This window comes from Physella acuta, unplaced genomic scaffold (assembly GCF_028476545.2).
Source record: "Physella acuta isolate Inbredline_101_S28 unplaced genomic scaffold, ASM2847654v3 ptg001064l, whole genome shotgun sequence".
NCBI classification, from domain to species: Eukaryota; Metazoa; Mollusca; class Gastropoda; family Physidae; genus Physella; species Physella acuta.
The window spans coordinates 443,854-505,000 of NW_026732581.1; the positions used below are offsets into that span (position 1 = coordinate 443,854).

At 34.9% G+C, this 61,147-nt stretch overlaps 1 protein-coding gene across 1 annotated transcript; it reads left to right on the forward strand.

Annotated features, from left to right (window-relative positions):
- The first annotated feature begins 4,784 nt into the window (after positions 1-4,784).
- Positions 4,785-50,011, forward strand: LOC131955370 (putative leucine-rich repeat-containing protein DDB_G0290503). Its single transcript, XM_059319490.1, has 9 exons — positions 4,785-4,868; positions 10,168-11,471; positions 12,176-12,292; positions 16,451-16,679; positions 20,633-20,701; positions 31,343-33,180; positions 36,602-36,718; positions 37,616-37,735; positions 49,622-50,011. The coding sequence occupies exons 1-9, from the start codon at positions 4,814-4,816 to the stop codon at positions 50,009-50,011; spliced, it is 4,239 nt and encodes a 1,412-aa protein (XP_059175473.1). The 5' UTR covers positions 4,785-4,813.
- The last annotated feature ends 11,136 nt before the right edge of the window (positions 50,012-61,147 follow it).

Here is a 61,147-nt window from a genome sequence, read left to right on the forward strand (position 1 = left end):
ACCAAATTGCACTTTATCAATACACAATCAAAAAACTTTGTGATCAATCAAGTGAGGTACGCGTGGATTACATTAAACTAACAAAAAATCAAAACTACTTCAGAATAACATCACCTTAACCTCACAATAACCTAACCATCATATCACATTAATCTCATCATTATCTTACAATAGCTTCAACTGTAGGCGTACCTCACAATATCCTCACCATAGCTTCATCAGTACCTGCCAGTTATCTCATAACTTGCCTATTACTTCAACATAACAACATTATTACATGCCTATTACTTCAACATAACATTATTACCTGCCTATGAATTCAACTTAACAACATTATTACCTTCTATTACCTCACCATAACAACATTATTACCTGCCTATTACCTCACCACTATCATATTAGTGTATCCCTTTTCACCACACCATACCCACTTTATCACCTCTATAACGAGACAATTATTATCTTCTTAATAAATCACTTCTTAAGCTGAAGTAAAGTTGCCTTTCAAACCGGACGGTCTACGGGGCAAGTGAAGTAGAGTTCATTTGTTTCTGTGACCTCGGCATATAAAGGGCGAGTGTGGTCATCTGTCTACCCAGCCGCCTTTACTTACGTCAGTTATGTACCCATCAGAGTTGGGTGAACTCAGGGACGGTCTACTGAGCAGTTCAGCTCCCTAACGCTATGCCACTCCGTCCCATATAACATCATATTATCTCACTATTATCTCACAGTACCTCAATATAATCTCGTATATGTATCCATTAAACCAACCTTCTATTCTTAGCTTTTAACGAACGACTCAGCGTTATCCTCCCAAAGCCACCCTACTGCTTGCTAATAATGTGTTAATCTCTTACTCTATAGTATGGAAACAATTGCATGTCAGCTTTTGTTCTAATAGTTAATCAGTTCTTACAGGTTGGGAAATATTGTTATTCATGTGAACCCGCATCATGTCCTCCTGGCTCTAACTAAATAACGGATGTTTTTTAATGAAACTAATTTTAGGTCAATCCTTTATGAAAATGATAAATACCCAGGGTAGACGATGTTATTAGAATAGAAACATACAAATACATTTAGGTTTATGTGACTTTGTAATAAGGATTACCTTGCCAGCATGCACATCTGTGTTCTGCTCAGGACAAAGCGGTGTAAACCCTAGACTTTGATATGTTTACTTGTGGTTCAATGAATTATTGAAGATTAGCCGTTATCGGATAGGCTTTGCACCAGCCGTGTATAGCCAAAATGTTTATGTTAGCGAACATATATGTTTGTTGATACAATGTTATTAGAAAATTAAAGAGAACGCATAATCTACCCTCAAAACTGCAACAGCATCGGATTCTAAAAACTAACTTTCGCATGAACTGCCATTCCATTATTATCATGTTTTGCTAAACAAATATACTATCCCAGTAAACCACTAAACAGAAACTGCTTATTACACTTTTCCTCTTCTAATGAGCAACAACCACATACGCTAAAAATAAAATGTACAAAAATAAAAATATTATACTCGATATCTAATAGAATAAAATGTCTCTTTATATGATATAATCTAGTCCAACTTAGTCTCCATTTGTATATCTTCGGTCACAGCGCCATTGCTTTAGTTGTTTTGTTTAGTTGATATTTTAATTTACACCGTGCCCATGTGACAATATAAAAATGACTCATTACAGGAAAATGTAATCAGATATATATATATATATATATATATATATATATATATATATATATATATATATATATATATATATATATATATATATATATATGTATATTCTTTAGAGGCCTTTAAAATGACATATTATTCCTTTGTATTTGTGTATACGAAAACGTTTTCACCCCAACATAATATGCATCTAGCAATCGGGAAAAAAATAATAAATACACGATAAAGCCGTCCATATTTTTAAATTTTAAATTTTAACACATTGCTGTTGTATATAGTAAACAAAATATTTCGGCTCAGAGTGGTCTCTAGTCACTCAACCACCAATTCATCCCCATGCCCCAGTTGAACTTATTATTACCGACTAAGATATACGAACTTTGACAGAGTACGAGTTGTGGGATAATAATACCTCGACGAATGTCGGTGAGTATGGCGCCGGTTACAGCGACACTGTCTACTTGATGTAAGCACAAGGGTATTGCTATTCATGCTAATAGATGGTGTTTCTTTAAGATGGAATGTTAGGGAGAAGGAAGGTCCGACGTACACTTGTCATATATAATGTTAGCTGTGTTGTATTGCTTTTGAGTAAAATATAACGCACATTATTTTCAGCATGTTCCTATTACAGGAGAATTAAAGAAAATTGCTGTGCTAAATCAAATCGTCAAAACGAATTGTTCAAACGTCACTCGCTGGTAGGCTATAGTGAACAATAGTAAACAGCTGCAAATTTTACACATACTTAGCACAAATAGACAGTACATAAAAGCAAGAAAACCCAGAGACTAGTGTAAAACTGTGTAGCATTTTAGCTTAAGTAAATTTTAGTTTGTCGTGTTTGAATATCATTTGTGATCAGTGCTTTAGAATCGTCACTGCTGTTTTCACATTTTTAAATTGATCGTTAGAGAAGAATCAGGTCATTTTGCTTTGGTTAAAAAATAGATGTATTATTACTCCAAATATCCTATCAATTGTTTTCCTGTCGGCCTATGGGGAAGGCCTAATCCGTACCAGCTGGCAACACCCCATCCCCACTAATCTCATGACTAGGTCATCGTGACTTAAAACTTAATTAATTTTGTGTACAAAGGACTAGGTCATGTTGACACATGACTCAGATCTTCGTTCACTCACCTCTTAGATTTTGACCCACATACCTAACACTGAACTTTTGAGACTATATATTTGTTTTATTACTTAAATATATGATCTTCGTTCCAAGTTAAAAATTAATGAATCACTAACTCTAGAATACATTTTACAAGCAAACGAAACTGGCATCTCCAAACTTCACAAAATAATCATTCACTTTTTTATGTATTTCTAATCTGGCAAAAGTTTAGTTTACTTTGTTTTTACATTATACCTTGTCATTTCGAGAAATGATATTCTAGTTTTAGAAGATTTCGTTTAAACAAAACGTTAAAACAGCCGAACTAGAAAACGATTAACTATATTTGTTCTCTATACAAAAGCAAATGTTAGAAAAGGAAACCAGTCATATGTTATTTATACGTACTGCAAACGCTTCTGGCATCAAACTGACAACTGTTTTCCTTTTAAAATGTTGCTATAAAAACAATGCTTTATCCTGAAATAGAATAATTCAACACCCTTATAGATTGATGGAGTACAACTATTGGTAAAAATATTTTTTATCAATTTAATGTGTATTTTTAAATGTTTATAACTATTTATTTTGTTTATTTTAAATTCTGGTTCTTGAACAACAGTAATCTCTCTTCGATACGGTCATTGTTAATACTACTCCTAAAACAAAAATACAAACGAATTACTATTAGTAATACAACATTTAGAAGCAAATTAAAAAGCAGTAATTTAATTTTAAACTCGTCACAAATAACAGAACTAAAATAATCAAACACTGATTTCTATTCAAGATTAGGTTAAGACAATCCATGATTTTGATTTAATTTATCGTGTCCTCTGTATAATTTTCAAAAGATATAAAAATGTCGCAGCACATCGGAACGTAATTATTGTTACGGCTTGACAATAAAAGTCATTACAACTGTATATAGGTTTGTAAACAGGAACAAGAATAGATAAGGGATAAACAGAATAAGTAATTTAGCCTTATATTTTAGTGCCCGATATGGGTACAACACATAAATCTAAAACGCCACTTCATGAAACAGAATGAGTAAAATACTACTATCTACAACTGAAATAAAAAGTCCTTTAATGCTACTACCCTCCTTGTCTCTAACGGCCAGTTCTAGACTAAGCCTACCGATATCCCGTGGAGCTGTTACCAACTCACTAAGTTTGTCACCGCTTGTTGTACTCTAAACCTGCACTGTCCTGTACTGTCCTAGACTAAGCCTACAAATATCCCGTGGAGCTGCTACCAACTCACTAAGTTTGTCACCGCTTGTTGTACTCTAAACCTGCACTGTCCTGTACTCTCCTGTATTGTCTCAATCCCCTCCTTAAATATCAGTATATATAACATAGCTTTGGAACTCTAATTAAGAGTATCTTCTGGTCTTACATATTTCCCATTCATAAATTACAAACCATCCTTTTACCCACCCTCACACCAGCGGTCTGGTTGGCCGGACTTTATGTATCTTATAGCCATAAATCACAGCTCTGGCCTGACCACGGTAATTAGTCTACGAGCATTTTTCGACATTTAATTGCTTGTATGTCCTAATAGTAGCGATCAGGTGGTGGTCAACTACTTACAGAATGTATGAGCGTCTTACTCTCCAATAGGGTCAGACCAGGTACAAATCCCAGGGGTCGGGGTCGTAACATTATAAACTCTTGTATCTACTATTTTTAAATAATAAATTACAAATAAAAATAATTACCAGTACAATATTTATGAATTTAAATTAGATAAAATTCAGACATGCGTCACGGTCATGAGCTTTTATTTTTAATCGCGAATTAAGTCATAAACCAAATTTATAACATTAAAATCCGTTTTAACAACTTATAATCGAAAAAAAAAGTCGTAGGCCGGATGAGGCCCGCATGACGAGCTATAAAGAACATTAAAATCCAAGAGTTATATATATCGACAACGCCCAGTTATATCAACGTCATTTGTCTTAGCGCTGTCTGACTGTATCCATAGGGACTCTGAAAATGTCTGCTCGAGCATTTATTCTAGTGTTTGCTATCAACTTTATTTTGTGTTCTGGTAAGGTTATAAACTTTACGTTGCTACATTACTGTCATTCGTTAGTTTTTTTTATTTTAAGGATGTGTTGAGAAATACTTCTACTTTCGTCTTTAACAAGACACTTTATTGCACCTCCACTTATCGTTTACAACCGTATATACACGGGATAATTTATGTACACGTCCCTTAGAAGGTAGCCCACCTATTTGAACTATAGTGGACACATTATTTCCAATTCACTAAAAACTTCCAACCGAACATTAATTAAAAAAAAAAACACATAATAACGAATCGATCGTAAACAATTCCCCATATATCCACAATTAAGAAACGAATATTACATGCTTGTAATATAACGTAATGCGGTTTGATTATTTACGTTCTAAGTGCTAATATACAACTTAGCTTGGAAGTGTTATAAAAGAATACAACCATGGGTTTTAATGTTAAGTTTAATATAGGTCTAGAACTTATTTTTTATGGCCAAATATATATATATATATATATATATAAATTTAGATTTAGATTTTTTTTGGAGAAATTTTTGGGATGGCTTGGCCTAGTGTTGTAGTGCGAGACTGCTAACCCAAAGCCTTGAGTTCGAATCCGGGTTGAGTCAGTAAAATGTCCATGAATGTCCATGAGTCCAAGCTAGCTCTGATGGGTACCTCACTCACTATAAGGAAACAAACGAGGCTCAGCTTAGTGATGGGTACCTCACTCACTATAAGGAAACAAACGAGGCTCAGCTTAGTAATGGGTACCTCACTCACTATAAGGAAACAAACGAGGCTCAGCTTAGTGATGGGTACCTCACTGACTATAAGGAAACAAACGAGGCTCAGCTTAGTGATGGGTACCTCACTCTCTATAAGGAAACAAACGAGGCTCAGCTTAGTGATGGGTACCTCACTCACTATAAGGAAACAAACGAGGCTCAGCTTAGTAATGACCACAAAATGTATGTTTATGCCGAGGTTTCTGAAACAGATTAACTCTGCTTATTCTGCCCCATGCGTCTTGGGAAGGAACGTAAAAAATAAGATGTTTCTACAACGTCGTCCCCTGTTGTTTTCTTCCTTAAATAAAGAACTGGGATAATGTCCAAATATCAATTCAAATTAAAATTGATTGTAACGTGTTTGACTCAGGTCAACTTTATGATGATTACTATGACGAAAGATACTCAAGGTATTACCTTTTGTTTACCTTTTGTAAATATTACAATCATTTGTAACATAAACAAAAAACAAATGTAAGAATAATCGGTCGTCTATAAATGACACAATAAGTAATAGTCATTTAAGAATATTCAAAATTGAGGCAAAACTAGAACAATGTATGATTACTAAAGTTGTGTGGATAATAGTAAAAATACATTAAATGCTGATAATTCAAGATATTTGAGAATACAAAGTTTATATAGAACGAGCCGGCCCGCGGCATAACATACGCCGCTATTTAGTTGTTTCTAATTTTCAATAATTCATAATTTGTGAATTCGACAGTACCAACGCTGACACTGAAAATATTTCTTTAAAACACTATAAGTAGCTCGTTAAGGACCATAACCCCCCACCCTTCCTTCCCTCCCCCCTCCTCCCCCCCCTACGTTTAAAATCGTTGGCTCTGCTTGTAAACATTTAGAGTGAACACAGCTCACTAAAACCATGTAGGGGTGGGGAGGTAGGGAGAGCGTTTGCAGCTTGTTTTCTAACGGCTCGAAGAGGAGAATTATATATATAGATTCTAGTTTCTTCAAATAATCAATCACCTTTTATTAAGAAACAATTACTGCACGAGCTAGAACACATCTACACACAGGCTGGGGTTAGCGCGCAGGTTAGCAATGGGGCAGTGGTCGGGTTAAAAAGGCCGAATGAATCGGTTACCGGCTCTTTTATCGCAATACCCACAATAAGCAAATTTTATTAAGGAAATAAAAAAAGACAAATACTCTCAATTAGTATAGTAAACTGCCAATACAAACTAAACATTAACTGGCATGCATAATCAACAGCATTTACCTCATTATACGGTTAGACCATTTGCATTATATAAATATATGCCTAGACATTCGATTTATTTTTGCGATGTGTTTGTTTATTAAATTGTCCTGCCACACTTGCGGCCGAGTGTAAAATACGTTGGAAATTAAACTTATGTGAATATTGCTCATTCTTAAAAGAGGATGTGTCCTAAAACCCATTACGATAAATTTCCACGAAACGGTTAAGTCCTGCTTCACCATCCGCAATGTTAAGTAATTGAGGTCACTTCCTCTACACTCAGACTATTTAAACGGCACTGACTGCTTCATCTTTGCTTGTGTAATAAATTGCAGCAAGCATAGCGGAATAATTTCTTTTATTTAACTAGAAGTTTGTTTTTTCTCTGAGCTTGATGATCATTGCAAATTTAACTTGGATCAATGGTAAAGTAGCAAATATGTTTTTCTTGCCTATCACACAATATTTAATGTAAATAATGTTGTGTTGTTTTAAAGTTATACTGTAATATTTTGTTACATCTAAAATTGCCATTGACATGTACCTTAATGTAATATAATATAACATACAAAATTCTTTTCAAGGCCTTAGCATTTCATTAGAGAGAGCACATTACACATTCGGAAAATATTTATTTTGTTCCAAGTTACATTGTGTGGAGAATACAAGAGAAAATAATGAAATCTCAGCTCTTGTCAACATGTCAGTCTATAGGATCAGAGAATTAGAGGGGAAGATGGTGTTGCACTTTTATAATTGATATATTCTAAACGTTTACAGGATTTTCCTCCATAATAAAAGCCTGCACACGACTGAATTGAAAGGCTTTTAAATAAATTAATGCTGCCTTTTTTAACCTGACGGTCCATCGGACCAGTTATGAAGAGTTCACCTGTTTCTGTAATTTGGGCATATAAAGAGATAGTTTGCTCTACACTACGCTGAGCCGTCTAGAGCGCTAGTGTTTTTATAAGCTAAACTATGAATGCAACTGTATTAAAGATGGCAAAAATTGGGAGGTAGGGGTTGTTTAATGAATTGTGTGCGTATTTTTTTCCTTTGGAGTATCGACCCATTTCGGGCTTTGCAACAGAATCATTAGCCTTTTCAACTACATTTCCTATATGTTGGTTCATCTTCTATATATTCTTCTCTAAATCGTGTCTCCAATTAAATCTATGGGGAATGTGTTCAACAATGGGCTCCCCCTTTGTTATGATAGTTGATGCCAAAAGAGGGGTTGATCCTTTGGAATAATAAAAATAATGAGTTTTGTTTTAAAGTAGGTCTCCAAGTTATTGCTCTATGCAAACGTTTAGGCTTGGTCATTATACCTTGAAATTGACAGCAGTTTTCTTTAAATCAAAACTATTTCATATGACTAAAAGCTGCTCTTGCCTTTCCAGTTCTGACTTTTTTGTCTGCACCCGTCCAAGGTATATTTTATTGTTTCTCCTGCCTGGTCGTGGCATATTTTACTTTTTTATTAATTTATCTTTCATTTTTATAGGGGAGATATTTGTTTCACTTTTTTTAAAAATAAAAATGTGCTTTTCTTCCTATGAAAGTGCTTTTAGAGTTGTAAACATTCTTGTTTTTTTCCCTCTTGTACTTGTGGCTTGTGTGAGATCAGACGAGATATTCTCCAAAGTGTAAGTCATTAACTTGTTAACACAGAGTCCACGGTATATTCTTTATGATTTACTCCGTGACAATCCAATTCATCTAATCATGGAAATATTGAACAACAAAGGCGAAAATAGATAACCCTAGATATTCCCATTTTTATCTATTTTTTAAGTGAAACTCTACACTTTAATTTTGTGTGAAATTATGCATTTCTTTGACACCTTGCTCTTGTATACCGGAGTATTGCTACAGAATGGTGTTCATTTACAAGTGTGAGCTCTACTCCATTGAGTGGTTATATGCAAAACTGTAATCTTATTTGTTAAATAAACATTTTTCAAACAATTTGTTTATCACATGCCGGTTTGAGGATGACTGTGTACAATCGAACAGCAGATTATAATACCTGAAATGTATTAATATAAACTGCATTTAATAAAGTAACAGCCTTAATATATTTTTAACATGTCAGTATTGTGTAGTATTACACGTATTATGTCGTGTCGCAGACTGTATTATTGGGTATGTTTATAATATTATGTTTTACATGAAGTTGCATGAATTTAGAGTACCTGGCAAACGGAAGGACTGTTTGAGCGACTCGTCATGTATTTTTAACACGTTTTTAACACGTTTGTCTTAACTCAGCTTCGCGTTTGTTTGTTTGTTTGTGGGTTTGTTGTTAAAATTGACAACGAAAATTAGCCCACTTCTGATTACTCTAGACATCTGAAATTCGGCATGCAGTCTATTTTCGCCTAACAATTTCACATGCAATCATAAATACTAGCAATTAGAGACCTAAATTAGCTTAATTAAATTACGCCCCAAGGACCATAAAATCGAGGACATGATTTCTAAACATACCGACAAGACTGGAGGCCTATTGACACAGTTACTTCGGCCCCAACCGATGTGAGCGCGCTGGCCGTGATCGTATAGTGGTTAATACTTTTTTTTAAGTATTTTAAGTTTTTTTAAGTATTTTATTCCATTTTTGTGTGAGATCGCTCATTGACGTAAGGGGAGAGAAAGTAGTGTATAAAAGGTGGAGCGCAAAGTGAACGAGGTGTGCTTGCCTGTGACTGTGTAGTAAGATGTAAGATGTCATCACGTCAGTTTGTTCTAGAATATAATGTAATAGTCATTTTTCTACTGTGGAATATCGTTATTATTTCTTATGGATCTATGTAATTAAAGTTTAAAGTTACAAAAAAAGCACTGTTGATCGTGTTCTTGCATGAACGAACCCACAATAACGACCGTATTGTAATACCAACAAGAAATACGTGTTGTTACATGTGGGTACAGATTGATATCATGGTATAATTGATAAGCTGCTTCAGAGATGTAAAGATGACGTATGTGATCTGACAGATTAAATGGTACAATGTAGCCAGACTAGTAAATCAGTCTTTTATTGCCAGACATGAAAAACACGACCAAAAAATTGCAATTTCTATTGGTTGTTTCATAATAATTGTACGATGGAATAGATGTTTTTGATTTATGGTCATGCTGATCTAAAGAGCTTTACTGTGAAAAAAAAACAACATTTAATACAAACAATTAAATAAGATGACTATGGGATGGAAATTACTGCTTTTAATTTCTTAATTTAAAGCAAGCTTAGCCATCTTTTATGTTAACAATTGTACATATTACTTATATATTTTCAGGACTTAACATTTCATTGGAAAAAGAATATTATATGGAGGGTAAACATTTATTCTGTGCCAAGTTACACTGTGTGGAGAACACAAGAGAAGATAATAACATCTCAGCTCTTGTCAACATATCAGTCTATAGGATCAGTGAATTAGATGGGAAGATTATGTTGGCGTCTGTATCAGAATCAGATTCAAGAGTTCGAGATCATAAAGTAACTGGAGCAAAAGTTGATGGAAAGTTTTCAAAGGTGTTTGGAGAGCTGACGGTGTCATTTAATAAACCTTCTGATTATTTTAGTGCGGTGTTTGGATGTGATGTGTTTTACAGAAATATATCGGGTCTCATTGAGAAGAAAGAAAATAAAACAAAACCTGTTGAACAAAAAAATCGTAATCCGCTTATGTTGATGACCTTAGAGGCTAAAACTCCAGAGTTTGATACAACAATTGATAGAATGTCTGAGTTTCTAAAAACGTTTAAAGATTCTGATAAGTTAAACAGTGCTGACTTGAAGATGAGTTTACAGTTTTCAACAGACGACAGACATTCTAACAAAACTGTAAGTCAAATAAACCATAGAAGAGAGTTAGCGGTGGAAGAAAGATTTGACAACTTAGTTAATCTTACAAATGCGATGGAAATTAGATTGAATAGCTTGTTAGTTGCTCAAGAATATAGAATTCAGAAACTTGAAAACTTAATTTACAACATAACAAATGGATTTAAAAACGTTGAGAACAAGTTTGAAACACAGAATAAAACGTATCAAGAGCTCGCGCAGAATAAAAAGAACTTAAATGAAAGCTTACTAAAAACATCTCAACAGATGGAAGCAAACAATAAAACACTTGAACTATGCAATAGGTCAATAAAAGAAATACACAGTCTTTACTTTGTTTTAAACAAACAGCTGGAGAAAATGAACTACAGTGAGATTAATGTATCATTAAGTTTGCCTCAAAATTCAAATCAAAGGAAACATCTAACTAAAAACATGCAAGATTTGAAAATGAATTTATTAAACGTGACAAAGGAAAACATTAAAGATAGTATAGCGATAGAAAAACGTCAGAATATAAGCGTTCAACAACAGGGAGAAAGCAACAGATTACTGGCAGAGACACAGTCAAAGACACTGAAGGATTTAAAATCAGCTGTATCACTACTAAACAAAACTGACACTGAAATACACGCCCGTATGGAGAAGATGAACAACACGATTCAAAACCTGATTACTAAATCAAATAAAACTAGAGTCCTAGTCAGAAGATTACATGGATTTAATGGTCCTCTTCTTAACGAATTAGAATACGTAAGTTAAATATAATGTTTATAGCATCAAACTCCGCTAAGTCCCAATTTGCCATTTCGCTGTTTCGCATTTACATATGGTAAAGCTCCCAAGTAGTTAAAAGTGAAAGTATTTTAATTCGGCATGGTAAGTTGTTAAATTAGCCTTACATAAATACTTTTCTTAGTTTCGTCAAAAGTAGAAAAGCATGAACGTTATTATATTTTTATATTTTTATCTGCACATAATATTCTGACAAATGTTAGCAGCTAATAATTTTAAAAGAAAATTAAATAGTCAAGAGGTTTATATAAAAAACGATTTAGTTGATTACATTTAAAATACATAACATCACCACTTTTCACTAAAGCTGCTGCTGTGCCAGGAGCGCACATTTACAGAAATTATTTCCTTGTCTCGACAATGTTTAGCAAAATAAATGAAGTTTTAAATTGGCTCTCTTTGTGAACAACTTTAACACAAACTAACAATATTTCTGCGAATATATTTATACTTATATATACACAGAAACACGCTTAAACATATATTCTTCAGAGTTGTGTGGGTATGTGGTACTTAGCTAGTTAATAATGTTTCAGTAGATAATACAATATTATTCTTAATAAAGAAAAGTAGTGAAATTTATGAATGAACACATTTGTTTTCAATTAATTGCTTTTTAACTAACAATAAATACAAATATTCAGTTGTTTTTTTTACTCCAGGTAAAATGTGAAACCATGAACGATCGTGTTATAATGAACTTGACGGAGATTGGAGTAGATGTCAACAGAATATTGTGTGATACCAAGACTGACGGTGGTGGATGGATTATTATACAGGTTTTTTGTCATTATAATATTGTTAGCCATTTACCAAATTATTGTTATCGATACTTTATTATAATGATTTTGGTGTATTTATTCCATTGAAAAAAAGATGATTATACTAATTGATAGACACTTAGATACGATTTAAAGAATTTTTTTTTTAATAATGTAGTATTTTAACGACGAACGCAGTATTTGTCTATTTTAAATTACAACGACTCTAATAGAATACATAGACGTCAAAAGACAGCAGCTCTAGTTCTGTTATAGTTCTGGAAGACCGTTGGTCAGTATTTGATTTGGTTGACGTGAAGTCAGGGGCCAGTTCACACCAGTGTTTTTAAAATTACTCAATGTTTGTGGGATGTGGTGTGGAAGCTGATGCCTAGTCTAGTTTTTCTTCTTATTCCATGATGCAAGTTTGGATTTTTAAATAAAACCAGTGCGTTGCCAATTCTGTATTCCTTTTCTTTCTAAAACTGATCCTTGGCTGTTTAAAACCAACGTAAGAGCCCCGGAGCTCAAATGTAACCTCTGAGAGCAAAATAGCATCCTTAAACAATGATGCAGATTGCGTTATTCGCTAAAGTGATGAAAATCAACAGGATTGTTTCTTTAACACGTAGAAAAAGAAATTAATTGACGTGTTATGAACATCAGGGTGACTGATGCAATTTGTTAGCATTAATAATGGTGTATTATTAGATGCTCAATTTCTGATTGGATCGTCTAAAAATAGATGCGCCAAATCGAACATTGCAGGGGCACCAGAGCACGCGCCTGGTTCAATATGGTCAAAGATTATTGTTGCCCATCGTGTCTTTTTTAAACGAACGTAGGCGCCATAGTGCTCGCAGGGGAGCCCTGGACGTGCAATTTACGGGGTGCCGACGGTTGCGCTTGTTAAAGTTTTAACGCTGAATATAGTATTACCAAATACCCGCTATGCCAAGAGCTAACATAGACGCTCTTGAACTCTGGGTGCCAAATTGTAAGTTGACGAAAATCGCACCCTTGCGGGCGGCGCCCTTTTCAACTTTTAATTATTTTTTCACAGAAACCTTCTCGGGAGTATTCTCATCAACTCCCCCCAAAATTATGGCAATTCGATAAATAGTGTCAAACCGCAATCGACTTTTATTGTTTATATACCATATATAAAAAAGAATCGAATCGTTACACCCCTGCCAATTTTAAATTTAGTTTTCGCAGGTACCTCCCCAGGAGTATTTTCAGCAACTTCCCAAAGCTATTACACTCAGCTATTACATAAATAATAAACATTCAACAGTTAAACCACTTTGTCAGTGTTGTATGATACAGTGTTTTTTTTTGTTCGATAAAATGATTCTAATATGTTATACCAACGTTATAAGACACCAGGTCTATTTTAGATATAGTTCTGATAGACCGTTTGTCAATACTCTAATTGGTTGACCTGCATTGATGTGACCAGTTCAAAATAGCATTTTAACTAAGTTTTTTGGGGGGATTTTTTTGTTTGTTAAAGCTGATTTGTAGTCTTGTTTATTTTGTTGTTTTTGGTAAAAAGTTAGGATTTTCAAAAATAAATGAGAGAAAATCAGATTTCTTGATAGGCCATGATAATGTTAAGTGTGCATTTATTTTATTTTGAAGTTTGTGATTGTGTACAAATATACATTTTGTACTATGTATACAATTTGAGATTTATTTGGTTTCAATTTTGAACAGAATCAAACACTAGAGCAAGTGTGTTGTAGCGTGATCTTGTAGCTGTCTAATACACAAAGTGATGCAAATATTTAGAGAGTTAAAGTGATGTATATTAAGTCTTATAACGAAACGTCTGTTTAATTTGTTTTATAATATAACTGAAACTTGATTAATTTGAAAGATAATCAAGCCTTGGCATAAATAAAATCTTAAACGCATTTTACCACTGCTGTTATTTCGCACAGAAGCGCTTTGATTATTTAAAACGTTTGATTTATAATATCTCGTGCGTAATTTAAGCATAATTAATCTTTGGAAGCAATCATATCATCTTGATTAATACTTTACTTTAGCATTGCCGTTATTTCTTTTAGAGACGTATCAAAGGTGATGTGAACTTTACAAGAACTTGGAACGATTATAAAAATGGATTTGGTTTAATATCTGGAGATTTTTGGATCGGAAATGATGTAATTATGGCTGCTTAAAACCCTGCTTGAAAACCCAATTTGTACTAAAACATTACGAAGTTACACTAAGTAATGTGTTTTAGGGGAGTGTTAAAGTGATTGTACTATACACACACTTCGCGATGTACATGCCATCACTTAATGTCTAATTGTAAAAATAAAATCACTTTATTCTATACACGTATATACAAGCTTGTTAACTAAGGTTATTTGATAACTGTTTTACAATACATGGGGTCGTTTCAGCTTTAATATATCAATTCGATCATTCGTTTTTCGACGTGATTTTCAACGAAGTCTGTACTTAAAATTGAGTACTTTTATTAACGATTAAATATAGTGTAGTAACTAATTTGACACGCGTATTTGCGTATGAAACTTGCTTTTTTGGTTAAGTGATGTTTGGATTTAAGACGAGCCAGGTTAGATCAACGTTTACATTTGTATCATTAGAAAAAAAAACCAAAGGCTCGTTGATTTCATAAGTGTTTATTAGATAAACGAAACGCAGATTAGGTAAAATATTTTTAGAAAAGGTAACACAACTTATATAATAAAGATTATTGTTATGTAACAAACCTTGAGTAGTAGTGTAATACAGTGAGCAGGATATATCCACATATATCCACAGAATATATCCACATGCCATTTCCTCCTCTACCGCTTTTATCAACAGATCTATTACACTTTCTTCCGCCCGCCCCCACTACAGAATTTCTTCCAGGCATCTCTTTGGCCAGAAGAAAGTTTACCGCCCCACCACCCCCCCCCCCCCGACTGAGATGAAATTTCTATAGTAAACAAATACTTTTACTGGTGTCCGCCTCCCAGTAAAATTTATACCGCCCTCACGAAAATATCAAGTGCACCCCTCCCCCGGAGAAAAAGTCTGGAAGAAACACTGCCCCACTTTAACAATATTAACCCGCAGTCTGTCATTATCCCCACTACACAACATACATTGTTATGTAGATACAAATAATGTACATTATGAATATGTAAAATTTAGAATTAGGGATTTGAGCTCGTATTTAGAAGGGAAAATACTTAAATAATATATAGTGTAAGGAAAGATGGTGTAATTACCGGATGGGCTGACAAATGGATGATTGTCTTTTGTTTATTAACTGCGAGCGTGTTAGGACGGAAAGGCAATGTCAGGAGATTAATGAAAAGGATGGAGTTCTAGACATTGATAAGCCATACGTTGTTGTGAACACACGGACACGCCTTACGGGTAATCCGATGCGTAGAGCAACATATAAGACAAACAACCACAATCGAAACAAATGAAGAAAAAGGCTCGATAAATTAAACAAATTACTAAAATCTACACTATCTACACAAAAACAATCTACTCTAAACACAAAACACACAAGCTAGTAAAACTACGATACAGTGGCTAAATACTTGTATAGACCTTACCTATAGTAACTTGGAGATCTGGACGAAACTGAAGCAAACACACGTTTTCACACACCTTATATAACCTATCATAAACTGGTACAAACTGGTCTATTACAACTCACAGCACTAGAACTGAACAGGGACGAACGGAATTGTGTAACTGGTACAAACAACATTCACCAGTATTCATCCCCTTCACTGGTTCATTACATGCTTAAATTGAATATAAATGCTATTTCTATTATATAAGCTGCAATGTAAGCTAGAAATAGATAATGTTAGATAATCTTTTCCAACGGAAGTATTTTTTTGTAATAATGGGATAAATAAAGGCTATATCGAAATAAGTTTATCCAAAATTATCACTTTCTAAACAAGTTTTCCAAGCTATGAGTATATTATAAAAATCAACAACTGTTCAGCCAATTATTATTGTCATAAGTGGTAAATTTGTTTTAGAAAATTTCGTGCATTATTCATAGATTTTCGTCACGTTTTAGCAATATGTATAATTATCATATAGTATTAGCAGATCGATACTTAAAATATTTAAAACACAATGCAATATCTAAATTTTATAATTTTTTGTTTAACACAGGGTTATAATGAACTCAGATTTGACATGAAGTATAAAGGTAAAGACTACTACGCCGTGTACAGAGGTTTTAAGGTAGAAAATGAAGCAGCAAAGTATAAGATGAGCCTCACGTCATTCAGCGGTGGGAATGTTGAAGACGACTTTAGCGATCACAACGGCATGAAGTTTACAACCATAGACTCTGATAATGATATGTCAGGTGGCAACTGTGGTGTAGACTGTAGAGGTGGTTGGTGGTATCAATATTGTCACACTGTTAACGTCAACGGTGAATGGGCGAGTCGTGTTTATGATAAAGGAATTGATTGGTTTAGCGTTACAGACTCGTCTGACTCTCTAGACTTTGTTGAGATGAAACTTCGTCAAATGTAAACAACCCGAAAACAATGCTGCATGTAAAATAATGGGTATCCAAAAATCAAATTACATAAAATCTTCAGAACCATGAACAGCACTACATAAATTAAAAGAAATACATTTAAAATGTAACTAAGGCAATATTTTCAGGATGATAAGATGAAAGAGAATTATACATGTAAGAAACACTAACTCATAACATTTCACTTGAAATATTTTTTTAAAAACTCTAACATAATTTGTTTTATTATAATGATGTAATAAGACCATATATGCAGTAATCTCGACATGAAATATCTTAAAGATTGACGGGTGGTCTTATAGCGATAAAAGAAAAAATAAACCTTGTGGACGGAGTCATTTATTACTTCCATATGTATAAATATATACTAGTAGTGCAGTTGTCATCTACCACTATATCTTTAACTAGCCATTCACTTGAGTCGTGTGTAGTTAACCCATAACAACGTATATAATGTTTGTGCAATTTTTTCAATAATATTATTTGGCTATTTTTTCAAAGGATGTATTTTCCATACAAAATCACATTAAGTAGGGAAGGTAACTGTTTTTTGGATTTGTATCAATCCTTCGTCTGTGTGGTTTATGGATTTCTTGGTTTATATATTTAATAACATATCCGTTTATAGAACTTATGATATCTGTGTCATTAATATTTTTTTTTCGTTTGTCTTTTGAACACATAATAAAAACTTCTGAATTATTAATAAGATATTAACTGTTGTTGTATTTTATTGTTAGCTATTATCGGGAAGAAGCAAACTAAAACTCCCAGATGAGAGGTCAAAGCGATGTCGTCATTAACAATGTATTGTACGAATAAAGCTATCAAGTTAGACGCCTTAAAGAAGATCCTCTTGAATAAGATTTCTTATTGAAAACGTATCAACTTAACGCTATTTAACATAGAGTACGACGTGTATGGCGGTAAAGACCTAGACTGATTAAAACTTTCAAGTTCGGATCAGAGCTCGAGATTAAATGGGGAAAACAGAGGGTCATTTCAACGCAGACTTTAGGGTACTTAAACTCAGTATATCTGGCTAATATTTTGCATACGTTTAGGACAATGGCTTGATCTTAGGGAAAACTGTCAGTTTGACTCAAAGCCCTCGACGAGGGCTAAAAAGTGACCGCGAGTGAAATTCTCATTATATGGGCTATATTACGAAAAAAAATTTCCTCCGACGACCCCCCTTGAAATTTTGTGAGGTGGTAGGAGAATGCCTGGGGGTGTCACAAAAAACTCGCCATGTCCGGGAAAATTCGTTAAATGGGTCAAAACTGACCAGTCGTATTTCCCTATATAATCTTTGTATTTTATGGGAAAAACAGGGAATTTCCAACACAAGTTTTAGGTTACTTAACCTCTGTACATCAAGCTAATGTTTTGCATACACTTCTATAGCTGACTAGGCCGTATGGAAAAACTGTTGGTCAGACTCAAAGCCCTCGAGCAGGGCTAAAAGATGACCGCGAGTGAAATTCTCCTTATATGAAATATATATAAATAAATTGACGAACGATCCCCTTAATATTATTTGAGGTCGTAGACCGACCCTGGAGGGTAACAAAAAAAACGTTATTCACGTCGAAAAAATCCATTGTAGTCGTTAAATATGTTCATATATCAATTTTTTTAATATAAGCATAGTAACTGTTTTTAAAACAAGTAAACAAAAAAAATACGTCATTTGGTCCATTTTCAAGGGAGGTAACCTTTTTAATAATTATTTTTCAAATAAGTGTATACTATTTTAAACAGAAACAGAAAACGACAAAGTATAACATTTGTTTTAAACCTAATAAGTTGCTAATTAAGTAATGTATCATAATTAAATAAAAAATTAATTTTTAAAGTCAATGTAATATAAATTATGAGATATACTGTTAATGGAACCTCTGTAGTTCTAATTCCATTTTAGTTATAAATTGCGTACTTTCTAATTTTTGCTCTGAAAGCGATTGTTAAACATCATACAACATCTTCTCTAAAATTAGCATTACTGTTTAAATTTAAGCACTCCACACCTCATCCATCTCCAAATAATCAGTATTCAAATTATCAAATGTTTTTGAAAACCTAAGCGAAGCTAGGCAGTATGCCTAGTATAAAAATAAACGTCAATTGCGGTTTCACGGCGTTCATCAGATCGCCATCAAACTATGGAAGGTTTCTGTAAAAAATCTTTTTTTTCGCAAGGGCGAAACTTTGGGGAGTGGATTAGAACAATTCAGGGTAGAGTTCTGCAAAAAAAAAAAAAAAATTAATATTGCAAGGGCGGCGCCCGCGCGGGGGGGGGGGGGGGGTGGGAGGCGATTTTTTCTCTATACACGGTATATAAAAAATAAAACTCGGATGCGGTTCATTCGAGTGCCATGAAACTTTAGGTAGCAGATGAGAATACTCCCGAGAATATTTCTGAGAAAAAGAAAACTAAAGTTTCTTTTAATTTTCGTCAATACACGGTTTGGCTCCCAGAGTTTTAGAGCGACTGTGTTGGCACATGGCATCCGTTAATCGAGCGTCCTGCATAGCGAGTAAGGAGTACTACTATATTCAGCGGTAAAACTACAACAGGCTTCTAAAAATAACTTTGTAAATAATAATCCTTCTGTACAATTTCGTCACCTTGCGAAAGATGAAAAAAAACTTTTTGAATATGAGGAGCCTACTGTAGAGTTTCGTCACTTTGCAAATGATGCAATAAGCATCTATTATTAGACGATCCAGTCAGAAATTGAGTTCGAGCATCTAATAATACACCATTAGTAACGCTTGCATATTGCATCAGTCACACTGATGTTTAAAATACGTCAAATAATTTGTTTACGTGTTAAAGAACAAAATTCTGTTCATTTGTGTCACTTTAGCGAATGACGAAATCTGCATGATTGTTAACAGGATGCTATTTAGCAAAATGGCGCCTGTTAATTTTAAGGAGCCAGGGGCCGTACGTGGCGCCTATGTGGTAGTGTAATCGGGGGGAGGGTGGCTCCTGAGAGCGCTCCTCTACGTCTCTGACACATGGGTGGTAACCGAAGTGTGTTCTACCTGATCATTTTGGTGAGTGATTAATGTACACTCAAGGTTTACATGCGGTAGTGTAAGTAAACCCGTGTCCCGATATTTATGATCAAAGCGCAGGCATTGTTAACCTTTAAATAACTCACTTTTAGAAAACAAAGTCACGAGTCTAAGAATGTAGGATTTGTATTCGCATGGATGAAACCCTTCTTTGCGAGTAATATATAAACCGATCATAAAACAATAACCAAACACTACTGATTTTCCAAAAAATGAATAAAGGCTTGTAGCAGGATATAAGTACACTTTAAAATCTGCACTAGAAACGGCAATTTCAAAACTTATGTTCGTCACAATATTTATTCAAAATTCAAGAAGACAAAAGGATTAAAACATTCTATTTACTAAAATGTAGATGTCTTACTAAAACAGTAGAAGCAAACCAACAAAATACAGGATACAAGTGGAACATGTCTATATGAAAAACACGATATTGTCTGGAGTACAAACACTAATATAACCTCAGGCGACTAAATGTCTGTAATGCCATAATATAGCAACAAATCTTACATTCCAAGCACGGATGTACAGAAAGCCATAAAACAACCAAAGGAGGGCAAATCAGATAAGTAAAGAAACCACCGCCTCTGAACAAATTTGGATGTGTAGTGTTAAATAAGCTTAGAGTTAATACGTAGAACATGTTAGACTCTTCAGCCTTCCAACCACCCAAAATGTAACACATAAAACATATAGTCCCTCTATCTTACTCATAGCCACAACTAGCATCATTGTAAGCATTCACTCTACTCCGTTCATGTCCAAAACAGATGATGCAGAAGAAGGTATGAAAATATATTTGTAACTTTTAAAATATTCTATATTTTTAGTGAAGCTTGATTCAGCAACAAAAAATTAAAATCCCCTGTGCACGAGTAATAATGTATAAAGCAAACATAATAAGCTCAGAGAGACTGTGCTTTTTTATTGGCATCGTGTGAAAACAAAGTTCCTCAATGGTGTCATTTTACAGGAATAAATCCATTATCCCTTAACCGCACATGGGTGTCGTGGCAAAAAAAGTTGATTTTCTTATAATGGTCTGTCTACTGTCTCTGTCTCCTGGTGCCATGCATAGTTTTGTAACAGTCTTCCAGTGAAGTCCATTCTTTTCTCTCCTTGAATTATTTTTTTGGATAGGCTTTTGGTTGTGACATGACCATTTTATGTTTATGTTCGAAATCTTTTGATTAAAAGGCACTAATCACTAAGCGCATACTTTATCGCACATGGACTTCTTTATTATTTTATGTGTGAGCTACATCGGAGACTTCATAGACATCTCATTTACGGGGTTCGAATTATTTTTACAACAAATTTACTGAACAACCCGAACCATAGCTTTTTTGTCCATGAGTTGTTTACAAGTTTCTCTCACATTAGAAGGTCAAGGCAACTTTTGAAACAGGTTTTAGTGTTCCCCGCATGCACGTACTTAAAATAGGTCAAGAATGTCTGGCTCCTGTATTTTTATGCATATTCTCTGTGTGGCAGCGTTCTAAAGTATGTGAAAGATGATTTACATAATGAAATAATGTTAGTAATTAAACATATATTTTCAAAATATAATAAGTGATAAAGAGTCAAGTATGGCTAACGTTATAAAGTAGTTTGCTAACATCTGACGTATTCGTTAATGTGAAATGTATGAGCTTACCAAAGAGTGTAATAAAGCTGTTAAAAATCACTTTTCACATTAAAAAAACTGTAATGGATAATTTCAAAATATACATAAAACAACATCTCTGCTCGTGGATTTGACACATTAATTAATTTAATCACTTGTATAGACAGGAGCTAGCGGCAAAATAATAAATGTAAAGTACATTTTCGAAACACTGAGGCAGATTACGTAGCGTCCACCTGTATCAGTGACATTGACATATGAAGGGTTAGTTCGATCAGCACCACTTCCCAGTTATAGAGGTTTTATCGTAGAAAATGAAACAGCAAAGTATTGGATGGGCATCACGTAATTTATTGGTGGGAATGTTGAAGACGACTTTGAACTATAATTGTTCATTAAAGCTTACATAAAGTACATAACATAGGAAAGTAAATGCTATCCTGACTCAACAAAACAATAATAGATAAATTAACAAGACAGTGATTAACATATAACAGTATAATTACTTAAAGTAAGCTTTTAATCACCTTCACACACAGTCAAACAGTCCTTCTCTCTACACGGTACTGTAACACAATCATGTTTGTTTATATTTTAGTCAGCGCATTAACACCAAAGTTATCATGTAGCTCTGTAGAGGGGAGAAGTAAAGTTATTGGACTGTAGCGTCCTTACCATGCAGGTCACTTGACTCAGGCTCCGCCCTAATGAACTCAATCTGAGGTTAGGGGCCTGTTATGATGCATGTTCGACTAGGGAAATTGGTGCGCATGATTGATGGTGCGGTCGTATATTGAACGAGTGAGTGTGTGACGCTGTACGCAAGAAAGTGACGTTTTAGTGTGAGCTCGTTGTTGTCGGGGAGGAAGTTAGAAAGGAGTCAAATCTTGATCGTCGGTATGTAAGGACGTGTGCTGGTCCGTATGCCTCAAGTTGGGAGATAGATAGCTGTATATATATAAATAAAGTATTAGACTAGGAATATTGAGTTTGCCTTATCTCTGAATGCCATATGTCGGACTGAGCGTGGAACAGCCGTACTGGTCCTCAAGGTTAGAACGTCTCTCCCTGTTATTGGGGACGAGCCAAATGGTAGTTGGCCGAGTCAAGTGACTCAAACCCTCACTGCACACCATAAGCGTAACAGACCCATTAGCTCTACGATACCGCTGGACTCCAGGTTTAGACGTGTATCCATTAACTGTGGGTAGAATAAAGGGGAACGGGTAGGAGATATTTAGAATGACATAATAATTTATAAGATATTTAATACTTTCAAAAATCACATATTTCTGTAGACCAGGGGTCTCCAAACTTTTCAGTCCGAGGGCCGCATTAACTATGAAATATCAGTTCGGGGGTCAGAGTTTCTTTAAGGCATTTCTTCGGGGAGGGGGCGCTTCCCCTTCCCGAAGACGTCTACCGCAACTGGCCACATTTGCTTCAAATGGGCTTTGAAGCAGTCTCACTTCTTCTGCCTTTGAATCTAAGTCAGAGAGCCTACTGAAACTGCAGTTGGAGGTCTTTGATGATGAAATGTAAATGACGTGGGAAACTTGCACTGCTGAAACTGTGTCAAGTTGTTGGTCTGTACTTGTTCCAAATACATGACAACTTTGAATCTGAAGGCCTTTAGGTGATTGTATAGATAAGAAACTACGTTTCCTTCTGTTGCCGTTTTAGGTTCAGAAAATTTAAATGACTAGTTTAGTCTGCAGCAGAGGCCAATTTCTATACCCACTCTAATGAACAACTGTCCAGCGACTCATCCATTGAAATCGAAAAAAATTCATAAAAAACGTTTTCATAACAAGCTTTAATGTACTATTGCACTAAAAAGTAGAAAATAAATTATACACTACTATTTAAATTACTATAAAGAAAAGATGTTTTCACCAATGTCTGCAACACGGCGGGCAATGATATTTGCACACAAAGCTACATTTTCTAATTGTTTTGAATTTTCTGTGCAAAGTTCCTCAGTCACCTCCAACAAACATTTATTTAGTGGACAAAAAGATCGTCGCGGGCTGGATGAAATGACTTCGCGGGGCCCGCCGGCCCGCGGGCCGTAGTTTGGAGACCCCTGCTGTAGACTATTGTAATAATATTCACTTATCGAATAACTACGTGTTTAGTAAATCCCTATTGTCAAATTATAAGAAATAAAAACTCATTATAATACAAAAACAAAAAGTTTGTCATATATTAGTATTTTTTATTTCTTTAATTAAAATAAGGATGTTGTGTTGTAATATTCGTTAAGGTATATAATCGTTGCATTCTCCAAGTATGTGGATAACTTTAATTGTTGCTTCTCTTTAAATTATTGTCATCCTCATAAGTTATGTTTATAAGGTAGGAAAACAAATGTTTTATTATTTTAATATTCGCTGATTGTTATGCTTGTCAATGATTACCAAGAAAACTTAGCGTTAGGGGCGTAGCTAGATAGTTGGCAGTGGTGGGGGCTGGGGTAACTTAGTAGCAGCGATGGGGGCCGAGGTTTAAGTATGAGCGTTAAAAGACTTATAAAAAACATTAAATACATTACACATTAGAAAAATTAATAAAATATATGGCAACCAGGCTACACTCGCTGATTAATCTAACTTGATTGTGTTACAGTACAATCACACCCTTTATAATCAGTGACTGGTAAAAACCGCTCACCAATGTTAACCTAAATTGGGAAGGGGGGGAGGGGGGCGTTATCGGTACCGTAAATAAGCAGGGTTTACTCCAAGCAGGTGAGTAGATAAGTCGTTTAAAAGAAACCATTTTTTATTAACGCATAATGTATAATCTCTCCAGCAATTGTTATTAAGAAATGACACTAGTCTTTGTAGTTATAAATGTAGTTTCTATCAACTTTAGCGAGAGAGAGAAGCTACATTCCATTCTTGAATCCATTGCATTTAAGAGAAATAAATATCACGGATTCTTGTATCGCTATTGGACTAGATATTATAGGGTCGGTGTTATATCTGGGGTCTATGTAACCCGTAGTTATACAGTATGAGGATTTTAACTACTATTATGTTCCGCTCTAGCCATTTAGTAGTTCTTCCTAGAACTTCAACTTAGAACACGACGACATTAACGTCGACAAATGATTCGACAAGATGCTATCAGTTAACTTCAATATATATTACACTATAAAAATACATAGGACGACTTGAACGAACGATACAAAGACTTGACTAAACTACGACTTAACCTTAACACAACACAATACAAGACTACCTAAAATGTTGCAACTGTGAAAGTGGTCACCTACTTGAACCACTATTATGTGAGGATACCATGACCAAAGGCTGTCATTATGCCATTACACATCTCAATGATGCAGTTGATAATGATCTCTATAAGATGCATATAGGTTTTTTCTTCCTATCTTTATTAAGTTACTTGACTAATCGATTAAGCTTGCAAGTATCGTCCATATAGACGTCTCAAGAAACTACTCTCCCAGTTGAGTCACAGAGATCATATACATCCTTACTCTAAGACGATCAAGAAATAACTAATACACACACAATGCACGGCAACCAGTTTCTACCCAAAACGTGAATACGTTTCCCCCGCGTCATCATTCCATTCGTTCATTATATCTTTCACACCAATATTCTTTTGCACCAACATACCCTGATTAAACACACATAATAACACTACCCCCTCTAGCCACAAGCTAATAATATTTGTTTCAAATAATTAACTAATTCTCCTACATTTTTAGGGTTCTATATTGTTTCATATCACTTTCCGTTAATCCCTGGCATGCATCAAATCCCTTACCTCCTATCAGTACAAATAACTGTTGTAACCCCCAGTTAGAAAAGTCGGTGTGGCTAGAGTGGAGGGTGATAATGTTCAAACAAAATATTAAGAACTTACGAAAACTATGACACGATTTTGTATATTTAAAACTATATACATGTATACATATGAAAACATTTTTAAAGCGTATTTCTACAACAGCACCAGTTATTCTATTGTAAAATTATTCTACTCCGCTACCCATCAAATTCACAATGGATAATCGACGAACAAGTTATTTTCTAAAATAGAATTGATCAAAAACAAATTTAGAACCCTTGTGCACAAGACATTAATAAAAAAAAAAAACGCCAACATTTTGCATGTAAAAAATTGTTGGCAGCACCATCTTGCGAAAATAACGTTTCCCACTGGTATCGTCTTACATGAACCGAGCAAAACAACACGTGTATCAAGATAAGAATGTGGGGATCTACGTTCTACACTCATAGCTTGTCCTTGAGATGTTACAATTTTCTAACTCGTGAGTAGGTAAAAAAAAACATGTCGGCCTATAGCTGACTTTGCATTTCTCCCCGCATCAAGTAGGGCAAAGGATTTCTGGCATGAGAACTTTAAAATTACGGTAAAACTGCTGATATAAAGTAGCTGATTTATGTAGCAATGCAATCAAGATTAAACTTTTGATCTAAATTTAAGATTTAAAAAGCATAAAATAACGTATACATTTCACCTGATCAGTAGCACAATCTAAATCTGGAATGAGGGCGTGAGTCATGTGATTAGAATTTAAACGTAGGGGCTAGTTATGTTACCAGCACCTAACATGTGGGGGTGACTCATGTGACCAACATATCATATACGGTGACTAACACATGGGTCTCTAAACTACGGCCCGCGGGCCGTTTGCGGCCCGCGAGGTCCTCTCATCCGGCCCGCGGAGCTCTTTTTGTCCACGGAAAAATAATGTTTGTTGGAGGCGGCTGAGGAACTATGCCCAGAAAATTCAAAACGATTTGAAAATGTAGCTTTGGGTGCAGATACCATTGCCCGCCGTGTCGCAGACATTGGTGAAAACATTGTGACTCAAATAGCGAAAAATGCAAGCAAGTTTCGCAATTTTTCAATTGCAATGGATGCAGTGTTTCTTCCAGACTTTTTTTTTCTCCGGGAAGGGGGTGAGGGGTGGCGGTCAACATTTTTCGGGGGGGGGGGGCGGACACTAGTAAAAGTGTATGTTTATTATATAAAAATTCATCTCGTACGGGGGGAGGGGGCTGTAGACTTTCTTCAGGGGTGGGGGGGGGCTGAGCCCCCTTCCCCGAAGAGATGCCTGGAATAAACTCTGAATGGATAAATCGCTGGACAGCTGTTCCACCTCTCAACTGCTTGTGTTCATTAGAGGTGTGGATGAAGATATAAACATAACACAAGAGCTGGCTTTTATTACACTGTTACCGGATAGGGTATATTCAATGAGTTAAAACAACATTTGCTGATTATAACTTGGATTGGACTAACCTCAGTTACCTGCCTGTTAATGGAGCAAGAACATTAATGGCATGAAGAATGGCTTGGTTGGACAAGCGGAGTAGATGTGTAATGAGAAAAACGTTCTACAACCTATGTTCCTGCACTGTATTATTTATTTAACAGCAAGTTTTTGTGTTTCTTTCAGACTTTTTTCTCCGGGGGGGGGGGAGGGGTGGATGTCTATATTTCTATATAAATTATATTTCGTGGGGAAAGGGGAGGTAGCCATTTTCAGGGGCGTGGGGTAGGGTGCTCTACCAGCCCGAAGAGATGCATGGAAAAAACGCTGGCCCCCGAACTGTTTTTTTTATTGTAATGCGGCCCTCGGGCTAAAAAGTTTGGAGACCCCTGGCTAACATATAAGATAGGTTAAACGCATAATTAAATTATATTAGAAATAAAAGAAAACATAGCATACTACACAAAATCTATTTTGCTCAGCCTTCTAACATGCGAGATGTGTTTATAACTGTATTATTTATAAAACAGAGATTTTTGATGCTCCAGATAGAGAAGATTAAAATATTTATTTTACTTTCTGAAATACAAGATACAATTATAACCCTTTAGTCAAGTTGTATCTAATGTGTAGTACGTTTAATAAACTGACAAAATTTAACAAAAAAAACACATCTTCTTCGTTTGAACGCTTGTTCAATTTTTAAAAATCTTGTAAAGTTTTTCTGCAACACATATTTACTTGGTACTAAATTTTGCTACAACTTTGCAATGACATTTGTTGGGTTATCGCTACTATCCTCTAGTACTGAAAGTATCCTAATATATAAAAGGCTGTGTGCGCTCTTCTCTCTCTCTCTCTGTCTGTCCGGAAAATATTTTCGCCGGACATCACGTCAGAATCGGCAGCGATATATGGATACTTTTATACGGACTTTTGTTGAAAATAATATGTTAGATGTTTTAAATGTATAACCACAATTTTATTTAAAGAAGAAAAATAAAAAATAAAGGCGTATTCGAATGTATAGAAACAGTATTATTTATGCAACCGGAACAGTGTTTAAACTTGGGGCAAGAACGCATTTAACAATGATGTCGCTTATTGTTTACACTAAAAAAGAGCACGAAACTGATGACGTCATCTTCCGAGTTTAGAATAAAAAGAAATGAACTATTTCATTCAAATATGATTTAGAGCTATGTACGCTATGAAATGTATACAATACGATTTTCTCGGCCTAAACTTAAAATTTTTTTTTTATCTATTTGGATTCTAGATCTAGAGATTCTAGATATTGATCTAGATCTAGATATTCTAGATCATCTAGATCTAGAGATTCTAGATCATATTTATCTAGAGATTCTAGATCTAGATGATCTATGAAGCTAAGTTGTCGGGTGCCCGACAGGGCACTTCCCGGCGCCGCAGGCGCTTCAAATTTGGCAGGATCTTGCCTTGGGGCGACAGAACAAGGGGGCCGGTTGGCCGAAAAGTCTACGATGAGGGGGTCAAAACTGACCTCGACTGACCGGCGCCTTATATGAGCGAATTAATTAAGCATTCAAATTCAGAGTGTTTTCGAAAGCCTAAGCCAGGGGTTCCCGCGGGGGGGGGGGGGGGGAGGGGGGGGGGCAGGTGCAAATCAAAAGTTTTGTCCCCGGGTGACTGGAAGGGTCGCTACGCCTCTGGAAGGAGTTTGTCGATTTAAAATAGGTGGTGCCCGCCACCCTACCGATATTTTAGAATGTGCTCTAGAGTAAAAAAAAGGTTGGGAACCCCTGGGCAGCATGCCTAGTGTGTTAATATTAAGCGACGCATAGTTAATTTCGGTATGAATAATAATTTTTAAAAACATTTTATTTTCATATTAATACTAAGCTTACTCGTGCTTGTTTTTGTTTTTTGGTTTGGGTATAAACACATCTGTTTAAAATAAAGTATATAAAATAAACGTAATATTATAGTCCAATTGAGACTTCCAATTTTTTATGTTATATTTTTATATTTATTTTTGTTTTTATTTATTTTTATTTTGAGAACCACTTTTTAACTCGTGGGAATAAAAGTTTGACATACATTCATACTCCAGGGTCAAAGGTTGCCTTGACATATTCACACTCGTATGCCTGTTATGTAAATCTCAAGGCCAAGACTCTGGTGATATAATGTAGACAGCTGAGCTCTTATCTTGATGCTTGAGTTGTTTTTATTCGTTGCATGTCACGTGATACGTGTGTGAAACTGAGTTACCACACCCATGCGTATTTCTTTTAAAAAATGACGTCGGTTTATTCACCTTCAGTAATTCACAAAATTTTAATAGTTTAATTTGTATTTGTTGTTTTGTTGTTTTATATCCATCCGCAGTTTGATTATTAATTTATCTTAAACTAGTTATTCCATTAGTGCTATTGTTGTTTTTGAGGTAAGTTAAATATATAGGGCCAACAATTTCTTCTGTATAGATTGTTATATTTTGGTTATATTTTTTAAAACCGCCCTGGTCGCCATGTTTCGTTATAGTGCCCACTTTTATAAAAGGATAGTTGACATACATGCCCTCAACACGGAAATTTGCGAGTTTGAAGTAAGGAGTTGCTCAACAAAAAATTTAAAATTACGAATTATATTCAGTACAGTATTACTTATAATGTATTCCTTTAAAAATGCCTCTGAAAGCTAAATTAAACAAAAAAAGAAAACGAAAAATTACCTAGAAATCTTTTCTAAAATTATAGTAGGGCACTAAACATGTAGTCATTTTTTTTTTAAATGTGAGATCCATGAATTTTACTGACGTGTCAGCATGTTTTTTTTATGTGGAAATTCGGTGAAAGCACAATTCTCACAAGTTGTTATCAACACGTCTTAGCCTATATGTTTTTTTAAACCAAACATTTTGGTATAAATAGACGGTGATATCCTCACAAGCTAACAGAAGCAGCGGTTTAGAGAAGTCTCCAGTTCGTGTGATACAGAACTACACAACTCTACAATGTCTGCTGTTTTAGTGACGGCTCTGTTGGTTGTAAATATCATGTTTACCTGTGGTGAGTACATTTGTATATACCTTCAACACAAATTAGATGGCAAAAGATGTATTTATTATTTGTATATTTGTATGTAAAAACTGTTTTATTTTATAAAGAGGACAGTGATGTAGTTTAAAAAAAATATGTCAAAATTTTTAATTATTAATAAAAAGTATTGTTACCTTATGACCAAGCACCGCGGTATATAAGTATTCACTTGTTGACGTAATTGTCGACGGACAGAGGAAATACATTTCTTATTTTCTTTTTATATTGACATGTAGGGGCCTACTAGAATAGAATGATTAGCTAAGTCTTCATTTCTGTTCCAAAGTTTGAGTTAGGTTTAAAACTGAAATCAATCACGCCGACCAAAAACTTAAAATATGTCTAAATATTCCGATTTAATATAATTTAAGATAGGATGCTTAAAGCAAGACACGTATTTTCTCATATATGAGTACGAAACCTAACTGTTTCTTGACATCATCATCAAAAAAATATTGGTGTTACCTGTTTCAATCAATCACTTTCTTCTGAGTAGTTTTTAAATGTACTTTTGACGTTATTGCCTCCAACACACTTAATTATTGCCTGTTTTCTGTTCTGGACCATGTGATTTGTTCCTTTAAATGTACTTTCAATGTACTTTACGACATCATTGCTCGCAACATACTTAATTATTGCCTGTTTCATGTTCTGGACCATTTGATTTGCTTACAACGACATCAGCCAACTTTTATTTCCGGAACAACTTAGCTAGTCTTTGTCCATCCAATAGAAATGCGTTGCTTTCTCTAGCTAATGCTCATCATTTTATCATTTACCGTAATGGGATGTTTTGGAGTTGCAATCTTACCCGTTTTTTTCGATTACGCCGTTCCCTAGCACAAGTCAATTCTACACTAGCAAATTATAAAGCGTTTTAATCTTTATCCAATTTGTATTAAACATAAAAGCGTATACATGTACGACTTTTGGGGGCTGCCGTTTGTTTTACGGTTGAGATATTTTATTATAATATAACATAATAGATTTTTAAAGTTGAATTGTTTTGCATTCTACTAGTTAACGCTTATACATAGTTATTTATTTAGTTTTGTGATATGTAAATTAAGAAGTATTATGTTTACACAAACGTGGATCAATAAGCCTAAGTGTTTTCAGTCACTGGCTTTGTCCTAGTAATTTAAATACGCTAACACATATTGAATATTAATTTACCTCCCCCCCCCCCTCCCGCCCCCCCCCCCCCCCCCCCCGATAATAATAATACAATTTATTGTATCAAATACCATTTACATGTTTGTAAATTTAATTTTTGTTACAATTAATAGACTTCATTGGAAAAAATGTACCACGAACGAATTGAAATAGATGTAACTATTTGGAAGTTGTTGTGCTGAAAGTGTATTAAAAAGCTATTTCTTAAATAATTTAATTTGTCCGATTCCATTGCTTTATTTTAGTACATTTTTTTTTTACATTTCAGGACTTGACATTTCACTACATAGAGAATATTATATGGAGGGTAAAGTTTTATTCTGCGCCAACTTACATTGTATGGATAACACAAGAGGAGAAAATGAAATCTCAACTCTTGTCAACATGTCAGTCTATAGGATCAGTGAATTAGAGGGGAAGATTGTGTTGGCGTCTGTATCAGAATCAGATTCAAGTGTTCGAGATTATAAAGTAACTGGATCAAAAGTTGATGGAAAGTTTTCAAAGGTTTTTGGAGAGCTGACTGTATCGTTTACAAAACCTGCTGATTGTTTTAGTACAGTGTTTGGATGTGATGTGTATTACACAAATAGAAGGGGTCTCGTTGAGATGAAAGAAAATAAAACCAAACCTGTTGACCAAGACAATCGTAACCCGCTGATGTTGATGACCTTAGAGGCTAAAACTCCAGAGTTTGATAGAACAATTGATAGAATGTCAGAGTTTCTAAAAACATTTCATGATTCTGATCATCTAAACAGTGCTGACTTGAAGATGAATTTACAGTTTTTAACAATCGGAAATCGTTCTAATCAAATATATCATGGAAAAGAGTTACATATAGAACATAGAGACATGATATTAGCTAATGTTACAGAAATGGTCGAAAAACTACTTAATAAAACATATTTTGATCAAGATGCTAAAATAGAGAAATTAAACAACAAGCTAAACGATTTGCTTAGGTTATTAGATGTATCAAATCTTATTAAAACAGACCAGGATTTAATATTTGCAGTATCAAAGCTTAACAATACAGTCAAAAGTTTAATGTCTGCTGTATTAAAGCTTAAAAATACAGACACGGATTTAATGTTCAAAGTATCACAGCTTAACAATACACACACTGATTTAATATTGGCAGTAACACAGATTAACAATAGAGACAAGGATTTAATGTTGAAAGTATCACGGCTAAACAATACAGATAAGGATTTAATGATGGGAGTCTCAAAGCTGAACAATACACACAATGATTTAATGTTAGCAGTATCAAAGCTTAACAATAGAGACAAGGATTTAATGTTGAAAGTATCACAGCTAAACAATACAGACAAGATCTTAATGTCTGCTGTATCAAAGCTTAACAATACAGACATGGATTTAATATTGGCAGTATCAAAGCTTAACAATACAGACAAGGATTTAATGTTGACAGTATCAAAACTTAATAATAAAGACAAGGATTTAATGTTGGCAGTATCACAGCTTAACAATACAGACAATATCTTAATGTCTGCTGTATCAAAGCTTAACAATACAGACAAGGATTTAATGATGAAAGTATCACAGCTAAACAGTACAGACAAGATCTTAATGTCTGCTGTATCAAAGCTTAACAATACAGACAAGGATTTAATGTTGACAGTATCAAAACTTAATAATAAAGACAAGGATTTAATGATGAAAGTATCACAGCTAAACAGTACAGACAAGATCTTAATGTCTGCTGTATCAAAGCTTAACAATACAGACACGGATTTAATATTGGCAGTATCACAGCTAAACAATATAGACAAGGATTTAATGTCTGCTGTATCAAAGCTTAACAATACAGACAAGGATTTAATGTTGACAGTATCAAAACTTAATAATAAAGACAAGGATTTAATGTTGGCAGTATCACAGCTTAACAATACAGACAATATCTTAATGTCTGCTGTATCAAATCTTAACAATACAGACAAGGATTTTAAATTGGCTATGTTTAAGTTTAATAATACAAACCTCGAGTTAAAACAAAGTGTGGAAAATATTAACAACACAGTTCAAAAGATTTATAAAAAAACTTACGAGCATGGTGAGCTACTCCAAGAGATGGATGGCGTAAGTTTTATATTTTCTTTTTTATATTTTTCTTTTTCTTATATACATATATATATATATATATATATATATATATATATATATATATATATATATATATATATATATATATATATATATATATATATATATATATATATATACATATATATATATATATATATATATATATATATATATATATATATATATATATATATAAAGCAATGTATGTTTGTGTGTGTGTGTCTGTCTTCTGTCCTTTATGCATTACTACACCTCTCATATATAACAATTATTACAACCACCACAACAGTAGCCCAGATAATGAGGGAGTAGAACAAGCACCGTTACTACAGATCGCATCGAAAATACCAACACTAATGGTGAATGCGGGAGCTCATAGGGTAGAGGCATTGAGAGATACGGGTTGCTCTACTATTGCTGTAAAAAGTAGCTACGTCGAACAGCACCAATACACGGGTGAATGGAAAATGGTAGAGGTGTTTGGTGGCACGGTCGTACGCCTACCGATAGCACTGATAAACATTAAATCACCGTATGTGACGGGACAAGTCCGAGCCTTAGTGTTCGAACGGGGATCATTCGACGCAATCATCGGGAATGATATCGGGAGAGAGACAATACCACAAAACTATCATTCTAATGCAGCGGTAAGGTGAGATTTGATCTGGTCACAGTCTGGGATGGAGTACACAACGAGACGGCGGTGAGACAACACACGTGTAAGACATTTGTTTTACAATATACATTATGTAGCATGGCGTCTTTCGACAAGTGGTACCGAAGGAGAGAAAAATCGACGTTGTATCCAAAGTTAAAAACAAGTACCGGTATCCTTTTGTTAAGTTTCTTTCGTATGTATGTTTACTGTGTTTATTGTTAATTGTTATATACCAGAAATGTAAATGATGATGTTCCTGCAGAGACTGAAGGTGGATTGTACCCAACAAAAGTATGCTACGGGTGGTGCCGAGTCAACGATCGGTTGTCGTTTGTGTGTGAGGTTTTAACATATTTCAAATGTTCTATACAGGGTTACTATGTTGCTATTCTCTGGAATATAATATGTACATGATGCCCAATTCTTTGTACTAGGTGTATTTTACAGAGTACAAGTTTGATATGGTGCGTCTATTCTGTGTACTACAGACTTACGGAAAGTCAGTGGAGAGATCACGTAACAGTCCTATTGCGGCTGTTAACATCATAGTTATGTATATATACATATTGTGTTGAGTTATTGGTTTTCTTATATTTTTTGTTAATTCCGCGGATTGCATCAGCTAGGGACAGATGGAGGGTATGTGGTGATGTAATGTGTATGAAAGGTGAATACGTGGGACGGATCACTGCGTGTGTGTATGTATCATGTAGTGAGAAGCGAGGCCGGGTGTGTTGACGTGTATGTTGTTGTACGGAGTGAACGAGGGTACAAGGGAAGCGACTGGTCGGGTGACAGTGGCTGTGTTGTGAGTGAGAGAAAGGTGGTGTGTAGGAATGAGTGCGGGGGACAGTTGAAGGTTGAGTGTCAAAGCAAGGTGGATTTTGTGACTGTAGGACGGGAGATAGTGAAATAAAGAATACTGAAATAGTATCGTGTTGTGCTTTCTTTTGAGATTCAGACAACCCTCACAGGAAGGGTTCTGTAAAAACATAAATTTTAATTTTGCAAGGGCGGCGCCACGGAAGGGTCCGATTTTTATCAATATACGGTATATAAAATAATAAAAGTGAATTGCAGTGACACAGTTCATCCGATAAGCATAAAACTTTGGTGAGTTCATTATAAAACTCAAAGGAAGGGTTCTGTAAAAACAAACATTTTTAATTCGCAAGGGCGGCGCCACGGGAGGGTGCGATTTTTCTCTATATACGGTATAAAAAAATAAAAGTCGATTTTGGTGTGACACCGTTATCTAATAGCCATGAGACTTTGGGGGAGTTGATTAGAACAATTCAGGGAAGGGTTCTGTAAAAAAAATATCCTTTTTTAATTTCGCATGGGCGGCGCCACGGGAGGCTGCAATTTTTCTCTGTATACGGTTTATAAAAAAAAGTCTACTTCGGTTTCACACCGTTCATCCGTGTACCATGAAACTTTGGGTAGATGATTAGATCACTCAGGGGTAGGGTTCTGCAAAAAAAATATTGTTTAATATTGCAAGGGCGGCGCCCCCCGGGGGGAGGAAGCGATTTTTTTTTTGTACACGGTATATATGCGGTTCATCCGAGTGCCATGAAACTTTAGGGAGTAGATGAGAATACTCCCGAGAATAATTCTGCGAAAAAGAAAACTATAGTTTCTTATGGGCGGCGCCAAATAGGATACAACTTTCGTCAATACACGGTTTGGCGCCCAAAGTTTTAGAGCGACTATGTTGGAACTTGGCATCCGTAAATCGATCGTCCTGCATAGCGAGTAAGGGGTACTACTATATTCAGCGGTAAAACTACAACATGCTTCAAAAAATTACTTTATAACGCGAGGAAATCCTTCTGTACAGTTTCGTCACCTTGCGAAAGATGAAAAAATAACTTTTTGAATATGAGGAGCCTACTGTAGAGTTTCGTCACTTTGCGAATGATGCAATAAGAATCTATTATTAGACAATCCAGTCAGAAATTGAGAGCGAGCATCTAATAATAGACCATTAGTAACGCTAGCATATTGCAACAGTCACACTGATGTTTAAAACACGTCAAATACTTTTTTTACGTGTTAAAGAAAAAAATCCTGTTCGTTTGTGTCACTTTAGCGAATGACGAAATCTGCATCATTATTAACAGGATGCTATTTAGCACAATGGCGCCTGTTAGTTTTAAGGAGCCAGGGGTCGTACGCCGCGCCTATGCGGTAGTGTAATCGGGGGGGGGGGGGGCTGAGAGCGCCCCTCTACGTCTCTGGCACATGGGCGGTCACCGAATTGTGTTCTACCATTTTATTTCGGTGAGTGATTAATGTACACTCAATGTTTTCATGCGGTAGTGTAGGTAAACCCGTGTCCCGATATTTATGATCCAAGCGCAGGCATTGTTTACATTTAAATAACTCACTTTTAGAATGATGTATATATATATATATATATATATATATATATGCGAAAGTGTGACGTCACACCACCTGAACCCCCCTCCCCCTACTCCTCGTCGCACACCGTCAAAAAATCACGGAAGTGTTTATGTTTGAGCATTTTCTGGTTGCGTACTTTTCAGCAAAGTTTTGTTTGCACATTTTTCTGTGTGCTCATTTTTTCCGTTGCGCATCTTTCTGGTTACCATATATAATATCTTAAGAAACAATACATGAAAAAACAAAATGTTGTTTTTACTTTTTTAGATGTAATTATATCCAGTCCATTAGCACACTTTTTTATGCCTAGATACTTTTAGTAATATTTTATTTATATTTTATTCACAGTTAGGGTGTAGACTTTTTCTCCTTCAAGATGTACAAATCAGAAAGGCTGTTACACTCGAACCTAATCGAACTGCATGTGATATGAAGACTGACGGTGGTGGATGGATTATCATTCAAGTATTAACTTTCTTTTGAGCTTGTGTGTAATTTGTTAAATAAAAGATTTTAGCAGGCTGGATTTTTTAAAAAAAGTAATATGTGGTAAATATTATTTGAACATTAGATTAAACACAAAGTGTGTGTAAGATAGAAACAAAATGAAAAGGCTAGATGTAAAATCATTATAATCAATTTTCCTTGAACGTTTTCATTTTGAAATATTGATTTTAACCCTATATTGCATGAATTGATATTGTACATTAAATTAGCTATCTGCAAATGAATTAATCCAATTGTGTATAATTTGCATATAAAACACAATCGCCTGAAAGGTTTTAGTTTATCTTTAACCTGTGTTAATGGATTATTTGTGCCCTTTTGAGAACATTCTTTTAAAGGTGTAGATTATTCTTAGTCCGATAAATCTAATTATCGAGACTTTTTTCGAATTTATCAACCATGAGCTTTGCTGACTTGACCATGCTTCCTTCACAATTAAGGATTAAGTGTCAACTGGTTATGCGCCATTGAGGCTATTCACTCCGATTTCAGCCTGTTTTTCTTTTTGGATTTGCTTCCATAGCCTTTTTCCAACCAAGAACAAACTACAAGGCAGCAGTTGTTTGATTTTGGAGTTGTCTCTGCTAGAAGAGTGGCTGTCCCCAGCTAATGAGCCTCATCTGCCCGAGGGTTCGAACTCGAGACTTTTCGGTTTAGCAACCATGAGCTTTACCGACTCGACCACGCCGACCCCGATAAATCTAATTATGATTGTGTTAAAAATTAAATAAAGATGTATCTTCTGTACAGTACATTTCAAAATATAAATGTATCATTTTGTAATTTTTTTGCGCTTGATAATATACAGCACACTAAAACATATATTTGAAATTTTACTATTATTTTTATCAACAGCGACGTGTGAAAGGTGATGTGAACTTTACAAGAATCTGGAACGATTATAAAAACGGATTTGGCTCAACATCTGGAGACTTCTGGATAGGGAATGACGTCATTTATCAGCTAACAAAATTAGTAAGAACATCACTGATCTAGAACCTCTTTAAAATTTGGCATAACAACACGTATGAAAAAAAAAATATATTGGTTATTAAGTTTGATTATGTGTGCCTAAAACACAAGTTAATATAGACTTACCACACACACGAGTTTATAATGCCCCTAACTTTTAAATCATGTAGAGTTATTCGAATACCTAAGTACCGTTTTACTTTAGGCAAACTGTTTATCTAAATGCAATGTCAGTTGTTACAGGATTTTCTGTAAAACTGACACGCAGAGGTGTAGAGCGGGGTGGTATGGGTACATATGTCCCCGGGCGCCAACACGATTGACACCAAAATGGGTTAAGAAAAAATTAAAAGCTCATTATAGCTGCAGTTTTCAATTATAAACAAAGTCAAGAAATGTTACGGCTACGATCCTTTACGTACTGATTTAAATGTTTTCTACCTTGACCTTGTAACAGCAAAAGAAATGCATTTAAGCAACTGTGACCAGCAAGAAACGAAGACGTGTAGCTATGATATTTTACGCCAGGGGACGAACTATTCAATTGTCGTCCCAGCCCAAACCCCGATGAACACATTTTTCTATTTCTATAAATAAGTAAAAAAATAAACCGGGAGTGATCTCCCCTAAACTTTCTCGAATATTCTTATATAAAATAACAGGGGATGGAAACTCGGGCTATAGACATGATTTTTAATCCATTTTAAATACTTAAAGTTTTAAAAATAGAATAAAATCTCGTAGACAAATTAATTGCACACCAAGTGAACGCAAATAAAAAAAAGCGCATAATAGTGCGCAATATTATTAGTACTTTTAAAATTTACATTAGTTTTTTGAGAAATCGGAAGTAGCGTAAATTACTACTTCCAGTCAACGGAAATTACTCAAAATTTTACAGTAGGTAGAGAATTAGATCTTTTACTTACATGTGAAATTTCATTTATCTATCTGAAATAGTACTCAAGTTATAGGCTTTTAAAAAATTCAAAGTAGGAAAAGTACCACTTCCGGTTATCGGAAATCGCTCAAAAGTTGATACGGATCTACGATTTTGATAAAATACTTATATATGAAATTTCATCAACCTAGCTGTAACGGTACTCAAGTTATCGTGTTTACACACGGACAGACACACACACAGACAGACACACACACACACACAGACATACGGACAAGATTGCAAAATTATGTTTTTCCGTATCAGTGAGGTGTAAAACGTCGAGATTTGTAAAAATCTCGATTTTTTTTTTTGCACGATTACAATACTTTCTCTATACTACGTATATACGAGAAAGTAAAAAATTAAATGTTAAGACAATATTGTATTTAAAGAAGCAAATTTATAGAAATTATACTACATGATCCACTCAGTCAATGTCGTATACTGATTGACATTTTCAAAAAAGATGTATTTTTCTTGATTTCACTGTCGCAAACTGGTCAATTACGCAATCAAAATTTGTTCTCCCAATGTTTCTCTTTCAACGGCAAGAAGAGCAAGATCACTGAGACGATCTTGACCGGTTGACGCACGTAAATGCGAAAAAATAAGTGTCAACTTTCTGAACGACCGCTCGCATCTTGCCATTGAAACTGTTATCTTACGTCATAACTCTTGCCATCTGTCGGGCACAATGATATGACAATGAATACAATAGGCTTAGGATAGGTAAAGCTTAGGGTTATGAATAGGAGATGGATAGGTTTGGTAATATTATGACATTTATAAGATGGGACAGTAATTACAGAACTTGAGTAATACATTTTAGGGGAGGGGTATTATTGGCTAGCAGTGAATAACCGATTAAGTAAGAGAAGCATAATGTTCTACAATTGGCAAAGTGAAAAAATTGTTTAAATTATATTATTCTCGTAAACAAACAAAAATTGTAGTTTGCTTCAATAAATTTGAATTTGTCTATTTCCTGAGTAATTTAAACTATTTCATTGCGATGTATAACCACTCTGAGACAACAAACCAGACAAAATTATTTACAAACTCATTTCGGGCCTCAAGTAAGCGTGTTATAATTGCATATATGGCATTTTTTAATTTATGTTTTATGTCCAAGACTTTTCTTTATCGGCGAGCCTTGACGTTGCCTCAGAGGCATCCGCTGTTACATTACTTTGTTCATCATTCGACATATGAAGACTGGTGTAGGTTCACAGTTATCAGCTATCCTTTAATCTTTCGTACATAAATATACATAAAAATACATAGTATTATGGGTGTTGTGGAGTTTTAAATTATGTTTACTGGAGGACATTGTTTTTCCTGGAAGAAAAAGAAAACATAGCGAAATGGGTTTTTATGGGAGAGTGTGGGGCGGTAAGGAGGAGGGAATACACAGAAAGGCTATGTGTGTACAATGTTGGTCTAGTTCATGTAGAGTTTGGGATTTTTCTGAAATAGAGCATGCATTTTTGAAGGACGGGACAATAATTATAATGTAAATTTTTATTTTGTCGAAATAGAAGAAGTATCATGCGCCCAGTTCATTTACAACTACTACCTACAACAGTCTTTTTTTTATTTTAAAAATCAACATAAACACTTCAAGTTAGGCATCGCAGAAAACATTGAGAAACATCGGGAATGTAATAAATGGTGTAATAGGAGAGACAGGGAGACAGTCCTGGCTTTCTGCCTGACTCTGCAATTAGTTGATAGCTTCCCTTTCGGGAACAAAGCAGCTAGATTAAAGATCGAGTAGCTCCCATATAATACGATATTAAGATCTGAATACATCAACAAAATAAAAGTTTATGCTTGTGTGTTTAAAGTGCAGCTGTAGTATCAAAGGATGGGAGCGGACCTAGCTCTCTACCTGGCCCTGCATACATTTTTTTTTCCAAAGAACTGGGAGTACTTACCGTTGTATGACGGCTTGGTATGGCACTGAGATGTATACTGTTGGTATACTGTTGCTTGTGGAATTGCGTCCAGAGTTTATTCTAGGCTTTTCTTCGGGGTGAAGGGGCTCTGCCTCCCACCCCCTCCCCCGAAGAAAGTCTACCGCTCCCCCTTCCCCAGAACGAGGAGAATTTATATAGTAAAAACATACTTTCCCCCGGAAAATGTTGACCGCCCCCCAAAAATATCAAGTGAACCCCCCCCCCCCCCCCCCCCCCGGAGAAAAAGTCTATTGATTTGTAATTGCAGTAACATAACATGTCGTTTGGGGGGATATTAACAAGGTAGTTAGAGTGATGCATATGGTATAATAAATTAATTGATAAATCAGAAAATAAATACATAAAATGGGTTTAAAGTAATTAGGTTAGTGGTCACAAGGTCGTTTAGAACATTTTACCAATAATGAGGGTGAAAATTATAACATATAGTAGTATAGTCGAAAATAAAGTAGGTTTAAGTGGATTTCATCCCATTTTGTATAATAAACATCTACGTATATAATTCTCTTCATGGGGTCCATTCGGGACAAGACGTAGACGCACGCCGAACCTCCCCCTCTCTCACTCTCCATACATACTCACAGTGGCGGAACTAGAAAAAAAGGCCCCCCCCGCCACTGTGAGTATGTATGGAGAGTAGATATAGATATAGATATAGATATAGATATAGATATAGATATAGATATAGATATAGATATAGATATAGATATAGATATAGATATAGATATAGATATAGATATAGATATAGATATAGATATAGATATAGATATAGATATAGATATAGATATAGATATAGATATAGATATAGATATAGATATAGATATAGATATAGATATAGATATAGATATAGATATAGATATAGATATAGATATAGATATAGATATAGATATAGATATAGATATAGATATAGATATAGATATAGATATAGATATAGATATAGATATAGATATAGATATAGATATAGATATAGATATAGATATAGATATAGATATAGATATAGATATAGATATAGATATAGATATAGATATAGATATAGATATAGATATAGATATAGATACAGATATAGATACAGATATAGATATAGATATAGATATAGATATAGATATAGATATAGATATAGATATAGATATAGATATAGATATAGATATAGATATAGATATAGATATAGATATAGATATAGATATAGATATAGATATAGATATAGATATAGATATAGATATAGATATAGATATAGATATAGATATAGATATAGATATAGATATAGATATAGATATAGATACAGATATAGATATAGATATAGATATAGATATAGATGTAGATACAGATATAGATATAGATATAGATATAGATGTAGATGTAGATGTAGATGTAGATGTAGATGTAGATGTAGATGTAGATGTAGATGTAGATGTAGATGTAGATGTAGATGTAGATGTAGATGTAGATGTAGATGTAGATGTAGATGTAGATGTAGATGTAGATGTAGATGTAGATGTAGATGTAGATGTAGATGTAGATGTAGATGTAGATGTAGATGTAGATGTAGATGTAGATGTAGATGTAGATGTAGATGTAGATGTAGATGTAGATGTAGATGTAGATGTAGATGTAGATGTAGATGTAGATGTAGATGTAGATGTAGATGTAGATGTAGATGTAGATGTAGATGTAGATGTAGATGTAGATGTAGATGTAGATGTAGATGTAGATGTAGATGTAGATGTAGATGTAGATGTAGATGTAGATGTAGATGTAGATATAGATAGATATATATGGAAATCAAGGGTCGCTCTAATTTTTTATTTTAAATTTCCACCTGGTACACGAATAAATCAGAGGTTTTCCAGCACACGAGCTGGCCCCTTTCAGTTTTCCAAGTGAGAAGCACGGACTCTCTAAATCTAGTCCAACACACCAAACTGACGCCGAATTTTGAGGCTTTCATCAAAACATTATCAGCCGTGTGCCCTGTTTTCCAGAAGTTGAATTAAATGTTAACAATGTCGGCAGTTTATTTCTTGTATCTTAGGGCGCGGGTTTGTCCACACTACCAACTAGACACGCCAAGGCATGCTGTAAGTCCCTCGGCGACGGCCCAGGTGTCAGGGGAGTCACGAGGCTCTTGGAGCTACCGGTTACATTACTGCACGGGTGATGGGTGCAACACATTGTTTCTTCCGGCAGAGCCCCCCCCCCCCCACCCCCTCCAACCCCCTCCAACAGTCTATCCTGGAAGAAACATTGGTGCGACACCTAATTAGATTTAGTCATCGAGTGTTGTAGCGAGACTTATTCCTAGTGTTGTGGGAACTATTAAACGACTGTCTGTGGGGGCCAACTTGCTCATATGTGATGCGCTCTGGATAACACTGCCGCCGGTTGTATTCAAGTAGTAACCTCATCCGCTTATGCAGGATCACGGGGCACTAAATCACATATTTCCGTTAGGAGTCCCCACTCCAATATGTACAAATGTTAGGCTTATGACAGAAACCTTTGCGGGGCTGTACTCAACAGCTTCCCAAGTTTTCATGGCGATTGGATGAATGATGCAGTAATTCATAATAGGCAGAAAAATGTTTTTCACATATACAACTGTATGTGGCCAGGTCATGTGTTGGATAACCTTCTGATTTAGGGGAGGGGGGACTAACAAAAAGCCAGACCCTCACACCCCCCCACCTCAATGACGTCATTTATAAATAGTAATTGACTATTAATAATGTTCAATTAATTCTAAACGTTCTAATTAATTTCTAAATTATATAAAAAATAATCTTACCTGCCCTGTTTTGTGAATTAGATGTGCCTAATACTATGAAAGTAAATTAATATCTGTTGACTAGATCTAGTGCTGTCTAGTGTCTGACAAAATGTGCTGAAGTGGTGAATCTTACGGTTAGGAAGTAGTTCATAAACGATACATTATCTCCTCGATACTTGTGAGGTTGAGAAATAGGGATGGGATAGGGGTCGGCTCAGGGAAAAAAATTGAAAGAGACAAAAAAAAAAACGCCTTGATCTATGTACGTCAGCATCGCCCATTGGAAAACTTACTCAGGGGAGATAATTCCAAGTATAGGCCTTAAAAGTTTACTATGATATTTCTTGTAAAAGCAAAAACAAGTAAACGTATATAAAACTGAAGTTTCTAGTATTATATTATTTTTTTATTATTTGTAGGATACAAGATAGTACAGGATACAAATTCAACCACTATCACAAACACATATTAACATTGAAAAATGTACAATGGATTTCGGGTCCCTTACCAATGCCGCAAAGAAGAACCGCGCATCATGAAAGCCCACTTCATATGTAGCGGCTTTTCGTGCTATGGACTTTGTTGTTTTTTAAAAAGAATTTTGCCGGCGACAACGTGTGTTTGATTGTAGGGAAATAGAACTCGGCCTTGACGATGGTTAAAAAATACAACTATAAATAACTGTTTTAAATATGTAAAAAAATTTGTCAACAATTTTTGAGCCCCCATTTTGGTCCCCATCCCCTGCCCCATCCGCCACAGTACACTTTGGAGGATCGGTCTCAAACAGTTACGTGCCCTCTATTTAGCTATCAAAAGGGGGGGGGGGGCAACGAGTCAAAGAAGTCATTCAAATTTGAAGAGCTGCCTATATTTTACACTGTAGTTTTTGTAATAGATTTTATCTTTTGCGGAAGAGCGTGGTATAGTGACTGTAAAATAAAGATAATCGTACCGCAGCTACAGTGATTTTCTTTTACAAACCAAATATTAAGGCAAAAATGCACGAAAATTAAATTCAAAATTTTTAAAAATATTAATTTTGGTCAGCCGTGGGCTCCTAAACGGCCTGCCCCCCCCCCCCCCCCCCGCATTGCGGGGTCTGGCCGGACTGTAGTTCCGCCCCTGTTCATCAGGTAAATGAACAACTACTGACTAGTGTCTTTAATAAATTGTGCAGAAGTGGTCAGTTTACAGTTCAGTAGTTCGTTAATCTATGCATTACATCTTATTGTAAGAGTAAGGGTGTGGTGAGGGGTAGAGGTGAGGGGTAGGGGTGAGAGGGGGGAGGGGAGAGAGTTGGGAAGGTTCATTGGAAGGGGACAAGGAAGCGCCGATAACCATCTACATCAATAGTGCCGACTTTTTCCGGTCGCCTAGAAGACCAGGATACTCGCAGCAACATTTCCCCAGCTCGATTTCAAAGCGTGCTGGCAGTCAAATTTCAGATGCTTCGCTGAAGGGAGATAACTTAAACTTTTACAAGTTTATTGATACAGTTGTTAAAGTAAAAATTAACGCAATTATAAATGTATGAGATCGAAATAAATAATTGTATTTTTTTTCTAGAATTCAGGCCAGTAGTTTAAACACACAATCATAGATATGTATTTTAATAATGTAAACAATATAACAATGCTTTTTTGTTCTCCTAATCGACGCCACAAAAAAAGAACGGTAGGCTACGTCTTTGAAATTGTCTATATGTCTGGCGGTCTCTCGAGCTATAGTCTGTGCATTTTTCTCAAAGACGTTTGCCGACTATCGTGTTTGTTTGTAACTGTAGAAGAAAGATAACTCGACCTCCACCTAATTTTTTTTAAATTTTTTTTTAAATAATTTAGCCAGGATTTTTGGGCCCCCAATCGGTCTGCACCCCCCCCCCCCCCGCATTGCGGGGTCTGGCGGCACTGTAGTTCCGCCCCTGCATACTCAACAGACCATGTCGCTAGGGTTATGAATAGGAGATTGATAGATATGGTGAAATGTTAAAATTTAAAGAACAGGACAGCAGTTACAGAACTAGGTTAATAACTTTTTAGAGGAGAGGGTATTGTTGACTAGCAGTGAATAACTGATTAGGTAAGTGAAGGATATTGTACTAAAATTGGCATTCATATGTTTGTTTAATCTATATATTTCTTGTAAGAAAATATATTGATGTGTTACTATCATTGCGGAACTAGACAAAAAAGGATCCCCCGCAAAAAGTTTTTGTAGCCTGCTTCAATTAATTTTAAATTATCTATTTCCTGAGTAATTTAAAAAAAAAAATGTCAATGTGATGTATAACTATACTGAGATAACAAACCAGGCACCATTATGTCCAAACTAATTTTGGGCCTAATGTAATCGTGTTTTATAATTTTAAAACAAATACAGTAACATAACATGCCGTTTGGGGGGATATTTACATAGTAGTTAGAATGATGCATATGGTATAATAAATAAATAGATAAATAAGTAAAAAATTATATAAAATGCATTAGTTTTAAAGCATGTTGGTTTAAAAAAAAGTAGTCAAAGGCTGGTTTAGAATATATTACCAATAAACGAGGTTGAAAATTATAATATATAATAGAAGAGTGGAAAAAAAGTAGATTTAAGTGGATTTCATCCCATTTTGTACAATAAACATCTACATATATAATTCTCTTCATGGGGACCATTCGGGACAAGACGTAGACGCACGCCTAACCTCCCCATGCATACTCAACAGACCTTGTCGCTACCACCCCCACCCTATCAGTCTGGTGAGTTGTTTACAATCGTAGAGCCCGGTCGAATTATATACGGATATTAGGGAGATAATTTAGGTTTTATACGATGTAAAAATAAGGGGAGGTAGTAACAAGCTCTGCTTGATCTTTTCGTTGTCTTTAAACTATCGTCACGGATGGCTGTACAATACTAGCTGTAACAGGAAAAAAAACACAAACAAATCAAAGCTGATGTTCTGGTGGATGGGGGCATGGTAAGGTCGTTGGGGGGGGGGGGGGGTTACCGAACAGGTTGGTGTGTTAGTGATTCAGCGGGAGGAGATAAAATGTGGTGTTTCAGGGTCGATGTGCATAGTCGTAGCTACGATTATTTGACTGCTTAGTACCGACATGTTTTGGGTGGGTAGGCGTGAAGCTATAATGATGTGTCGGTAAAAAATTGGATAGCAGTGTTCTCATAAAAGAATTCGAATAGTGTCGTACATGTTAATAAAGGTAAACAGTTTTAAGGATGACTTTCAGGAAATTCAACTATATGTGAAAAGAGGTGGGGGTCTAGGGGGGGGGAGATAGACGAATGGGGTCATGGGGTTATGTAAGCTGTGGACCAATGGACAGTAGATTTAAAATACTATCAAATTAGTGTTAAAACATCATTACAATGTTTGTTTGAATGTTATATAAATAAAACCGATTAAAAAAGGAGCAATAGAAACCACATCCATACAGAATAAATAGTACGAAAAGAGATGGGGGCACGAGGGTTGTAGGGGTGGGGTCATGGGGTAAAAAACATCAGAAAGGGGAGGGATTGGTGAGACACTAAAGGCGGTGATGCGTATCTAAGGTGTTGTGATCAAGAAACTCGGAAGCTAAGAGTTAAATTTATATTACCTAACCGTAAACCTTATACATTCAAGGTTGTAAACGACTTTAATATTAAGCCGCCCTAGAGGTTGTATACTGATTGAGAAAAAAATACGATGCTCTTTTAGACACGCACTGCATTGCTACCATAATGTAGGCTACAACTTGACCTAGATGCATTGCTGAGGTGGAGATAGCCAAATAAAATTCAAGAATTGTACGCTGAAGATATATGACAAATATGAGCTGAAGAATGTATTGAATCTGGCTAAAACTGTTAATGGGCTGTTGAAAAAGGGGATAAATAGATGGATGGATAATATAAGCTGCAACTGTGGAGATACGTTGTGAATGCAAAGTCTTGAATTCAGAGGCGTAGCGACCCTACCCGGCGCCCGGGGACAAACTTTTCGATTTGCCCCCCCCCCCCTCAAACTTTCGACTTGCACCCCCCCCCCCCTAGAGATTTTGATTTGCACCCCCCCCCTAAAACTTTCAATTTGCACCCCCCTCAAACTTTCAATTTATTGTTCAAACCCATTTTGGCGCCCCCTAAGCTCGGCGCCCGGGGACATATGTCCCCCCCCCCCCGCCCCACCCCCCGCCCCTCGCTACGCTACTGCTTGAATTTTCTGCTATTAATATAGCATTCAATTGTTTACAGTTACTAATAAATTCATGTTGATGATTTTATTTAATCTTCATATGGATTGGACAGTGCAACTGATGTACACTTGTCACTGAAATGCACATTTAAATCATCAGTCATGGCATTGAATATTTAAAATACATTTTAAATGGACCTAGATTAAGTAACGTGCTATTTTAATGGCGAATGCTTCCTAATGTATTTCGTTGAGTTTTTAAATTTTACAAAACAATAGCTAACTAACGAAACAAATACTATACACCTTCGCTTTTTATGACGAAAAGTGCATTTACTGCACATGCAGTATGTTAATAGATGAATAAATTAACAAAGCGTGTTTTTATTTTTATCGGGAAAAAAGCTAAGTGTTTTGATCCGTTGAATTCAGAAGTGTTTATTAGATAAACGATATACAGATTAGTTAGATATTTTTAGGAAGGGAAACACAGCTTATATAATAAAGATCGTGGTTATGTAACGAACCTTGAAGAATGGTGTAATGCAGTCAGCAGGATATTTTCCGCCGGTCATTTCTTCCACTACCAGTTTTATCAACAGTTTTATTCCACACCCTCCCGCCTGCCGTCATCTTTATTACATTAACCCCATTACACAACATCCTAATATATAATAGCACCTGTGCGCACTTCTCTGTCTCTGTCTGTCCGCAAAATAATTTCAGAATCTGCTGCGATATATCGAGAACTTGATACATAATTTCGTTGAAAATAATATGGTAGATGTTTTAAATGTATAAGCCCAATTTTATTTAAAGAAGAAAAATAAAAAAAAGGCATATTCATATGTAGGAAAACAATTTTAATTATGCAACCGGAAAAGTGTTTATAGTTGGGACAAGAACGCATTTAACAATGACGTCGCTTATTGTTTACACTAAAAGAGCACGAAACTAATGACGTCATCTGCCGAGTTTAGAATAAATTAAAGAAATGAACTATTTTATTCAAATATGATTTAGAGCTAGATTCTACGTACGCTTTGAAATGTATACAATACGATTTTTTTCGGCCTAAACTTTTATAAGTTTTTACTTTATCTATTTGGATCTTAGATATAGATCTAGATCTCGATTCTAGATCTAGACTAGATCTACGGAAAAACTAGACGTAGACGCTAAGATCTGGATTTAGACTATCTACTAAAAACAACATAACTACCATTGAACAGCCGGTTTTTTAAAGAAATCTCTTAATTCGGCCTAAACTTTTATAAGTTTTTACTTTAAATGTGTCGGATTTTTAGCTAATTAGTTATTTCTTTGCTTTGTCATTAATATCGTTCAGCTTGTAGTAATGCGCATTGCGTTTTGACCAATAACTATTTTACAAATTATTTTTCTTAAACAAGTTCAACATTTTAAAATATATAGGCCCATAATTCACGAGAAACGGCTACCGATGGATAGAACGTATAGAGATACAAATACGATACGTTGTAATCGGGGCTATTGAGCTTATCAAAAGAAGGAAAAGTACATAAGTAATATATATTGTAAGGGAGATGGGTTTATTACCTGCGAGCGTGTTACAACGACAGGCAATGTAGGGAGATTAATAAAAAGGAGGGAGTTCTAGAAAAGCCATACGTAAATTGAATATAAATAGTATTTCTTGTAAGGAAATATATATTTTTAAGTTTCAATGTAATCAGGCAATAGATAATGTCATATTTCCTTTCTCAACAGACGACTTTTGTTTTAATGATGGGATAGATACAGGAACTATGAAAATAAGTTTACTCAATATTTTCTTTTTACATAGAAAGTTTTCAAGCAATGTGTGTATTATTGTAATAATGTGTTTTGGAAAATTTGTATATTTTTTATAGAATTTCCTTACGTTTTTTATCAATATGTATAATTATCATATAATATTAGCAGATCAATCTATAAAATATTTCTAACACAATGCAATATCTCAATATTTCTAATTTTTTGTCTAACACAGGGTTATAATGAACTTAGATTTGACATGAAGTATGAAGGTAAAGACTACTACGCTGTGTACAGAGGTTTTAAGCTAGAAAATGAAGCAGCAAAGTATAGGATGAACTTCACGTCATTCAGTGGTGGGAATGTTGAAAACATATTTAATGGGCACAAAGGCATGATGTTTACAACCATTGACTCTGATAACGATAGGCGGTCAAGTGGCAACTGTGCTGTAGGCAGGGGAGGTGGTTGGTGGTATGGTGGTTGGTGGTATGGTGCTTGTTACGACGTTAACCTCAACGGTGAATGGGCGAGTCGTGTTTATGATAAAGGAATTCATTGGACCAGCATTACAGGCTGGTCTGACTCTCTAGACTTTGTTGAGATGAAACTTCGTCAAATGTAAATAACCTGAAAACAATGCTGTATTAAAATAATGGATATACAGTAATCAAATTATTTATATAATCTTCAGAAACATAAACAACATGTCATATCTTCAAATAAATAGATGTAAACATTTACTTGATGGTGAGGATAAATAAGAAGTTTAAGTTAAAGAACATTAAACCAAACATTTTATTTGAAAAATTATTTTTAAAACTCCACAACATTGTGGTGTAATAAAACCATGTATACCGTAATCTAGAGTTTTAAAACCTCATAGATTAACTGTGTGTGTGTTAGTCATTAAAAGAGGAAAAAACGACTGGGATGGTGTCATATATTTCTTGCATATTTATAACAATACTAGTAGTTTAGTTGTCATCTACCACCATATCTTTAATTAGCCATTCACTCGGTTCGTGTGTAGTTCAACCCTGTTTTGCAATGTTTTTTGAAAGGTATATATGCCGTCCAAAATCACATAAAGTAGATAGTAACTGATAATTTGGGATCAGTAAAGCTTTGTATTATAAAAGTTTACATCATGCGGTCATGTAGTAGAATAAAGTAATTATTTAAGTAAATCCTATGTTTAAGTAGTTAATATTTTATCTAATGTATTTTATATCGAGCATGTTTGTTTATTAAGAAATCATCTCTAGTATCACATATAAGTACAAAAGAAAAGTTTAATTTGAATATTTTTGTATTACTGAGATTAAAATATCCTTTTCTTAACGTTTTCAAGGTATATAACCATACTCTCACTAATCAAGTGGGTAATTTTAATTGTTACCTCCCGTGAACAAGTTAGTGTCGATTGTGTACCATACCATAGCCTAGAGAACTTATCAGTTACCTAATTTTATATTTGTAGCTGTTTAGTATGTTTACATGGACACAATTAATGGAACGCATTTATATACCCTTTTATTATATCGTCCACTAAATTTTTATGTCAAGCCTTCCTTTGTGTGGTTTTAGGAATCTTTTGGTTTATATTTTTACTAATATATCCGTTTATACAACTTATGATATATGTGTTCTTTTAGTTGTTATGTTTTTTTTTCATTTGTTTTTTTAAACACATAATAAAATCTTCTGAATTATCCAACATATATTAACTGTCGTTATTTTTTTACATAAGGACCAAGGCTAACTGTACTGCGTAAATAAGTCCACACAGCTACGATGCTACTTTATTTACGTTATGGAACGTGCACATTGACTACGTTTTTCTTACTTAGGTCGAGAATACAGAAACATGTTGACTCTACTTCAGCTTAAATATAATTGTATTGATTTTAGTTTGTGATCCTAGGATGAATCAAAAACTAGACATAATTTGTTGAAGCAATACCGGCTATTCAAAAAGTTTTGATTTATTTGATAAGAAAAAGTGTGGGTAACTTAGAAAAAATAGTTTAGTTGTTAATTGAGCCTATTGTATTGCACTGTCGGTCCAAAGTAGCACGATAGAAGATATGGCAGAATATGGCAAATGGGACAGTATCAAGCAATACACTACAGCAAACAATATACTAGAGCATACGGTAACTTTTAGTGCCGGTAAATTATAAAATATATTAAAATATCTCAACGTCAAGTTCTACATTAAATTAGTGCGTTACCTTATTTATAAGCTACGAGCCGACCCGCGGCATATCATACGCCGCTATTTAGTTGTTTTTTTTTCTACTTTTCAGTAATTCATAATTTGTGAATTCGACAGTACCAATGCTGCCACTGAAAATATGTGCTTTAAAACACTAACCCCCCCCCCCCCCCACCCCCCGTGAAAGCAGCCTCCTCTTAGTTACCTCCTCTAATTTTAAAATCGTTTCAAACTAAATTTTCTGCCCCTAATAGCCGTCACCAAACCCGGCTCTATGATTGTAGAATGTAAACATTTAGAGTGAACAACAACTCACCAGATCATGTAGGGGTGGTGGTGGGGGTGGGGGGGAGCGATAGAGAGGAAGAGAGGGGACTGCAAAGGCGCGCTTGCAACTTGTTTTCTAACGGCTCCCAGAAGAGAATTATATATATAGATTACAGTTTAAATTGAGTCGAACATTTTGGTTGTGTGCCTTATATTCTCGTTACTTTATCTTGCTATTATCTACCTGATATTATTTGGTATTTGTTTGGCCTTTTGAGAAACAAGGATTTGATTACAGTAAAACAAGTGATCTCATTTACATTGATATTGATTACACTTAGCAACTTAAAAAAAAACGTGTGAAATTTGCAAGAAACGTAACATACACAGTTACACTGTCTTCACAATAAAGAGAAATAAGATCGGTTAGGACACGACAGCCCATATAGTTTTTTTTCTGCTCCAAAGTACATTTATATTATATGAACCGAAGAAAAGATAAAAAAAAACGACACGGTTGATAGTAAAATAAAGATTCCTGGCGTGATATAAAATAAAGATAAGAACGCTTTAAAAATCTTAACTAAAATGGTACATTGTAAACCATGAGGCCTCAATAAACAAAAACGTTTGATCGTCACAGATGTATTCATGATACAAGAAGACTACAGCACACAAAATACGATTAACTACAATTAAAAATGTCTAGCTAAAGCAGTAGGTGCAAACCGACAAAACACAGCATACAAATGGACAATTTTGAACTGGAAAACACATCATCAAAACAAAGTGGACATAATATTATATACGACACAACTATAACCTCAGGCGACAAAGGGATATTTAATGCCCATAATGATATAAATAACAAATATTCCATTCCGTATTCAGAAGTACAGAAAGCCATAGGGTTAGAGTTAGGGCTAGGGTTAGTGATTTCCCCTGAATTTCTAACAATAATTAAAAAAAAATTCATAAAAAAACGTTTTAATAACAAGCTTTTATGTAATGATGCACTAAAAAGTAGAAAATAAATTATAGACTACTATTTAAATAACTATAAAGAAAAGCGTGGGTCACTTTAGTATCTATTGGATACCTTTACTAATGTTAAGGAAGACACCCACGCTTTTCTTTATAGTTATTTAAATAGTAGTCTATAATTTATTTTCTACTTTTTAGTGCATCATTACATAAAAGCTTGTTATTAAAACGTTTTTTTTTATGAATTTTTTTTTCAGTACTTTACATGTTTTATCTACAATAGAGTTACATGACTAAAAACCATTGCGCGCCTACTGAATATCACGTTCAGTAGGCGCGCAATGGTTTTTGAACGCAGCCATTACGTGGTCGTGATGGCGCAGCTATTGATGACGCGTGTGGTGTGGTTGGCTAGACATGCCTACTAATTCGGTCCAAATTTTAATTAATTCATAAAAAATTAATTAGGCATCCAATTAAGTCAAATTTAGTTTCAGATTGCATTGTCTTCATGTCTTGACCCACGTGACAACTGTGAATCGTATCGGTCAAGTAAAACTGTCCGAATTTTCACTCCTGCGTTTCTATCTAGACTGACGACAGACAGAATGACGAGGAAGTGAGTTAAATAAAAGCTTGTAAAAAAAAAAACATGATGGCTGCTAAAGTAAATGAACCTGGGTTCATCTGATGAAATCATCGCTAGTCTTTATTTTTTACCTAAAAATTTTGTAATGCAAATGACGTTTAAAAACAGGAACAATAATGGAATAATTTGAATAATTTTTGTAACTTTCAAAACATAAATCCTACTAAAATGTAAAATATTTCCTAAAATTGTATGAGTCACACTTTTTATACATTACAAGTCTCGGCCGATTTTACGTAGGCTACCTAAAACGATATATTACCGCATAAATTCAATACTAGTGTAATTATCTATACTAATATATAGTATTCGACCGTATTATTACTCCAATCTATATTTAGCTATTGGATTTTATGTATATCATCACAATATTTTAAGTCACTACTTACCGACTTATACGGACCTCTGTAGCATCTTTTAACCCCAATCTGACCGGTTGTAAAATATAATTCGCAAACGTACTACCACATTCATTTAGGCACATATATTGTTACAGATATGTCATCGTGTATTTGCCAAATGACATTGACTTAAATTATCTAAAAAATATAAAATAGTTACTAAAAATAATACATAGATTTATAAGTTTCCCATTCCAAGATCGTTATTAATATATAACAATATGGTTGATCAAGAACGTTTTTAAAAGCCTTCACACAAAGCCACACAGTCCTTCTCTCTACACGGTGGCTTGTAATAACAATAACTCAATAACTTTCCGTGGCACAATAAAGAATTTTGTTATAATATAATGTTAAGCGCCTTAACACCACATATAACGTGTAGCTCCGCCCATTGTCCACAGTCCAAGATCAAGTCTCGTCCAGCGCTATGATGCCGCTGGACGCTAGGTCCAAGCGTGTAACATTACCTGGGGCAGGGGGGGGGGGGGAATAGCAAGTAGGGGAAGATGGATAATCTTATTAAATATTTTGTTTATCAAAGCAATACAGTATTACTGCAGTATAATGTTTTGTCTAGTGTAGTTCATTCCTACAATTTTTGTATATTTTAATCAAATCCCCATTATCAAATTATAAAAAATAGTGATCATTATAAAATAAAAAATATGTTTATATACATATATTATATATATATATATACTAAAATAAGCATGTTCTGTTGAAATCTTTGCCAAGGTATACAATCATAATATTCTAAAAACAAGTGGATAATCTTAATTGTAGCCTCCCTTTCCATTCTATAATCTTCAATGAATCTATATATATAATTCTCTTCTTCGAGCCGTTAGAAAACAAGCTGCAAACGCTCTCCCTACCTCCCCACCCCTACATGGTTTTAGTGAGCTGTGTTCACTCTAAATGTTTACAAGCAGAGCCAACGATTTTAAACGTAGGGGGGGGGGGGGGAGGAGGGGGGGAGGGAAGGAAGGGGGGGGGGGTTATGGTCCTTAACGAGCTACTTATAGTGTTTTAAAGAAATATTTTCAGTGTCAGCGTTGGTACTGTCGAATTCACAAATTATGAATTATTGAAAATTAGAAACAACTAAATAGCGGCGTATGTTATGCCGCGGGCCGGCTCGTACATTATAAAATGGTTCTTTTTTTTTCTTTTTAATGTGCCAATTGTTATGCATGTAAGGTCGATACAATGATAACCAAGTGTACTTGATGTCAGTGGCGTACCTAGGTAGTTGACGGGCGGTTGGGGTATTAGCAATGGGCGCTGACCTAAAGTGTGGGCGCTAAAAAAGTTGGAAAATATTTAAAACAAATTCCAAGCTTAGTCTTTAGTAATACACAGTAAAAGTTAGGAATACAAACGGCGACCAGGCTTCACTAGCTGATTTAACTGTTTTCTACATTATTTGTGTAACGGTACGATTTATACCCCATTATAGTAAGTGACTGGTGAAAACCACTCACCAACATTTACTAAGATTGGTTCTACGATCTCTCCAGCCAGTGTTATTGAGAAATGACAATAGTCTTTGTAGTTATAAAATTTAGTTTCTCTCAACTGTATCGTGAGATATAAGCTACATTCTTGGATATATTGTATTTAAGAGAAATAAATATCACGGATTCTTGTATCGTGACCGGACTATATATCATAGCGTCACAGTGGGTACAATGGATACTTTTCAATCGAAATGTCAAGAACTTAAGAAAATTAAAATAAGGCTCTGTATATTTAAGGCTCTGTATGTTTAAAATTAAATTTTACGATTTGTTAGTATAAAATTGTACCTAAGAGTTCAGCGTTTGAATGCTGGGTTGGTAACAACCATCGGATACCTATTCTAGAGCTCCAGACTTGCTGGGAAGAATTTCTGATTTAAATGAGCTTGTGAAAGCCCACTCACTAGAAACATAAGCTTTACATGTTATATTCTGCAAAGGCATGAAAAAGCCAAATCTGGCAGAAGTATTAAAATGTGTAGTGTAATGCGTGAAGTATTTATAATATGTGTAAATAAAGGGACCTGTATTCGATTTAGGTGGTTATCACGTGGACATGAATGTGTTGAATTTTGTTTTTCAATGCATATATGAGTAGCCATGTTATTGCTATCGCATCAACATTGTCGTGGTAATTGCTTAAAAAATCTGAGTTTATTCTCGTTTTTTTTTACATGACTTTCCCTTGAAAGACGACTGTAAGATTAAAGATGTATGTGTAATAGTTATTAAATATAAAGTGAGATTTACTTTCTAAATAAGTGGATACAATAAATTAATACTTTTAGTTTACAGGGTCCCAGTCTAATAAAAAGAGATGTATACTTTAATTCACAAGAACCCAGTCTGACATAATCAACAAAAAGCCGCAGTCGGTGCTGGTTGTTTTAATCTGTCTCACACAGTCTAAACACACGTTTGAAAAATAGAATGGTATAAAATCGTAGTAATCGTGGTCACGTTGATCTCATCGCTTACCATGAGATTAGGTGGAAGAAAAGCACGCTAAACCGTAGTCTCCGTCTGTTTCTTGTTAATTATATCTGCTGTATGTCACTCTAGCAAAGTAGAGGCAGCTCTTAGAGAAATACATTGTCACATATAGTTTATCGACAATGTGATTACCTCTCGCGAGATTTTAGCCATGAATTCACGCAACTGCTGATATTAGTCTTGAGCTTAACTAAATTTAGCAAGTGGCTCACCTATTTATTTACAAGATGGACTAAGTATTTATTTTAGTAATTGGCTCACCCATCTCTCGACCGTAGCCATCTTGTCTGTTAAACCTTGGACTCACCTAACTGTTGAGCCATGAGCTCATCTATCTGTTGATTCTTGCAATGGGCTAACTGTGATGGAGGGATGAAGTATGCGTTATATATCATCTTTATATTCTGACTTCTATTATTCATACTGCAACTATACTCATGTGAGGAGGATGGGAAACACTCTTAGACGCAGACACTAATTAACGATGTCAACAACTTCGTTCATGAAATAGCATTAACTTTATTGTCACACACTAACGGATCTATTACACAATACCAAAATACTTCTTTTTTCCACAATGGCTAACCCCCAACTGTCTTCACTGCTGTTTCCTATGTTATCGGTAACATTGTCACGTCATGCTCACGTCACACTCACATACTCTCGCACCAAATCGTCTACCGTCAAGTTCACACCGTCCTCGGTAACCTCTACTAGTCTAGTCTAAATCTATCTATCTACCCTATGACACTAACCTGTGTTTGATTTTTTATTGAGATCACAAATAATTATCAACATAGCCCAAGTTTTCTCTTTACATTCTAACAGTTGATTTTTGTGATAGGATTACCTTACCGTGTTTTAGTTATGGTAAACATTTGACATAGCAATTCTTTCATTTCACTGTTAATCTCATTCGAGCCTACAATTGACATTGACTTTATCATCGTGCTTTACAACACATTTGATCTCGCCGTAATAGAGATACACGGTGTAAAGTGAAATAAATACTAAATACACAAACACTATTATGATAAAAATACATTTCTAAGTATTCAAGTATTCTATACTTTATTGTTATTTTCTAAAAAAAAAGGATTAATCAAAAACAAATTTAGAACCCTTGAGGACAAGACATAATTAAAAATAAAAACAACCAACAATTTACATGCAGACATTTTTTTGCAGCACCATCGGTCGAACGGTTATAATGCCAACGTGTGAAAATGCTACGTGCCCCTTCTTTGGCTATCAACCTGAGCATCAATATTAGAACGTGGGAACCTACAATCAAAGTTTCTTCCAGGCATCTCTTCCGGGAGGGGCGGAGCCGAAGAAAGTCTACCGCCCCCCCTCCCTTGAACGAGATGGAATTTATATAGTAAACATACACTTTTACAAGTGTCCGCCCCTCCCCCACCCCTCTGAAAAATGTATACCGCCCTCCGAAAATATCTAGTGGTCCCCCTCAGGAGAATAATGTCTGGAAGAAACACTGACTACATTTTACACAGGTGATCTTGTTCTTGATATTTTTTTAGCGCAATTTCCATTCTGGAGAATTGCGTTTATTAACCCGTCATTTCTGGATGTATGAATGTATGAATGTATGAATATGTGTCCGCAGCTTTAAGTCGTATCTCCTCCTCAACGAAGCAATATCGAGGACTAGTTCCAAAGCAATTATGTTAAGCGAGTTACCAGGATGATATTGGGCCAAAAAATTCCGGGTTTCTTTCATGGATTTCCCGGAAAAGCCATAAAACCTCGAAACAATGCAGTTTTTGGCCCATATCTCGGTAACCAGACCACTTAGCGACTTGAAACATTTACCAATCGATTCCTGCTATAATTTAGAACAATATTGCCGAAGAAAGTTTTCAAAAATATCCTTTCGTTCGGTCACAAAAAATGTTTTGAATTAATTAAAATTTGGACCGAATTAGTAGGCATGTTTATCCAACCACACCACACGCGTCATCACGTTCAATAGCTGCGCCATCACGTTCAATGGCTGCGTCATCACGTTCAGTAGCCAGGCGCGCAATGGTTTTTAGTCATGTAACTCTATTGTAAATAAAACATGTATTTTAACCAATGGTTTTACTAACCCTGCTCTTGATTTACGCTACGACAGAGCTATTTTTAGATAACATAAGGAAATTGCGCTAAAATTGTCACTAGACTTTTTAATTACCTTGTTTCCGCATTTCTTACGTGTGAGAAGGTCAAAACAAACTTTAAAACTTTATCCCGATTTTCCCACAAATAGGCCTACATCTTTAAACTAGGCCAAGGTAGGTCTGGCACGTGCATTTGGAAATTACGGTAAAACTGCTGCTATGAAGTAACGAAGTGAAGTAGTAATGCAAACTCTGATAAATCGATATTTTATATTAAAAATCGTGCGCTTTTTTAGAGACCATACGTCTACTTCATAGAAAAAGTTCAAACAAGAAAGTTTACGGCGTATAAGGGGAATATTTAGTGATCTCGTGTTAACATTTGAGTCTGCTGTAGAGTAGACTTGCCACATAAGATGGGTGTATTAGTCACGTGATGTTGATCTGAAATGCGGGCTTGCTCCATATGTTAACACCTGGAACCGGAGTGTTAGGTCTCTGTCTATAATCTCGTTGTGGTGAGTCATGTGACCAGCTTCTGAGATGTAGGAGTGAATCATGTGACCAGCATGTAGGAGTGAATCATATGACTTGCACCTGAGATGTAGGAGGTTGTCAATACTTGCCTCAGTGAAAGGTTATAACAATATTAATTTCGTAATATTTTTTATACAGTAAATAGCATAGAAAGTAAAGTGTAACGTGATATATATATGGGCGCCGAGCTTTTATTTTGTGCATCAACGGTTAGTTCAATATAAATTAAACAATTTAAAACAATTACATTTATTTATATTTAATTTGATAGCAATTTTATTTATCAATTTTAGTCGTTAGTACAGGCAATGCTTTGTGGAAAAAACGCGTTTATTTTCAAATAGATACGAAAGTATGACTGATTTTTAGTGATAAGTTGGTTAGTTTTTTACGGAGTGTTGTTGTAACGACACTATAGGTCTTTCACTGCCGTTCAGGTAGAAATGTGTCGTCTGCTAGATTTGTCCCCATTCAAATACACGGCGGGCAAAATGGGCGGGCTATATTAGCGGTTTTCTCGATTAAGTTATTTTTTATATTTCTGAAATATTTTATATTTCTGAAATGACAATTAAACATTGTTAAAAAAAAAGGAATCACGGTATCTTCATTTTCGGCAGCCACCATTACCATGACAACGGTAAAAAAAGTAGGTCAAGCGACAGGCAACCAAAGGAGGTAGAAGTAAAATTAATACAAATTACAAGCTGTAGTATTCAGCGACAAAAAGATAAAGTTAAGAAAATATACGGCTACCAGGCTTCACTCGCAGATTTAACTGCCTTTTATTAGATGCAAACACTATTATGGTGAAAATACATTTCAAAATATTCAAATATTCTATACATTAATATTATTTTCTAAAATAGAATTAATCAAAACCAAATTTAGAAACATTGTGCACAAGACATAATTTTAAATTTTTTTTTTAAAAATAACTTTTTGCATGTAAAAATTATCTGGCAGCACCATCGCGCGAAAATTACGTTTCCCACTGGTATCGTCTTACATGAACCGAACAAAACAACACATGCATCAAGATATGAATGCGGGTACCTACGTTCTACACTCATAGTTTGTCATTGAGATGTTTCTATCACGTGAGTTGTTAAAAAAACATGTAGGCCTATAACTTACTTTGTATGTCTTCACGCAACAATTAGGGCAATTGATTTCTGGCATGAGAACTTTAAAATTTCGGTAAAACTGCTGATATAAATAAGCTGATTTATGTAGCAATGCAATCAAGATAAAAGTTTTGATCTAAATTTGACATTTAAAAAGCATGTAGCTAAGGAAATAACGTATTCATTTCACCTGATCAGCAGCACAATATGGATCTGGAATAACGACGTGAGTCATGTGATTAGAATTTAAACGTAGGGGCTAGTCATGTGACCAGCACCTAACATGTGGGGGTGACTCATGTGACCAGTATATCATACATGGTGACGAGTATTTTTACTAACATATGAGATAGAACAAAAGCATGATTAAGAAATCATAGCATATTACACAATATATATATATATATATATATATATATATATATATATATATATATATATATTGCTCAGCGTTCTAACACCTGAGATGTGTTTATAGCTGTAAAATTCATAAGATTCATTAATTTTTAAATTCATTTTCTGATGCCCCACATTAGATTAAAATATTTATTTTACTTTCTCAAATACAAGATACAAGTATAAGTTGTAAATAATCTGTAGTAGTACGTTTAATAAAATGTTCATAAAATTGACGAACTTAGTTTTTAAAAAATCTTGTTGTATTGTCAATATAAAAAGTCATGTAAAGTTTTAGTGCAACACATATTTACTTTGTACAAAATTTTTCTAAAACTTTGCCATGACATTTTTTGGGTTATTGCTACTATTCTCTAGTACAGAAGGTATTTGTTAATATTAAGCGACGCATAGTTATTTTGGTATGAATAATGATAAAAAAAAATATTTTCATGAAAATGCTAAGTTTACTCGTCCTTGTTTATTTTGTTTGGGTATACACAAATCTGTTTGATATAAAGCATATAAAATAAACGTAAT

Coding starts and splice junctions, on each gene's coding strand:
- LOC131955370 (XM_059319490.1), top strand. CDS start 4,814: ATGTCTGCTCGAGCATTTATTCTAGTGTTTGCTATCAACTTTATTTTG. Junction 4,869..10,167: donor CAACTTTATTTTGTGTTCTG/GTAAGGTTATAA, acceptor ATATATTTTCAG/GACTTAACATTTCATTGGAA. Junction 11,472..12,175: donor TTCTTAACGAATTAGAATAC/GTAAGTTAAATA, acceptor TTTTTACTCCAG/GTAAAATGTGAAACCATGAA.